This window comes from Rhinolophus hipposideros (assembly GCF_964194185.1).
Source record: "Rhinolophus hipposideros genome assembly, chromosome: 1".
In the NCBI taxonomy this organism is placed as follows: domain Eukaryota; kingdom Metazoa; phylum Chordata; class Mammalia; order Chiroptera; family Rhinolophidae; genus Rhinolophus; species Rhinolophus hipposideros.
Genome location: NC_138047.1, coordinates 72,289,291 through 72,361,379, shown reverse-complemented (window position 1 = coordinate 72,361,379; position 72,089 = coordinate 72,289,291).

Below are 72,089 nucleotides of genomic sequence, written 5' to 3'. Positions count from 1 at the left end.
CTTTCTTTAAATGTGAAGACAAAAAAAATCTGCAGACCAGGAATTAATCAAAAAAAATCTGCAGACCAGGTGAGCTCCTAAGAACGTCACCTGCCAAATTGGTCAAGTTGGCTATCCAAAGGTCAGGGCCCAGAGTCGTGGAATGGGATATCTATGTTGAGGCACTCAAACATTAAATACCTAAATATTCCTGAACTCTCAGCCTGGCAAAATGGCCCACCCCTTCTTAAGAGCTAGTACTTCCCCTAGTTTAAGGAAAATTCAAAAGCTTAGACCTGCAAGACAATATGATACATATATCCTCGATCCCTCTGACTCTCCCCTACCTCCACTTCTGGACACTAAGACAATAATTAGGACTAAGTCCCAAACAACCTGGCTATGGAAGTGGTGAGCCTGCTAATGGAGACAAAGAACTACACTTCCAAGGAGGTATGGAACCCAGACAACATACACCAGTAGGAACTAGGAGATACTTGTGGAATGGGATTCTGAGGGTGATGTATCAATGGAGGATAAGAGCATAAAGTTGGATAAGTTGTCAACATGGGTCCCACAGTCATGGGATATAGGATTTAGCGCCCTAACAAAGATCTCAGCAACACGCATCTGGAATGGCTCTCAGAAGCTGAGAAAAATCAAGGAATAATACAAAGTGAGAAGGACAAACGTGTCATAGCAGACAGAGAAGAAGGGATTTTAAAGGCTCATCCAAGAGGGCATGTTAGGAGGATTATACTATGTGGGGTCTGAAATACCTCCAATGGCTATGTTCCTTGGTAGCACCCAGACTGTTTATTATTTGCCAAAGTAATAAGGAATGTGTTGGTGATAAAGGAATCAACATCACTAAGACGTTCAGTCATGCCTCTTCTCTGTTAAGCCAAGGTAGATGGTAGGATATGCCATTGCAGAACATCACACTCTGACAGCAATGGGGCTGACAGGACCCCCAAGCAGTAGGGGATAGGGTGGGCGGGGTGGGGATGCTTAACCAATAAAATCTAGGTGATACAATCATTGTAATTAGTGGCACAATCATAGTGTGGAGGGGAGGACACAGGGTGGCTTGACACACAGAGAGTTCTGGAGATGTTACTATTAGGCTGGTGCAAAAGTAACTGAGGTTTTTTACAATTATGTTTTAATTTATGAAACGGCAATTACTTTTTCACCAACCTAATAGAACCTGGATCCCTTAGGAGCACGGTAGCTGGTAGCTAATAAGGAAATGGCTCAATCTCCATAACCAAAAGCAATCAAGGATGATGATCAGGAGGTTAGGGCAGTTGTTCCAATAAAACTTCATGAGGCTTTGCCCAGTTTTAAGAACAGGAATCCTTTGTGTGTTCACATACCACACCATCCAGAAGCTTCTAGCCTGAAAACGTAATGGACAAGTTTGTTGAAGGCACAACTAAAGTACCAGCTGATAGAACACCTTGTGAACATGGGGCACAGTCATCCCGGATTCAGGATATACTGTAGGTGCTATGTTTCCAACAAGGAGACTATGTGGATCCAAGAACCAACGTCTGGAGGCAGGAGTGACTCTGCTCTCCGTCATTCCAGTAACTCACTTTGGGACATTAATGCTTCTCATTTGAGCAACTCTGGGCTTTGTTCCTGCTTCTTCCTCTTTCCTGCCACAGCCTGATCCTGAGAGCATTCCCTAATGTACTCTCCATCTGAGTCAGGAGGTCTCCACCTGGGCACATAATAGCAATAGTACCATTGAATTGTAGGTTATGACTTTGCCTGAGGACTTTGGGCTCCGTATGCCAAGAGCCCAGAGGGTGGGAAGAGGAGTCCCTATCCTGGCAAGGGTGACGGACCCTGACAATCAGCCTCATGTTACACAGAGGGACGGGGAGAAAAATGTTTGGCACCTGGCGCTTCACTTTGGAATCTGTTGCTACTTCCTTGTTCAACTTTGACCATAAAACTACAGCCTTCAAAGGACAGTCTCAGATCCCATAAGGGTGAGCATGATGGTCACATCACTCAGAAAGTCACCTAGACCCGCTGAAGTGGTATGGGAGGAAGTCCACGAGTAACAGTTGTGGTCCTGAAACCAGCTATACCAGTGGGGCTGTAGTTCATCTCACTAACCTTGCCCTTTTAAGTTTTCCTATGGAAAATAGGTACAGCAGAGTCCTGGAGGATCTGCTCCAAGAACTGACACAAAGAGCTGGATCTGAGAGGTACAGGAGCGGAGGGGCGTGAATGCTGCCATGTTGCCTTCCAGGACGCAGAGCTGATTGTCCCCAGTGGTCAGGACTCTGGAAATCGGCCTCAGCTGCAGAGATCTGGTTTATCCAAGTTCACACCCCTTCCTGAGGGAAGTCTGCATTAGATTGACAAGTCAGTATTAGACTATAAGGCTCGGTCCCCTTGTTGCAACTCACTTAGGTCAGTTGAGGTCTTTGTGGAGAGCCGTGGAGCCATTTCTCCCTTTGCTCAGCCCTGCTTCTTCCTTTTTCCTGCCAAACCTTTATTCTGACAGCACTCCCTAATGCACTCTCAGTCTCAGAGTCTCCTTCCTGAGGAACCCAACACCTTCAAATTCCCTCTGCCCTTCAACTAATCATCTCCCTCAGGTAAAATCAATTTGTTTTCTGTTTTGAAAAATATGCTGCACTATCTTCCTAATTCAAAACTTTCACTCAGATGTTTGGCTTCAATGCTTTCTTTAGCTTTGGTGCCAATCCAAAATATACCCCACTTACAAAGCAGATTTAAATTCTCAATCCACATTGAGACTGCTTATCTATCTAAAAGACTAGATGCTCCTCATTCCCACTAACACATATAGTTTGTATTTGCATGTAAATGTGTTTTTCTGCTAGTGAAGTATTCTTTAAAATTTGAGATTATGTTTTAAAGTAGTGTATGTGAGTGTGTGTGAATTCTCTATTGAATCCTGTATAAAACTAGGCACATTACAGAAAAACAACAAGCATTTGTAGGTTTGTAGATTTGTAGATTACATAAACGAATGCAATCTATGTGTTTACTTCTCTGCCTCTTCCCCCGTAGATCACTATATTTGAGTTCTATCTTTAGGTATAACCTCCCTCTTCAAACTACCCTCCTCACAACCCCATCTCCAGCATCAGATACTGGATCAACTGTGGCAGAGAAAAAGCTTCAACTGTTGTGGTTTCTCCATAAATTTTGAGATTTAAATACGTGTCTAAATGAATAAATGATTTATCTGATTCAGTCAAGATCCCCCAGATCTAGAATATTCTGATGGAGCCATGATTAATGGATCTTTACATAAATCTCCATACCTACCTGAATCTACCTCATCCCTCTACCAGTGTTCTAATGTCCTCATGTCCTGTCTGTAGTCATCTAGATTAAAGACCCATGTGCTGGTGAGGAGAATGGTAAGGTGGAAGTAGCCGAGTCTCCTTCAGCCTCTGAGTTATAGCATTTCTTATCTTCACACTTCACTGGAGTCTGCTGTTCTCCATACTGTCTATCTGGCAATCAAGGATAATGTCCCTGTTCTAAGCCTCCTCCAGAGCCTAAGGGACCTGGTACTTTGCTAATTCCTGTCAACATTCTTATCCTAGGTCTGAATCCTGCTTGGCTTACCTCTGGGCTCTAGCAGAAGGTCCTACTCTGGATGGACAAATTACCTGACAAGGAACACCACCTTGTCTCATTTCAGAATTTACTATGGAGCCCTCCGTTATTGCTGTGTCCCAGAAGGCAGATGGGAATGCTTATGTAACACTGACTAAGTTCGCGCTCCTTGGGCACAGGGCTTCAGATGCTAACTTGCTCTCTTGTGCTTCTTGGATAAATGCAAGGGGTAGGAGACACTTCTATGACTAACATCACTTCCTCGGTTCCATCTGAATGCCATTAGAAATCAATATCTAATGGGTCTTTTTCTTCCCTTGTATATTACTTTGCTACGGCTGCCATAGAGAAATACCACAGAATGAGTGGCTTAAACAACAGAAATTTATTTTCTCATAGCCCTGGAGGCTAGAAGTCCGAGATAAGGTTTTGGCAGGTTTGCTTTCTTCTGAGGCCTCTCTTTTTGACTTGCAGATGGTTACCTTCTTGCTGGGTGTTCATATGGTGTTTCCTCTGTGCACACATCCTGGAGTCTCTTTTTGTATCCTAATCTCCTCTTCTCATAAGGACACCAGTTAGATTGGTTTAGGGCCCACACTGAGGGGCTCATTTTAACCCAATTATGTCTTTAAATGCCCTGTCTTCAAATCCAGTCACATTTCTGAGGTACTGGGTGTTAGAACTTTAACATATGAATTTTTGGGGGACACACATGTAGAATGCACACTGCTCTGTGTTGCTGAGATCTTAATAGTTCTCACATTCAAGCCATCCATTTATCAACTAATCTCTTTCACAGCAGTTCATCACTATTTAAAAAACAAACTAAATGATTGTCCCAAATATTTTGAGGTCATTGCTGCTATTAATCCACTTTAATTTTTCTAAATAACTTAGATTAATTTTCTGGCCTTCACTCTGATTTGTCAAATAGCAAGTCATTAAGAATTAAAACAAAATAAAACACAACAAAACAAAAACCTCTTGCTCCCCTGAGATCCTAAATGTTTCTGTACATTCCAAGATAAAATATCATATTTTTGTTTAATTTGATAAATATACATTTCAAAGACAGTAATTTCTAACTGTTTAAATTTGTAGCTTTGATCTCTGTTAGCAATTTTCCACTTCAAACTATCTCCACTTATTCTCAATATTCTCTCTAGGAAGTTACACTTTGCAGTGTGAGTGAATAAAAAATTTATTTTTTACATAGTCAAAATATGTGTAAGAGATTTATAACAACATAATGAGAATCTGAAGACCAGGAGATCCTGAAGATTTGGAAATATTGATCTAATATGTCATATATTCATACGTTCCTTCATAAGTTTATTAAAGCCATGGTTGAATTTCATTCCTGTAATACTCTGATACACAGACATAGGTAAGGTTATAAAAATAAAGAGCCATAGTAGTATCTATAAAGATTGTCTCTTTGTTACAATACTAAGGGAAGTCCTAGGATTTGTGCTATTTTATCATTGCTCAGAGGCTGTCTACTCCTGATGGCAAATTTCAGATGATAGATTTGTCAGGAAATTAAAATGCCCAGGAGTGGATATCAAAGGGCTATCTGAAGGATCTCCATTATTGACATCAGAGAAAAGAAAACTTGCAATGATATATAATTTTAATTGGACTCTCTCATGACAGGCTGACCACTTGCCAATATTTATCCTAAGAAAAAGTAACATGAAGGGAAGTAAAATTTACTATATGTCTTTCCAGGCTGCTTAGAGCAGCTGTGACAGTTTTTAATTCACTTTCAATGCCCTTTGTCCTGGGCTTTCATTTTTTAATTTTGTCTGACAAAGAAGTAATGGAGGGAGCCAGTGTGAAATCATCTAATGAGGAACCTGTACATTAGATATTACATAGGCAATGGAAACTGTCCTTAGATTGTGTACCATAAAAGGTGTGTGTTCCCTTATTTCACTTTTTAATGTGTCAAATGGAGGAAATACTTTGAAATCTCTCACAAAAAACGTGTTTAAGGTGTGAACACCAAGGGTGGAATGTAGTTAAATCATATACTTAATTTACTAACCTCAATTTTATTGGGTCCTTGAAAGCTCTTCCCCCTGGTGAATCTAATTATTTGTTTCTCTGACAGTTCCTGGGGAATAGAGGTGGTATACTGTGTTTTCCTGAAAATAAGACCTAACTGGAAAATAAGCCCTAGCATGATTTTTCAGGATGACATCTCCTGAACATAAGCCCTAATGTGTCTTTTGGAGTAAAAATTAATATAAGACCCAATCTTATTTTCGGGGAAACACGGTAGTCTGTCTTTAGGTTTTAGCCTTCAGGTCTATTTGGTTTGGCCCTCAAGATGTTGGCCCTTGCAGCACTTAAAAAAAAAATAAATAAATAAAATTTTAGCCAACTATTTTTAGATAGGGCCCATTTTCTTTGAGAAAGGAAACTGAAAGTTCTGAGAGTACTGCCTCTTAGTTCCTGCATGGTAAGACATCACCTGTAAGTTTATTATTCTTATGAAACAGGAATGAAAATGAGTTTTGCTTTTCTTTTCTAACTATAATCTCCCTTTCTAACTCTAAAAAGAGACTACTGATGATCAAATTTTAAGTTTTAGTTTATTTCATTCTCCTAGATATAATTGTAGGTGAAAGGAAATAGAGAGTTATTACCTTTTGCTTTGAGATTCTCAAAAAGACATTGTATCTGAGATCATGCAGGGGTCCTTTCATGTAAGCTTGAAGTGATTATAATTATGGGTTTGATCATCAAATTTTTTACATTTTTTTTCTTTTCACTTCAACATCGATTACTGAACACCTGTACTGAGGTCAAACTGTACCATGAGCTTTGAGAGATGCAAAAGGGATGTGTGATAGTATTTTCAAAGGAGAATATTAAAAGATTTGGAGAAATAAATACACAAATGGAATAGTACTAAAATAACATGAGACCATGCATATTTAGAAACCAATAGAAATTGTACAGGTAATGTTATAACCTCAGAAAAGAGAGTTATCAATCCAAACCAAAGTGAATGATAAAGACTTGAAGAAAATATGCCTCATAAATTGCATATGTTAGACCCACAGTCTCAGAAAATGGGAAATAATATTCAAACTAGCAGAAACGTAAAACTCCATGGCCGGAATAATCTTGACATATCTGTAAAGAGGCTAGTTTGGTATGAATAGTGGGGTTAATGAGAGAAAAGGATAAATATATAAGGTAACAAAAAGGCATGATCGAATGCCGAAAAAAAATCTTATTTCCACAGTCACTCTTATTTCATTTTTATAGTTCTTTACATATTTAGCATAATTCATTGGTGTTACTAGCCACTGTGTCATGGGAAAATTCATTATAAATTAAAGAAGTCTCTTAACACCGTAAAACCCATCATACTCAACTATGATTTTAGGCAACAGAGTGCAGGCGCATTAACACTCCACTCTGCCTCTTTCATCTAGACCCCAGGAGTAATGAAGGGAAACCCTTTCACAAACCATGTAGGCTAGGTTACAAAAATCAAGGTGGATATATATGTGCCACTAACTTCACATCAGTTCCTTCAAAGGTAAAGAAGATATATCCTTGCCTTCAAGGATTTCACAATTGTGTAGGAGAGACACACATACATACAACCTGTTACCATTATCTGCATGTATAAAGAAAATGAGCTATTTACAGTAATATAACTATATACAAGACGTGATGGTGTGGAGGTACCACTCTTTCTGAAAGAGTTTACAAAATGCTTCAATGCAAAGGTGATTCTTAGTTAGGATTCAAACAGAAGAATAAACTTTGCAAGATACCTTGAGACTAAAAGGGTATTCCAGGCAAGACAAACGAATGGACAAAGACAGGAGCCATGCAACACTTGTAATGCTAAGGAAACCATAGGAATTTTGACATCACTGGAGCCTGAAGAAACCAGGAGGGTAGTACTGAGAAGTAGTCAGGGACCAGTCATTAAGGAAATACACTTTATGCTATAAGTCGCTGAAGTGTTTAAGATTGGAAGAAACGTGATGGTACTTACATATTCAAAAAATCATCTGCCTGCATCAAAGAAAAACAGATTACATATAGTCTAGTCTGGGGGCTGGAGACTCCATTTAGTGGCCTTTACAAGAATCCAAGTACAACATAATGAGGGCTTGAACTAAGGCAGAGCAGTGAGTACAAAGAGGAAAGTATACATGCGAGAGCTATTTAGAAAATATGCCTTACAGGACTTGATTAATTAATAATAATAATAATGATGGTAATGATCATAACAATAGCTGTTGTTTATTGAGGGCTTATTATAGACCAGGCTTTGTAGTGAAATCTTTCATTTTCACATTAAACCTATGAGGTAGGTGCTTTTAATTCCTCTAAAACATGTTCACCCTTAATGTGTTCCAGCTCAGTGAGGCCACCTTTCACCCAATAACGTAGGCCAAATGCTTTTACCTTTGATTAATCTTTTCCATCCATTCTACATTACATCCAATTCATCAGTAAAGCTTACAATCACTCCTCACCACCTCCATGGCAACAGCCCTTGTCCAAACCATGATCATTTCTTTCCAAGATGACTCGCAACTGCTTAATAACTGGCTTCCCAGATCTTGCCTTGTTTCCCTACAGCCTATACTTCCTGCAGTAGCGGGAGTGACAATCCCCATGCCTCAGAGGTGCCTGTTGATTCCCATCACACTTAGACCTAAATCAGAAGTCTTTATGAAAAACATCAAAGCCCTACCCGAGTGACCACTGGCTACCTCTCTGACCTATTGCCTATGAGTTTTTTCCACTGCTCTCAACCTGCTCCAGGCACACCTCTTTGCTCTTCCCTGAAGACCCACAGACATGTTCCTGCTTCAGGGCTTTTGTACTTGTTTTGCCTTCTGCATGGAATCCATCTCACAGGATTCCTTCCCACAAACAAATGTCATCTCCTTCAAGATACCTTCCCTGACCATTCTATGTACCTCTTCTCTGCTCTCCCATCACTCTATTCTCCAACCAACTGTCACTTTCTTCATTACAGGTATTGCTACCCAGTGCACATATTTATTATATTTTTTAACTGACTATCTTACCTGGTAATATAAGTAGGCATTTTATTTGGCTTGTTCCATATTACTATATCCTACGGACTGGGGACAGTGTCCCCCATACAGTAGGTATGTAATACTTCCTGAATGAAAGTATGAATGATTGAATGAATGAATTAATGAATGCTCTTTACACAGACGAAGAAACTGAGGCACAGAAAAATCAGTAAATTTCCCAAGTTCATACAGCTATAGATGTCTGTCATGTCTAACAGCTATAGACGTCTATAGATGTCTATCATAGAGCTGGGTTTAAGCCTGGGTGATATGACTAAGAACATGTATATTTAATCACTATCGTGGCTTTATGTGCCTGGCAACTCATAGTGGAAATTCCAGTTCACAAAAGAAGGTATTAGAGGAAGGGTAATACATTTCGTCTCCTTTCTGTATTTACACATTTTAGTTAAAACTTTAAACCAGATGTGATTTCATAGGAAGAGCATATTCAGTATAGCAAAAATAGAAGAGGGTTGTAGATGGATTTAGTCATTGTGGTGTGTTAGAAAAATGATGACTTGGAGTAAAAAAACATTGCTTTCATATTAATCTGTACCACATCATCATTGTAGGTGGGCTTCCTTCCTCCTATATATAAAATTGCTGAAGATAATTTTTACTTCAAATATTGTGAGGATCAAATGAGATCATATATGTGAAATATTTTGTAAAATATAGCAATGCTGGTTTTCTTTATCATTATAATGAGGTATAATCTTGTCTAAAGTGTATGCAATGATAGTGGGTTAGAGCCTATCATTTCTTCTCTTTCTAATGGGCTACATATTCCATTGTTGCACAGGTGTGTTATGCGGCTAAACACTACTTAGATGCTTTTGGCTCTCACAGACTCAGCTGGTCTCCTGAAGAACCTCGTACATCCTGGGGAAATTTGGCTCAATCTGTGCTAACTAGCTGATGTAATTGACCTTCTGTCTTGCATTGCATAATTGTAGCCCTTGTGTCGGGAACTGCTAACAGTGAGATCTGCAAAAAAGTCCTGAGTCAAACTAACCCTTTGCACTTTTTTCCCCATGAAATCCACTGCAAGTTGTTGTTGCTGAATAATGTAAACAAGCTGAGAAGGAGTCTCTAATGTGTGTAAAAATACATGGATAGCAAAGTGGTGTCCCTAGAATCGTTCACTGTTTATTCAAATCAGAGGTGTTGAAAGGACTTGTTTCAAGAGAAGTAAAGGGAAAAGTTTAAAAGCTTAGTCATGGCAATTAGAGAGAGCATGTTTTCTGTCTCTTCTCGCAGAAACACATGCATCTTATCCTTAATAGCTGCCAGCGTTCTTGTCAGACCAATTACTTTAAAACAATTGTTTCATTTGGAATAGATGCTACAGCCCAAGTGACTGTCCCTTGTCAGTGACAGATTCAATTAAAACAGCTCTGAATAGGAGTTCTGGAGGGCCTACTGTGCCTTGTCCAATCTTATCAGTCAACAAAGAACAACCTTAGAGACTTTGGTGATGACTGGTTCCACTGTCAGGTGGTTTGAACATGTTGCACCTTCCCAGGGTTCCTCAGAGTCTTTCGTCTCTGTGCCTTTTACAGCCAATGACAAGTACCGTCTCAGCAGTGTCTGGCTCCACAATGCCAAGAAAGCTTATGGCAGTAAATAAGATGGCAGCTGTGACAGTCCTGACAGCTGGCTGGAGCTCAGGGTGGCAGGCTGAACCGGACTGTGAGCAGTTGGAGCAGCAGTGAGGTATGACCACCATTACTGGCTGGCAGATGTCAGTTTCCACACTACTAGTTACTACACGATGTGACGGACACACTCGCATCATGATACAGTCAGGCAGAACTTTAAACAAACTCTGGGCACCTAGCACATTCTATGCTTTCCTTTGAGTTTAGGTAAAATTAAACATTCTCATTAAAACATAAATTCCTTGCATTTGCAGTACTTGTACAACTGGAGAAGAATTTTTTGAAGTAGCAATAGCAGAGAATTAGCTCTTCCACATAAGAGCTGGAATAAATGAAAGTAAAATTGATTCCAAAGAAAGGTTCAGTGTGTTGGTTGCTTTTAGAAGGGGTATATGGTGAGTGCACGTGTATCTTAGGATTCTTTTGTGTAGAAATTGTATGGCTTTTGAATATTCTCCCATACTTTCTTTTTTAGGCAACCCCCCATACCTCTGTCTCTTAATTATCTTTCTTATTTTCTGAAGGAGAACTGATGATAAAAATACTTATTAGCAGAGGAGATGGGGGTTATAAAGTATATATTATCAAAATAGGTAAAATGAAAAGAAATCGTTACATGAAATCATGTATACCATTGTGAGCTCATAGACAGGACAACATGGATTTTTGTGGCCACGCCAAGTCTGTGTTGAATACAGACTTGCGACTTTGTCACAGGGTCAAGCCAGGTGGGCTAGCAGGCTCCAGGTTTGGAAATTTGTCACGGATCTAAAGTTGAAAGCTGTCAGATTGGATCTGTCAGCAAATAGCAACAAAGCTGAAACTAGTTACAGAGAGAAGTTCGCAAAATGACATGGGCACAAACCAATGCTGCTGCTCTCACACCTCACCCCTTTAAGTGGTTTGAAGTGAGTTCACCTAAAAGCAAATTCTCAAAAGCAATTTTCAAAGTGTTCAACCCCTCAAAACACCCATTAGTCTAATAATCATATTCCTAATAAAATTCTGTCAGAGATGCAGCATTTCATATATAGTAAGACGCCGCTCCAAGCATTTTTGAAATATTGTGGTTTTTTAAACCTCTTTTATAACACTTTCAACATTTAGTCTTACTTGGGTGAAATGCCTTGAAAACTTTCAAAAGTAGGCAGAATAATCACTATGAAAATTTACAAAAATGCACCTGAGCTAAAACTTTCAGTACAGATGAAGAATTGTGTATTTGATAAATGAGCATTATAGATGAAAGTGTCATTAGGCAAATGATCATTATGCCAATTGATTTTAAGTAAATTAGATTTGGGCAATTTTACATTCTCCCCCTAAATGTGCCATCCCACTCCGAAATTTTAGGATTTCTGATGTGTACAACAAAGCCACTGCCGGAGATGGGGTTTGCTGAAAACAGTGGCTTTTGGTTGGCTCTAACTCCAAATACAATCAAGATTTCTAATATAAAGTGATAATAAAAATAATACAAAAATAAATGAGTATTTGCTATAGGCCAGGTACACATCTATGCATTTTACATTCACTTATTCAGTATACACTTATTGAGCATCTACTATATGTCTGGTGCTATTCTGAACTAACTCATCTTCACACTGACCTTGTGGCTTATTCCCAAATGTTGCTGGAGGTGTGTAAATGGGTATGGAAAATAGCAAAGTTAAGTAATTGCCCTATTAAATAGTAAAGGTGGGTTTTGAACTCAGGCAGCCTGGGTCAGTGCTTTCCTGCCTTAGCAGACAGGTTCTGCTGATAAATCACTATGAAACTCTTGGGGATTTTTCAACCTGGGCAAAACACAGGAGCAGGTTGTAAGGATGTAGATGATATCCCCTGCATGGTTAAACAGAAAATATAAGGACTATGACTTCTCAGTGACAGCACTGCTGGAAGATCAGAAATCACTGCTTAAAAGTGATTCCACTTCTTTGAGTGTATCTCCATGTTCAAAACTGAGATGAAAGAGAGCACCTATCAGAAGGAGCAAGTGATGAGCAAGAAATTCCAGACAAATTCTATTAAAAGAGCTGCAGTATGTCAGGCTGATAATGTTCATATTCCTTCTTTCTGCTGTTTGGTTGTTTCTGGAGACCCAAACTCTGTTTCCTCACTTCCCTTCCTGAAGCATTCTGTAATGGAAGGGAGCTGAATGTTTGGAGGATGTTACTCCAAGGACATCTTTGTTGGTACTGGGAGCAAAGTACTATAAGCAAGAGTTGGTGATAGGAATCATGTGTGTGCCTTTTATGCTGTTGAACAGGTGAGTGACCAGAAAGATCAGAAATCTACTACACAAATGCAGTATCCAGCATTTAGTGCTAAACATCAGGCACCATTCTGGACAACAGAAACTGGTAAGTTCTAATACTACTACTGACAGTACCTTGGGTGTCCTCAGTCAAATAACATTTCCATTATAACATGATTATAATCAATTCTAATACATAGGGCTCATAGAAATTTGTTAGTAAATAAAACAGACACTATATATATTATATATACACATATATTATATATTAAATATTATATTTATATTATATGTATATTATATATTAAATATATATTATATATTAAACATATATAATATATATTAAGTATATAATATATATGTATATATATAATATATATATAAATTAACTAAAACAAGGAATATATATGAAAATTTAGTAAATAACCAAAATAAAAAGAAAAGAAAAAAGAAAGTCTTAGATTGCTATTATTTAAAATTAGTATTGCTTCATTGATCTATGTGTCTGTTTTTATGCCACTTCCATGCTGTTTTGATTACTGTAGCCTTGTAGTGTAATTTGATGCCCGGTATTGTGATACCTCCTGCTTTATTCTTATTTCTCAAGTGAATAGAGAGCCCAGAAATAAATTCATGCCTATATGGTCATTTAATCTACGACAATGGAAGCAAGAATTTACTTTGGGGTAAAGACAGTCTAGTCTATTCAATAAATGGTGCTGGGAAACCTGGACAGACACATGCAAAAAAATGAAGCTGGACCATCTCCTTACACCATATACAAGAATAAATTCAAAATGGGTTAAAGACTTAAATGTAAGATTTGAAACCATAAAAGTCCTAGAAGAAAATGTAGGAAGAAAGTTTACAGACATTACCCGGAGTAAGATTTTTACTGATATATCGCCTCGGGCAAGGGAAGTAAGAGAAAAAATAAACATATGGGATTACGTCAAACTAAAAAGTTTTTTCACAGCAAAGGAAACCATCAATAAAACAAAAAAGGGAGCCTTCTGAATGAGAGAAGATATTTGTCAATGATATATATGATAAGGGGTTAACATTCAAAATTTGTAAAAAAAACTCATTCAACTCAACACCAAAAAAACAAACAATCCAGTTAAAAAATGGGCAGAAGACATGAAAAGACATTTTTCTAAAGAGGACATACAAATGGCAAACAGACATGAAAAAATGCTCGACATCACTAATCATTAGAGAAATGCACATAAAAATCACAATGAAACACCACCTCACTGGTCAGGATGGTTATCACCAATAAATCAACAAACAACAAGTGCTGGTGAGGATGTAGAGAAAAGGGAATGCTAGTGCACTGTTGGTGGGATTGCAGATTGGTGCAGCCACTGGAAAACAGTATAGAGGTATCTCAAAAAGTTGAAAATGGAACTACCTTATGATCCAGCAATTTCACTCTTGGGTATCTATCCAGAGAATTCCAAAATGCTAATTCAAAAAAATCTGTGCACTTCTATATTTATTGCAGTGCTATACACCAAGGCCAGGACATAGAAACAACCAAAATGCCCATTGGTAGATGAGTGGATTAAGAAACTGTGGTACATTTATACAATGGAGTATGACACAGCCATAAAGAAGAATGAAATCTTACCATTTGAAATGATATGGATGGACCCAGAGAACATTATGCTAAGGGAAATAGTCAGACTGAGAAAGGCAAATACCATACGATCGCACTTATACGTGGAATCTAAAGAAAAGAATAAATGAATGAACTAATCAGAAACAGTCTCAGAGACATAGAGGAAAAACTGAGGGTTGTTAGATAGGGGGGGTAAGGGAGCAGGTGAGGGGATTAGAAAGCACAATAGGTAACCACAAGATGGCCATGGAGGAGGGGGGGCACAGATCAGTGGCTCAGTTGGTTAGATCGCGAGCTCTGGGCAACGGGGCTGCTGGTGCAATTCCCACATGGGCCAGTGAGCTGCACCCTCCCCAACTAGAATGAAGTCAATGAGCTGCCACTCAGCTCCGAGGTGACCAGATGGCTCAGTTGGTTGGAGTGGGGGCTCTCACCCACAAAGTTGCCGGTTCGACTCCTGCAAATGATGGTGGGTTGCACCCCCTGCAACTAGCAAAAGCAACTGGACCTGGACCTGGAGCTGCACCCTCCACAACTAAAATGGAAAGGGCAACACATTGACTTGGAAAAGTCCTGGAAATACACACTGTTCCCCAATAAAGTCCTGTTCCCCTTCCCCAATAAAAACTTAAAAAAAAAAAAAAAGAAAGTTTGCCACAGGGATAAGATAGTCAATTTGGGGAATACAATCAATAATGTTGTAAAGATTTTGTAGGATGTCCGATGGACACTTGTCTTATTAGGGAGACCACTTCAGGGACAGTGTAGATGTCTGACCATTGCACTGTACACCTGAAACTGAAGCTGAATAATAATGATTATCAACTATAATTATATATATATATACAATTATACATATAATTATATATATATACAACTATATATAAATTATATATATATAATTTATATTTATATATTACATAATTTATATATATCATACATATATAATATGTATATATATATAGTCACAAGAAGTGGAGTACAACATAAGGAATAGAGACAGTGGAAATGTAACTGCTATATGCAATGTCAGAGGGGTAGTAGCTTGGGCAAGGGGGGGTTATCACTTTGTGAGGGATATAAATGATAAATGTCTAACTATTATAGTGTTTTGTACAAATGAAACTAATAAAAAAATGAAATAAAATAAAATAAAATTAGTATTGCTTGATGATTTGAGCTTTAATTTGTAAGATCAAGAAAACAACAACAGCAACAAAAAGAAGAAAGGCATGCTGTTCTAAAAATATTTGCAAAAGGCAAAATGTACCTGCATTGAAAACTGACCCACTGGGGACAATCTTTCTACAGAAATGAAATGTCTTCCTGAGCTCAGCTGGTGATCTGTTTATGCCCTGAAGCATGATTATAATGTTAACCTTGAAAGGTCCTAATGAAATGAGTTTGGTGGTCTCAGCCTATATATTTTTATATGCACTGGTGCATGCCTTGGAACATATCTTGATGGACTGTCTGCGGAATAGCACAGCATGTATCTGAGATTACAGTGTGACCCATAGTCTTCACACTATAATTCCTATTTTTCCCCATGTGATGCTTCTCTCAAAATTCAGCCCAGAAGGGAGAAATGACTTCTTAATGACAATCTGTACATTATTGATGGAGCAATTGGGTGGTAAAGAGATAACCCTAGGTGTCTTGTTTGCCAGTTGATTAACCAGAGTTGAGTGCATTCCCTAGGCAAAACATGCTTTGCAGAAAACCAGTTAACCATTCAGTCTCTCACTAATGATGATATTGCAAAATTTGAGACCGTCCCCGTTGGTAGAGTATGACTCTTTAAATCAGACTGTAAATTAAGACATAAAATTAAAATTGAGATGCATATAAACCATTTAAGTCAATGGAGTACTATTAGGAGTTTAAGTTGAGATAAATAATTTGAGTTCTGTTATTTGTATTTCATAGTAATGATGACAAGTCTCCTGGATAATCTCTCTAAGTTTAAGGAAAGAAATCTTTACATATCTGGAATGGATATGATATTGCTATGACTATTACATTAGATTAAAATAAAATATTTAGAAATGATAACATTATAGATTAAAGCCTTAGTATTTGAGTGACTGTCTAGTGAAATTCTAATGTGACAGTGCCACTGTTTCATGAAAATGGGAGATCAAGTAATAGCTGTCCCATCTTTTGTATCAACTTTGGAACCAGTTTGGCAATGTCAGCAGTTTATTCTCAGTATCCTGGAGGAAAACAAAACAAAACAAAACATTTAACTTCTCTTGCATCCACTGCTTCGTGACATACACCAGGTCAGGATGCCATTCTGTTATATTCCATGGGACGTGAGTATTGGATACAATTCAGTAGCAAAACTTTTTGCAACTGAAAACTTTGCATGACTCACTCCTTTCAATGTGAATGTCAGGTTGACACTCATAGCTTGAATTCTTTATATTTAACTTCGCTGAATGGAATTCAAGATTTTTTTTCTCTGAGGCCATTAGGAATTTATGAACCATTTTTCTGTTCTCTCGTCTTCAGAGAGGAATCTACTTATACAAAGAAGACTCCAAGGCTTTTGCCATTTTATGGAGTGAACCCATTAGCGGTATTAAACAGGAAACTCAGATTTTAGGAGTTCTGAGGAACTGTAGCACTGGAGCACATGTATTTAAAGAATGTAGACCAAGCACAAACCATTTATTCTTCTTCATTGAGCATCTTTTCTTTTGTGTCTTACAGAAAATCCAAATTACAAAATTATTCAGATGTTGGCCATTTCTTTGAAAAGTTCCATTAGTTATCATGTATTAGTAGTGACATCTCCACATACCGCTGCCATTTTCTCATTACTCTAAATATACTTAAGGAATGTTGGGTTGAAAATCCCCTGAGACTCCTCCTCCTGTCTAATGCAAGAAACTCAAACAAGACTACAGTTAAAAAGGGACATGAATTATTTAGGCAGAAGAGAAGCCTAAGTGGGTTTGTGGATCATGAAGGAAATTTAATAATAGTTAAATTTCACGTACAGAACAGATTTTATACAGAGATTGATGGCTAGCTATTCTCTGTTTTCCGAGATCATAAGAGGAAATAAAATAGCAGAGATTAAGGTAGCAATGAGGAAAGATTTACTAATGTTGAAGTTTGTTGGTTATGAATGTGTTCAGTTTGTCATTCAAGACATATAATATTAAGTTTCTTATATGAGGTCACAGTTGCCCAGGAAAGGAATAGTTTACTTAGGGACCTTTTTAGAATATATTTACATGTTGTCTTACATGATTTAGCTGGTCTTGTTTAGAGATAGAGAAACAGAGCATTCACTTTATGATTTTTGTGATTTTTTTCAAAGATTCATAGCAGTAAAAATGAAATGCTGATGCAGATGCTGATACTAACATAACATAGATTTTCCCAACACCCATCTTCAGAAGCATAGGAAAGAATTAAATATGCGCACCCATCAGTGGAATCCTTGAGGCTCCAACATATTTAAGTCCTTCTTTAAAGCAGGGTCCAAAGATAGCTGACTAATCTTTGTGAGTTCCATTAATGTTCTCCAATTGCAGAGCTGACCATATGAAACTTTACTGCTTTGGTGGTCTTGCTACCATTCTAGTAGCTCCCCTGATGAATGACATGATGATCACTGACTTGGCTCAAGATATTTCTCTCTCTGGTTTGCCACCAATGCCACACTGATCTGCTTGTTATTTAACTCTAATCTCTGCTTGATGGATATCACCCTTCTCTGCATGTAAAGCATTTATTCCTCTGACCCCAAATCTACAGTATCACTAAGGTTAAAGAGGGTCTTTTCCTCATTAGAAAAAATCATAACTTCTTAATCTGCTGACTGATGAAACCTTGCTCTTTCTTACAGGACAGTGTCTACATTTTGCTGAGTTTGAGGAAAGCATGTGAGTTGCAATATTTTATATGGACATAAAATTGAAAATCCGAACTGATTCAGCAGTGTGTAATAATGGACTTCAAACAATTAAGACACTTATTTTGAAAGAGTTCCTGACTCCCAAGACTCTCCTCCCTCTGTGGGCTACCTTTCTGGTTTCCTCCATTGCTGTGACTCTCAAGGCAGGGATCCTGGTGCTGTGAGTTACAAAGCCATCTTACCATTTACAAGAAAGTAGGTCATCTTGTAAATATAGTCCCTGGTCACCAATTTTTCAATCAAGCTTTCCCATAGTCTTATATCTTCTATTTCACGTATGTAGGTAGACGTGCTACATTTTAAAACCATATGTTATACTTACAACATCTTAGCACTCCCAGAATATTTGCTTTTGCACATGACATTTGTAAACAACTTGCATTCAAAGTATAATTAAATAGCATACACCTGGGTCAGGTCAGAGAGAAAAAGGGGTAAAAAAATATCTCTTTAAAGGTAATTCCAATTTATAAATGTGATTCTAATCTTACTGGACAAAAACATACGGGTTTATTTAGTCGGAGCTAAAATTAAACATTTTCAAAATCTGAATAGCTATTGAACAATATTTTCATCTATTGTAGCCTGATAATATATAGGAAACTGACAAACAAGGGGGACACCAGAGGAAGTGCTCTTTCCTCAGAAACCTGAAGTATAAAGGAGGTATGCACTTTGACCAAGACACACCCTGAGTGGCAGAATGTGAAGTAATCACATTACAGATTAAAGCCTTAGGATTTGTAGTTGCATAAGTCTAAATCCAAAGCCCATACGTTTTCCTCTCTATTGAATCAACTTTTACAGAGAATATAAAATGACCTCACTATGTCTTACAACACTTCAATTCAAAATTGTAAATGTGTTGATAGCTTCTGTCGTTTACTCCCTCTTCCCAGAGGCCCTTTGTTTCTTCACTTGGTTTCTAGGACACCACTTCTTGGAGTTTTCCTCTTGCCTCACTAGCATCTCTTTCTGTCTTCCAAACTCTTTGTTTTGGAAGGTCCCTGGCCTTAGTAATTTAACCTATTCGTATTAAACACTTACTCTTTGGGGTCTCATGAAATCTTGTGGCTTTAAATATAGTCTCTGTGCTAATGGCAACAAATTTATATTTACATTTTGGAACTCTAAACTCCAAATTTACATATTTAACTGTTTACTCGATATCTCCCATTGAATGTCTAATAGGCATCTTATATTTAATATGTTCACAATTGAACTACTAACTGCCTCACTCCCCAAACCTGCTCCATTTTAGGCTTTGTCATACTAATGGCAACTCTATGGTACAACTGTTTAGACTCAAATACTTAGAATCCTTTTTTTCTTTTATTTTTCTCTGTATCTAATCATTAGGAAATTGGTTTGGCTCTACCTTCATATATTTCCAGAACTAGAACACATCTCCAGACATACTGCTCCTACAACTAGTTCCACTGCACCACCATCTCATTCCTGGATTACTACTGTAGCCTCCTAACATTCTTCCAGTTTCCACTATTGCTTCCTAAAGCCTATTGCCAGTAGAGCAGCAAGAGTCAGTTCACTTTACCATGAATTATAGAACACTTCTACTCAAACTCTCTTAATTTTCTTCAACATTTCCCAGAGTTAAAATTATAATCCTTACAAAGTCCTTCAAGAATCTACCAGATTTGACACTCTGTTATTTTGTTGAAAATATTGCCTATTACCTTCTTGCTTTCCTATTCTGCTCTAGCTACTTATGCCAGAATTCTTACCTGTTCCTCACATACTCCAGGCAGCTCCTGTCTCAAAACCTTTGCACTGCTTGGTTCTTGCCTCTGCACAAAGTGCTCTTTCACCAGATATCTGCATGGCTCACTCCTTCATTTCCTTCAGCTCTTTCCTTACATGTCAGTTGAGGATGACCTTCCTACTCCTTCCCTCCCAATCTTGCTTACCTGGCACTATTTTATCCCCTTCATGGCATTTATCACTTTCTAGAGTGCTATGTAATTTAATTATTATGCTTATTTTTACATTTTGTCTCTACTTACTAAAATGTAAGCCTCACAAAACAGATTGTGGCTTTCTTGATGGATGAATTCCTGTAGCAGAGACTAATGCCCAATACACAGGTGGCAGTCAACTAATATTTTGAGAAAAAGAAAAAAATGAATGAATGAATGAATGAATGAATGAATGAATGAAAACAAAAAGAAAGAGAAAAGAGAATGAGAGAAAGAAAGAAAGAAAGAAAGAAAAGAAAGAAAGAAAGAAAGAAAGAAAGAAAGAAAGAAAGAAAGAAAGAAAGAAAGAAAGAAAAAGAAAGAGAGATAGGAAGGAAGGATGGAAGGGAGGGAGGGAGGAAGAGAGGGAGGGAGGGAGGGAAGGAGGGAGGGAGGGAAGAAAGAAAGAAAGCAGGAAAGAAAAAGGGTTTTTATTATGGAATCTACAATACATCTCAAGTGATAGCTTATTCTCTTGATAGACTATGGAAATTAAACCCTTTGGAATAATTATTTACAATATTTAGAGTGAGAACCTTTGGGGGGCATTTTTAAAGTAATACAGAGGGAACTGGATGCTAATAAAAACTAAAGATGTTTCATCACAGCCAAGAGGAGCCTGAGGAAACCTGCGATTTAAGTGTAATATATTCTGGATGGGATTCTAGAACTAAAAAAGGATATTAGGTAAAAACTAAGGAAATCCAAAGAATGGACTTTTGTTAATAATAATGTCTCAATATTGGTTCATTAATTGTAATATATCATACTACTGTAAGATATTAATAATAGGGAGACTGAATGTGGGGTATATGAGAAATTTACCTGTGAAACTGGGGACATTTTAAGATTTTTTTTCCTTTTTTTTTTTTTTTTAAGACACTAGAGGGAACATATTGGAATTAGCACCATTTTGATTAGTTGACATGTAAGGTGAAATTAATAAGAAAATATGTTAGTATATTAGAAAAAGTACATTTCATAATCTGAGGAAAACTTTGAAACCAGAATAAAATACAACAATGAAAAAACACAGACATTAGTTTAACAGCAACTGCTAAATATGAGCTATACTGGAAAGTAATCAACTGGATTACTGGAAAGATCTATATATATAAAAGATCTAAAGAAAGATCATGTCCCTATTGAGTTGCTTTCTGAATAAGGCAGGTGATTTACCTTTCACTCTCAGTAATTGCCCTGCTGAGAGTGAAACTTGACCAGATTCTTGACCTAAAGTTTTGTGATTTCTGACTTTGGACTTCACTGTTTGATGCACTGTCACCAATGACCTCCAGATTTTGTCATTCAGATATGATTATTTTTGATTTAGGAAGAACATTTTACCTAACCCTCGTTTCATCTGGGTATATTTCTGTTGTTGTTTTTATAATAGCAGTCTGTTTTCACTGGTACAAATCTTACATTAAGTAATCATTTCCCTTATATTTTCTCTTTCTCTTTCACTTTTCAATAGGTGTGAGGTTGATGCACTCAAAGGGGTTTAGCCAACAGGAAAGAATAACTGCAGCCAGGCAGAATGGGTAATGTTTTTACAAGCCCTAATAGTATTCCAAACAGAAGTCCTGTGCTTTCTGTGATCAATACATCCAACCTCAATCTAATAACATTCCTTAAATGTTACCAATCCAGGGATTTCAGTAGCTCCTCAGGCCCAACATCTCCCAAAGGACTGCTCTCTGATGATTTAAAATACATCACTAGAAGACTTATTAGAACAACGCTATCACAGTACTTTTAGAATTTGTGAGAGAATTTGGGAGCTAAATTAACACATGAGCTATTGCTTGCCATGACTGGAGCTCATAAGATCTACTCGTTAGAATCAGAAAATTCACAGCTTTCTCAGTTTTGGACATGTCTGTGTTCCTGGAGAGCCTTTCCCACTCCCACAGGTCTTTTTCCAATCACACCAAATACTTCCAGAACTATGGGTGGCTCCCCTTAGATGGAAAGGATTCTAGATCTTTTGCAGGCTATTTGTCTTTCTGTGATAGTTGGAGTTTTCTGATGCATATACCTTAGTAAATAAACAAGATTGCTTAGAATGAAAACACTACTTCATTTACCTGTTATTCCAGCTAAAAGCAATAAAATTAGTACTTTCCTTTATTTGCATCATTTTGACTTTCTTTGACACCCCACCACCACTATTGACTTAACTGCCTGTTTTAACTTTTCTATATTCAATAATTTCCCTTTAAAGTAATATTTCTACTATCTAGCTCACTTACTGTCTCTTTTTCATTCTAAGCCACCATTCTGCTTCAGAATTTTATCATTTATTTTTGTCATCTTCTGTTATTCTCCCATTAAATTAGTAGTAGTGCAGACTAATGTACCCCCACTGCCCAGCAAAGTTTCTGGCATATAATATACACTAAACAATTATTTGTTGTGTAAATACATATTAAATATAACAATTATTATCAGATCTAATTTGAGAATCATATACTATACCAATCAAGTTCTTCTAAGATTTGTTTAAAAATTGATAATGCTTTGGCATCAAAGGTATAGAAGCTGATTTATTCTCTTTGATTTTTCTCAGTATAATTTATGACAATGCATATTAGAAAACTAAAATGTATTATGCATGACTGTAACTAGTTTCTTATTCTTGTGTCTATGACTGGTTTCTTAAAATAAGAAAATATTAACAAACTACATGTGTATATACTCTTTCTTTTACTTTCTTTTAAATATGTCTACCTATTTTCCCTTCATTTATTTTTATGGATGTTGTTTGTATGTTTTTATTAACTTTTGTGTTAAAATGAAATCTGAAGCTACCTATGACAGAATTTGAGGGTCTGGCCAATAGTTTAGAATTTAGTAGTCGTGAAAAGCTACAAGATCTGTTAGTGTTCTGGACTCAGGTTTGAGATATCCTACCTGAAATTCTCCCACTGGATTAGGATTTAAAAGCAAACCCTTCAAATCACAACGTCTATGCTCTATTTTGAGACTAACCACACCCATTTTTAGAACATATTCTTAGGTCATATTCAGCTCTCTCTCTTTCTTCCATTCTTCGTTGATAAGTATATATTATTTGTGTACATTTTTACTTTTCTTTAAAGGTAGATTAAATATTTTCCGGCTCAACAACTAGCATAGTGTTTTGTAAGAAAGAGATGCTAAATCAATTTTATTAAATAAATCATGGATAATTTGTGAAATGAATGGAATTCACATTGTACTATTTCTACTAAAATTTATAATGTTTCAGCATGCTGCCAAATGGCCAAGTCTATTCTTCATTGATTTCCTGTCAATCATTAAATACATATGTTATTGTTCCATTTCACTTCATTGTTCAGAAATCCCCATTTCAGCCATAATTTATTACTTCTCCTATGCTACTTAGATCTACTTGCTGGTTCTAAATGACCACAATATCATTTTACAGATAAAATTTACACTACATAGAAAGCTTAATACAGCTTCTCAACATTTGATCGCTTCATAATGTGATGTTTTGGGATTAATGGTATATTGTATCTTATTGCACTAAGTTAAAATGATAGTCAAATAAAATTATAGTGCCTAGAAAGTATAGTTTCAATATTTAAAACAACTAAGAGAATATATTTCTAGAAGTCATATTTTCCCCTTAATTGATCATTGTAAGAACATTCTGATAGAGCTGTTGTGGAATGGAGGTCACTATCAAAGAACATGATTTCTTACCATGTCATATGAGTTATGGGGAGATGTAAGTTGAAATTGGCTTTTCTTGAACCTTCCCATCTTACCTTTCTTCAATTGCAAAGAGATGTATATGTACTTAATTGTTCTTTTCAATTTCATATAAACTTTCTTCATTTCTGATTAGATCATTTGACAGAGACTACTGTCTTGAATCACATTTTTTTTTTCTTTTTCTATCATGGGTTTGTCTAGAGTTTAGCTAAACTAATCCATGGTATTGATAGCTTGGCATCCTTTTTTGTTTGGCCAAGCAGCCTGCAGGGACCTTAAATTCATACTAGTCTCCTCATGCAAATGCATGCCCTCGGTAACAGGCCACAGAGTCACAAGCAAATGTTAAGTGTCCTGCCATGACTTACTTCCCCAACAGCCCTGGTGAGCAACAGTTTCCCTCTTCCAGAGCTCCCCCTTGTGCTTAAATACCAGCTGCATGAAACTTACCCAAACCCTGCTCATTTAGTTGGAATTGACCAATCTGTTCTTAGTCCAGGAACCCCAAGGCACTCCATCCATGGACCCTAATAAAGGCATGTGCCCCAGATCCTATGGCTCTCTCTGTTTGTACTCTGCCTTGACCTTCCCATGTAGCCCTTTGAGAATGTCATGTACTTCCTCAGGGACCTGTGAGTAATAAACTTTTCTATTTCAGATTCTCCTGTGGTCTGTTGTTGAACTGTGACTCACCATCTGGCACCTTGTGCTCTATTTAGCAACTGTTAATTTAAAAAAGCCAGAACATGAGCAAATTCATTTGCTGAAATGCAATATAAATATCAAATTAAGCAAAATTCAGCCAGATCTTTTTCTTCTTATGGACAGATGCTCAGTAGACATTGAGCCTCTAAAAAGGAGAACTATAACTAGTTTGAAAACACACATACACACACACACACACCCATATAGGATTACATGATTATGAAAAACAATATGAGAACACTTAAGGAAGGACAGAATGGTATGAAAAAAAATGAGCGTGGATAGACACAAAGAAAGATGATTGTCGGGCTTAACAAACCAATTAACTTTCATCAGGTAAGGTAGTCAATGAGTTCTTGACAGGGGTAGAGCAATAGACATAATTTGTTCACAGATTACAAAAAGCTTCTTTGACATGCTACCACATCATAGACAAGAACATGAAATTAGCAAGTTATTTATGGAGAAATTACACATTGAATGAAAAAAAAGTGCACAAAGGTGAAGAACATTCACAGGCATTCCAGATTACACAGAAGGAGGAACTGAGTGGAGGAGGGGCCTGCAGCTGTGCCCACATGCCACCTCTGCTCAAAGAGAGCTCTGCTAAAGAGAACAGGATTGACAGTTGGGAGGAAATTAGCATTGTCCTGATTCAATAGTACTGATTCAGACAAATTAGAATTGAATTTGGGGTGTTTCTAGAAATTTATTTTCCTCATTTTCTACGTTGAATTCCTTAGAAAATATGGAAGCGTTTTTCATCAACAATAGCTGTAGTTTTCACACCAAAATAAATTCACACACAAATAGATGATTAAAAGTCTGTCCCAAGGACATACACAATGAAAAGTCCTTTGAAGGTATGGTATGACCCATGGTATGACCTAATGGTATGACCTATGAAGGTCAGATTTTCACTGCATTCCTTACGTCATATATTTAGATCAATTTTCTCCTCTTCTTCACTTCGTGTTTCCCCACACCTATCAGCACAGCAGAGCACAACATGTCTTACACATTCTGTACACTGCACTTAAGTCCCATTTTTCATGTTTTCACATCAGCATTGGATCTCCAATATTTTCACATCTTAACTATGTAAATAATTTTTCAAGGTAAGCTAACTCTTAACTATCTTACTCCAAAATTGACTCTTTTCATATTATTCCAACTAGGATTGATGACCTAATCCTCTAGAAGGTTAATTTTGACAACTTTTTCCTTCTATGCAGGGGCTTCATTAATCTGTCTACACTTCCCTTTTTCTCCATTATCCTCAAACTGATTTTATTCAAGCCTCCATCACTTCTAACCTATATTATTATAATCAGTAATAACAGCTTCCAATTATATTTGTACTTTAAAACTTGCACGGTACTAATAGTTTTAAAAAACGTTTTATAAATTTTATAATGCTACATCAAGGAAAGCATTACTATATCAGTTTTACAAAAGAGGGGAAGGAGATGTAGGCTAACAAAATTACAGTTCACACAATTAGGAAGAGAAGCCACTTCTTTGTGATATTTCTTATTCAATTATGTTTCCTACCTGTTGTCTTTGTTTTACGTAACAGATCCTTTATATTACTACCAATTATTTATTTATTTATTTATTTATTTATTTATTTATTTATTTATTTATTTACTCTTGCTGGGAAGGAGAAGAGTGAAGACAAAGGTAAAATGAGCTCTGGCATTTCTTTTTAATGGGCTAGAGTTCTAGGAAGTAGTCTCTAAATCTAAGCTAAATAAAAGGTGCCCAAAGTATTTTTGATCCCAAGATCCAAGTGATGTTATACTCTTGAGAAAATAGTGAGACAGAGTATAGAATTCAATAAATTTTAATATATATGTAAAAAAAATGTTGGGAAACAGAGGCAGGAAAAAATGCTTATTTATACTAACCTCTATAATAAAGAAAAAAATTACACATATCTCAAAGAAATTGTGAAGGTAGAATCAAAAAATGTTTCTAATGAAAAGGAATATTCTTACTTTTCATAAAATACATATGTTTTAAATAACATTGGAACTAATTTATTTGTTGGCATCCTGTGCTTCTTGTTTTTAGCAAACATAAAGATTGTCGACTGACATTTCATAAATTAAGACTCTGCTCAGCTAATCTTATTTTCCTCAGAAATTTTTCTTCCTTAAGACTTTCAGGCTGAGCTTTATTTATTTATTTTTCTTTTTTTAAAAAAATAATTCAGTCACAGTTGATGTACAATATTATATTAGTTCTAGATGTACAATTTAGTGATTACACATTTATACAACTTACAAAATGATCATCCAATAAGTCTAGTATCCATCTCCTCCTAAGGTTTTTAAGTTGTTTAATATGGGATCTTTAATTTCGCACAGATCTTTCAGGGTCATAACCTGGGAAAGAACACTATATTGGATTCAGAGACAGATGTCTATCTAGCTTGGTCACCTTCTAGTTAGGTGATCTTAGAACAACCTTTCCAAGCCTCTATTCTTTAATCCAAAAGGGAGTAACGACCACCTGTTATGCAAAGGAAAAGATATATTTGAAAGAACTGTGTAAAATGTGAAAGACTGTGTAAATGACGAACAATGTGTGTAAACGTGCCTAGCACACCACATTTCCCATTCCTATGAGTACAAGCAATTATGTTTTTCTCTATTTCTATTTCACTAATTTACCCCATTTTTTAAAAGTTAAAGACCTTGAGCTCTTCAAGGGAGAGACCACAACTTGTTATCAATTTTGTAACTCTAACATCTAGCACAATGATGCACCACTGTAGGTGCCTAATATATGTTCACTTAATGAACACACGTATTATGCTTATACATTTTTTGTCCTTTTACTACTTTTAAAATTTTTATTTTTCAGTTACAGTTGACATACAATATTATATTAGCTTCAGGTGTATAACACAATAATTAGACATTTATAAAATTTACAAAGTGATCACCCTGATAAATCCAGTACTCGTCTGACACCATACATAGTTATTTCAATACTATTGATGATGTTCCCCATGCTACGTATACTCTACAAACCTACGGTTATTTTGTAACTACCCCTTGTACTTCTTAATCCTCTCCCCCTTTCACCTATTCCCCACAACCTTCCCATCAGGCAACCATCAAAATGCTCTCTGTAGCTCTGTTTTGTTTGTTCATTTATTTTGTTCTCTAAATTCCACATATAAGTGAAATCATATAACATTTGTCTTTCTCTATCTGACTGACTCCACTCAGCACAATACCGTCTAGGTCCATCCATGTTGCTACAGATGGCAAGATTTCATTCATTTTTATGGCTGTGTAATATTTCATTGTATATATGTACCACCTCATCTTTATCCATTCATCCACTAATGGATACCCAGGTTGCCTCCTTATCTTGGCTATTGTAAATAATACTACAATGAACATATGGATGTACATGTCCTTTCAAAGTAGTGTTTAGGGTTTCTTTGAATAAATACCCAGAATTGGGATTACTGGGTTCTTGTCTCTTGTCTTTTATTTCAAAGTCTATTTTTTTCTGGTATAAGTATTTTTTGTTTCATTTCCATGAAATATCTTTTTCTATCCCCTTACTTTCAGTCTGTTTCTCTCTTCTAATCTAAAGTGAGTCTCTTTTGTAGGCAGTATATGTAAGGGCTCTGTTTTCTTATCCATTCAGCCAGCCACCCTATGTCTTTTGATTGGAGCATTTAATCCATTTACATTTAAATTAATTATTAACAGATGTGTAATTATTGCCATTTTATTATTGTTTTCTTTTTATCCCTTTTTCTTCTTTTTCTTCAAGAAGTCCCTTTAACATTTCTTGTAATAGTGGTTTGGTGGTGATGAACTCTTTTAGCTTTTTCTTGTCTGGAAAGCTCTTTATTTGTCCTACGATTATAAATGATAGCCTTCCTGGGTAGAGTAATCTTGGTTGTAGGTCCCTGTTTTTCATCACTTGAAATATTTCCTGCCGATTCCTTCTGCCATGAAAAGTTTCCGTTGAGAAATTATCTAACAGTCTTAAGAGAGCTCCCTTATAGGTAACTAACTGCTTTTCTCTTGCTGCTTTTAAGATTCTTTGTTTTTAACCTTTGGCGTTTTAATTATAATGTGTCTAGTGTGGGCCTCTTTGGGTTCATATTGTTTGGGACTCTGCACTTCCTGGGCTTGTATGTCTATTTCTTTTGCCAGGTTAGGGAAGTTTTCTGTCATTATTTCTTCAAATAGGTTTTCAATTCCTTGAGGTCTCTCTTCTCCTTCTGATACCCTTATGATGTGAATGTTGGTACCCTTAATGTTGTCGCTTAAGAGACAGTTCATTAAACATTAGTTCAATGTTTACTAAGGGTATTGCTTTTTTTTTTTTGCATACTTTTTTCTCTCTGTTGTTTTGTGCTTTTTGTTGTTTTACTACTATATCTTCAAATTGCTGTTTTGATCCTCTGCTTCATCTAATATACTGTTGATTCTAATGTATTCCTCATTTTGGTGATTGCATTCTTCATTTATGTCTGGTTCTTTTTTATGTTTTCTATCTCCATTTTCATATTTCTTATCTCTTTGTTGAAGTTCTCCCTGAGATCACTGAGCATTTTTATAATTAGTGTTTCGAACTCTGCAGCTGGTAGATTACTTGTCTCCATTTTGTTTAGTTCTTTCACTGGAGCTTTGTTCTGTTGTTTCATTTGGGACATGTTTCTTTGCCTCCCTATTTTGGCTGCCTCCTTGTGTTTGTTTCTAGGTATTAGGTAGAGGTGCTATGTATCTCAGTCTTAGTAGAGTAGCCTTATGTAGTAGGTGTTCTGTGGGCTCAGTGGCACAATCTCCTTGGTCACCTGAGCTGGGTGTTCCAGGTATGTCCCTTGGGTAGTTGTGTGTGCCCTCTTGTTGTACTTGAGCCTTGGTTGCTGTTCGCATATCAATGGCAGGGACTGACCCTCAGGCTGATTGGTTGTAAGGGCTGGCTCTGAGTACAGTGGAGGAGCTGTTGTGCAGGGGCTGACCCTACAGAGCAGGATTTGCTTTAGCAGGGCTGTGTTGTCTTCTCAGTCTTTGCTTTGGGTGTGCCTTTTGTGGAGGTGGTTGGTTGGTGCTCTTGTATGTTCTGAAGCTGGCCACCAGATGTGTTGGTTCTGGGACCTCTTGTGAGGGGCTCTGTTGCAGGCCAATTTCAGCCGCTGCCATATGCCCTGCCTATGTCCACGTGGTATGAGCTACAAAGTGATCTGTAGATGGTTGTCACTTTTACTGGGCTTATAGGTGCCTGGGAAAGACTAAGGTGTGAACTGAGGTTGGCTATAGCTGGTATTGAGCTTGGGGCTGGTTAACAAGAGGTAAGGGGTGCAATGAGGACAGATGCTTCTTGTTTGAGATTTGTGAACCTTTAAGAGATTTTAGGAAAGTCTGCAGCTTGAGCTAACCAAAACATTTTTTTAAGACATTATTTAATTTTGACTTTAAATCCCTTCAATGAAGCCCACTCCTGTCATCCATATTGCCTCTGCATAAAGTCTAAACTCATCGGCATGTCAAATGAAGCTTTCCTGACCTGGCCTCTTAGACCTTATGTCTCCTCATTTCCCACGTAACAGTTCCAGCTGTATTAAACCTAACCTACTTTATGGCAAGTTCTTCTCCTGACCTTCACGCTGTTATGGTCCTCTTAGAATCTCCTCCCTCATTATTCACTGAGGGATGTGTCATAATTTCATCTTCTGTGTCATATTCCATTGTTTCTCTGTAAGCTTCTTTCAGGGGAAGACTATCATTTATTTCTGTTATCTCAATGCCTATCAGAGTGAATCTTACATAAGAAAAGCTCAGTAAGAGCCTACTGAATTAATGTATGGATATATCCCAGTGATTTTGCTCTTTTATGTATACATTTTGAAAATTTTAACTTTAATTTACACTGACTTTTTAAACTGTCTTGATTATGTATTTATGTTTAATTTATGTCCTTATATGTAAAAATGTTTTTAGCCTGAATTTTCTACTTAATCTCATTAATTCAAAATATAAATAGATATCAGGTAAATAAGATATCATTTACATTTTTCAAATTTATATTTGGGCAGATGCATACTGTTACTTCTGTTTGATATATTTGACTATTTCTTTGTTGTTGAGCATTAAGGCAATTACAGTTTTACCCATTATGGATAAAATCACAATGAACACTAGGATGGAAACACTTCTTTCAAACTTATTCTTGTAAAAAAATCTTCCTTAGAGTACATACCTAGCAATATGGTTAATTGATTCAGACATGAACTTTTACATGACTTTTGAGAAGGGAACAACAAACTATAGCCTGTGGTCCAAGTCTGGCCCACTGCCTGTTTTTGTAAATAAAGATTTATTGTAACCCAGTCACACTCATTCATTTAGGCATTGTCTATGGCTGCTTTCACACTCCAAGGACAGAGTTGAGGAGTTCCATCCATAAAGCTGAAAATATTTACTATCTGGCCCTTTACAGAAAAATTGGCCAATCTCTGCCTAGAAACACGTTACTCATTTTATTTCTGAAAGGCAGTTTCTATTACCAATAAAGTAAGAGCTGACTGATTTTACCATACCTTCATCTATGATGAAAATTATGATTATAGTAAAACACTTATGAAACATTTATTGCCTTTCCTCCATGATAGTATCATACTTTGTACTTGAGAGGTACTTTGAAAGATCTACTTTGTATCAAGGAGTCTGGCAGCTTAGAAAATTGTCCTGAAGCTTGGTTACCCGAGTATATGCTTCCTAAGAAAATCTACTACTTTTGGAGTCACCTTTAGCACATCATTGATTGCCAGGTGCTTCCTTCCTCTAGCTAATGAATTATATGGAGAGCAACCCCTCAGCTAGTTTGCAATGCCAACAAACAAATCCAAGAGGAATATAAGAGCACTAACCTACCAGACTTTGTGGTGTTATCTACTTTAGCATACTGAACTGTTTCGGATATTTTGCATTGCAAGAGCACAATTTAATATACACAAATGTGCCTTAAAGCAAGATTTAGGTTATTGCTTAAAGCTCTGCTGACTTGCTTTAGCATGGCATTATGCTGAGATTGTATGCCAGGTGCAAAGGAACTATCATGTTTTGTCATTTCTGTGTAGCAAAATCAGGTAACATGGGTATATTGTAGGTCAGATTATCTTTTTGTAATACAATGTGACCCAATTTGCCAAATAAAAATGGAATGAAAACAGAAGCTTGTAGCAACACCTAAAATATATTCTGATTCATTATCTCTTTAATGAAAAGCAACACTGGACAATTTCAACCCAAATTGGGGTTTAACATCTCATTAACTGAATAATGGCTTATACACTACATGCATTTCTAAGCACCTAAAATGTTATAAAAATGTTACACCTAAATGAGTCAAGAGTTCATTCTTCTATTCATCCTCAAATGAAATTAGGATCTTTCTGTCCTTCATTATTTCACGATAATAATTTGTTTCTTCTTTTATCTTCATCAGTTACTAGGTAGACAAAAATAAGATTTCTAAGCAGCCTATTTGCTATATTCCCAGGTATTTAAGTAATTTTCCCCTCTGTGGATTATGTGGAAATTTGATTTTGATTTGCCATTTGACTGGCACGTTCTTTTCTTAAGAGACTTAGGTGTCTAAAAATAAAAGAAGAGTTGACTTTGTGTATAAAAGTTCTCCCAGAACATAAATTACGACTGGGCATCTCCTAGTGTCAGTAAAACAAATCTTGCAACTTTTTAATTGAAGCCTACTGAGACCAGTATGTCTTTATTTTTTAGTTCATTTAAGACATACCCCTCCAGAAGTTATATTTTCCTTTCAAAATCAAGTAATTACTGGGCTGATTTCATTTCTTTTGCACAAACTTTGCCTTGTATTTATCAGTTTGGTTCTTTCATCCTGATAAGTCCTGGCTACTGGGGCTTGAATAGCTGTTCCATACCAGGCTTGAATATCTGCAGGCATTTTCCTCCTGTTTCACACTGAGTTAGCAATCGATCCCATCTGTTCTTTATCATTAGGAATTCACAATGTACTCAAAACCATTCTTCAAGTAAGGTCTTAACGTTTCAAGGCAGCTTTATTCATACATATATATGAATTATATATATAATCATATATATATCATATATAATCATATATATGATATATATATCATATATATATATATATATATAGAGAGAGAGAGAGAGAGAAATGTATACACACTTTAAGAAAGGAAAAATATTAAAATTTCACTGATGGTAACCACTTTGAGCACTTTTTGTAATTGCAGAAGTCAAATGTGACTTGTATTCATCTTTTGTTATTGGTATATACTATTAGAATTTTAATGAAGTTTTTTCCTTTCTTAAAATGTGTATACATTGTTTTAGCAACGTGTGTGTGTATATATATGTATATATGCATGTATATGTATATATGCATATATACATACATGCATATATATGTATATATGTGTGTATATGCAGTTTTTTATATATGTATATATATACATATATATCCATATCTATATATATGTGTGTGTGTGTGTATATATATACATATATATATGTGTATATATATGCAGTTTTTATACGCTATGATTCTCACATAGATTTTGGATAATAAGAACATATAAGCATCTGGAAATACTTGTGGACAAACCTTATTTGTATATGCTGACTTTCTCATTCTTCATGAAACAGTATCAATTGAATAATTGTTTGATATGCCATGCTTATACTATTACTAAAAGGCATGTTGTTTTCCAAAACACTCATGGATCTAGGCCAGATAATCAATCAGGTGTTAACTTTGCTTGATTTTTGCTTCAAGCAACTCTTCATTGACTTAGACAGCATTCTTGCATTTGATGTGTTATCAAAGTCAAGAACATCAGTACCAAATTCTTCACAGTCCATTTTGTTAGGATATTAATATTAAAATATAGTAGTATATAAATTAGCTAGTGTACCACATGTGTTTCAAAAAATACAGAAAACCCTATACAAAAAAAAAAACTACAAAATTGTTCATACTATAATATGATTGAAAATAAATGAAGTCCACTTAATATTTACTTTAAAACAGGGACCGAGCTGAGTTGTTATGAATCCTTATGAGCACTGTTCCACTGTGTGTGGTATGAAGGCATTTTAATCTAAACCTTTGCTTCACACAACTAATATCTTATTATTTGACTAGTTCTTATTTAATGTTTTTCATAATGTAGGTATATTTTAGTTTATCTTGAAAGGTACAAAATTAGAGCTGGTTAAGTGATATCAAATAGATCTAAATAAAAAGAGATTTTTATTTCCCAGTTATCCAAATATTAAAGTTTTCTTTTTTTTATTTCTCGTTATAAGACAGGAATAAATAGCTAATCCCTAGGGCCTAGAATAGAGGAAATATGGATGTTTACTTGAATTCATTTGAGTTCAGATTTTTCTAGTTAAATCCTACAAATATTCTTCCTTTGGAATTTTAGGAACGAAACTCAGTTAACAAGATTGAAATATCACCATAGATTATCAGTATTAATTTTCATTAAAAATCAACGTAAGCATTTCAAAATACATTTCTGTTATCGGTTTCACTGTGTTCATCAAAAATATATACCGAAATCTTCACTTCCGGTACTTGTGAATGTGACCTTATTTGGAAATAGGGTCTTTGCAGATGTAGCTGTTAAGATATGATCATATTGGATTAGAGTAGGCCCAAATCCAATGACGAGCGTCTTTATAAGAAGAGGGGAATCTGGACACAGAGTAGACAGAAATACTGGGGAGAACTCCGTGTGACAATGGAGACAGAGATTAGAGTGGAGCATCTAGAAGCTACGGAACGCCAACAATTGCCAGAAATCACTAGAAGCTAGGAGAGAAGTCTGAAAGAATATTTCCCCCAGAGCCCTCCAGAAGGGACCAATCTAGTCAATACCTTGATTTTTTGACTTCTAGCCTCCAGAACTGTGAGAGAATAATTTTTATTATGTTATTTTAAGCCACCCAGTTTGTGGTAGTTTGTTACAGTAGTTATTGGAAATGAGAAAAAAAGAGTTAAGTAGTTTTAAAGTAGAGTTTAAAGTTTAAAGTAGAGTTTAAAGTAGAGTTAACAACTAAGACACCTATCTATCTATGCCATCCATTTATCTTCTATAATCATTAACTAGTCTACTGAAGTCCATCTCTTCATCTGTCCATCCATCCATCCATCCTAATAAAGAGTACAATTGTTCAAGTCAGTCAAAGGCAAGCTGCAAGATTCTCAACTAGGTTTCATTTTTCAAAGCCTCAGTTTTCTCATCTGAAACATGCATAGGTTTTAGTATTAAATAAAATGAAATTTAGAACAGTGCCAGAAACATTAGTAAGGGATTAATAATTATACATACAGACATACATAAACACATAAATATATACACACATGTATCATGTATGGCTTCATAGCAGCAATTTTTAGTTGTCTATCTATGTGTACATCCATATTCCCCTTATTCCTTAGCAATGTAGTCCTATCCAGTTAACTACATATTTTACTATATGTCCATATTTACATATAAATGCATAAGTGGTTTGATCAAGCTGTAGTTTCTAACCGGGAGACCCTATTATTGACCTCAGAGGTTTGATATGAGAAGAATAACCTGTGGAAAGCGGTCTTCTAGAATGACTCTGTCTCAAAAACACTTTCCGTGTTGTATTTCCTTATTCTTCCTATGACACATCTCTGTAGCAAATATAAAGGCTCTACTTGCCCTTGGTGCTAAGGCATGGGCAGAGCTCTCATCCATGGAAGTGTTTATTCTCTGTTCTTTTCATTCACACATTCTTATGTTTAACGACACACTAGGCTCTGTGTTAGGCAACAGCATGACAAGTGTGCGTTGATAAATGTAAATTTCAGCATTTCACCTTTGAACATTGTCAACCACCAGAAGCAACTGAGCAAAAAATTTACCCCTGTGGCTGGATAATAATAAGCTGAGTAAATAAATTTCCCTTAACTATAAAGAGAATGCATTCATTGACAATCAAATGCCTAATCAATAAACTGTGCCCATCAATTATTACCTTCCTGTATATTCTTCAAAGAAAACAGAATCTACAGAACATTTCTTTGAATTGCTTTGATTTTTGAAACACCCACCAAATAATAATGATTACTCTAAACTCTGTTTCTCTGAGATTGTTTTCAATCATAATTTCTACATATTAAAATCAGTCTAAAATGAACAATATTTTCTATTGTGAAGCCTTAAGAATTTTAAATGATTTTATTGAAACATTTAACTAGGTATCATATATGAGATAACCTTAAAACTAGACAGTATTTTACAAATGTATTACTATATTTAATATTTTCATATGTATGTATGTAAGTAATCAGCTACATGGTTAGCTTAATCATTAACAAAAAATTGAAATAAATACTTTCTGATATTAAGAAATGTTAAACATTGCTAATGATGATGAGAAAGTATGTATTTTTAGTGAGAAATTTGGGACAGCTCCTAAGGTCAAATCTTCCATTGGTTCTTAACTTTTCATAATATAAGTCTTTTCAGGAATTTTATTTCGGCAATTATGTTCCCTTTTTCCTATATTATGTTTTCCATTTCTATTGATCATTTTATGTTTGAAAATTTTCCATTAACAACAAACGATAACTTCCTTGATCCTATGTTCCAGCCAAGCTACTTTACATTTCTCTCCCCTCCTTAACAGTAAAACTTCATGAAAGTGACAGTTCCTGAAAAAGACATGTATTACCAATGATACACCACCTTCTGCTCTCTCTTCTACTCACTGGTATTTGGCATTTCTCCCTTTACTTCATAAAAAAGACTCGCTTCTTATGAACACCAGTGATCTTCATTTTGCCAAATCCTATATTCAACACTTTGTTCTCATTTTGTTTGACTTGTCAGAAATATTCAGCAAAGTTGACATTCTGATTTATATACTTTCTTCTCTTGGCTTTCATAACAGTCATGATTTTTCCTGTCTCACTGCTGCCTAGTCTGTCTTCTTAGCTTGTTTCCCTTCTGGTGGATGTCTTTTAAATCTTGGAGGCCCCAGGTTTTTGACCACGGTTTCATATATATATATATATATATGTAATTTAAGAGATAAAATTATTTTAAAATTCAGAACTCTGGAAAAACAAAATGGGTTGTTTTATATACAGAGGACTTAGTTTAGGCCTGTGCTCAATAATTTAGCTGCATGTTATATAAGGCATCCTCTTATACCCAGGAGCTCCCTCCTCTTTAGTTATTGTAACCAGATGTGGCAATGCTACCTTAAAAGATGAAGCAAGTAATTTAATTGAGTAGATTGTATTTTCCTCATCAAGCCAATGAGTTGCTCAGGATACTGGAAACACCACATTTTAGACTTGTCTCAATACTGTACCAAGATTTATATAGATTACAAGAAATCAAATTCCTGGAAATTTTTTTTTTACAATCGACTTCCACTTTTCTGTCCCCTCTCAACTGATCACTATAATCAGTGAATGATTTTCTGAGGAATGTGAAGGAATGTTATTAGGAAAGGCGGGGAAGGTCAGTTTAACTCTGGAACTGGTACCTTTTCCTGGGAAGATCCTTTTCATCTTGTTATGGATGTCTTATCATTTCAGCACATGACCATACACAGCGGGGAACAAAGGATCTAATGGACATTGTGGTTCGTTGGTATTACTCATCATAATCAATGTTATTTGTCCAGTAGTGAAATGGCACACATAGCATAGACTGCATAACATATGCACGGAAGGAAAGGTGAAAGCACTAATGATGAATATGGAGGATGTTCATGGTCTAAAGATAGAAGATAAGGAAGCTCAAACTGGAGTATTCAAATAGTGCTGTATACAGAAGGCAAGGGAAGAGAAATGATGACTAGTCTCTCCATTACACTGAAACCATCTAAACTAGCCAGAGTAGTTCCTTAGAGCTCAGGACCTGAGATCAAGCTGACAAGGTCTGAATCTCTGTTTTACTGTTTAACTTGCTGCAAGACTTTGGGCAAGTTACTTAAATTCTCTCCTGTATTTCACTGTGTAAAACAGGCCTAATGAGGACATGCACATAATATGGTTTAGAGGAGAAATAAACAAGCTAATTCACGTAAAACACTTATCAAGGTACTCAATGCACAATAATTGGCCCATAAATGTTAACACTCTAGTAACTATTCTACACCTTATGTGCTTTACAGAGGATTTCCTAAGCCTAATACTTTTACCCCTTCTTTGAGTGGCTGCTTATTTTTTTGATTAGTTGAGAATAAAGATAAAACTTAATGTCAAAAAATTAGAGGAAAGGAGAAGAAGAAAAAGGAAGAGAGGTTCAGGTCTCAGGAAACATGTCTTGTTTCTATATATCCTGTTTCCCCGAAAAAAAGACCTAGCTGGACAATCAGCTCTAATGCATCTTTTGGAGCAAAAATCAATATAAGACCCGGTATTATGTTATATTATACTATACTATACTATATTATGTTATGTTATGTTATGATATGATATGATATGATATGATATGATATGATATGATATGATATGATATAGACTCGGTCTTATACTATAGCAAAATAAGACCGGGTCTTATATTAATTTTTGCTCCAAAAGATGCATTAGAGCTGATTTTCCAGCTAGGTCTTATTTTTGGGGAAACACGGTGATGAGGTTAACAATTTTCTTCCACAGTAAATTCTGAAGGGAAATTTTTAAAAGACGTTTTATTCCAAAAATGTTCTAGGCTAACACAACAAATTTGAATACATTTTGTCCCCTCAAGGACTCTTTTGAAGTGGCACACTCATTTTGGTTATGCATTCTGTAAAAATTTAAAATAAAAAATAAAAAAAAAGCAACGAAACAAATAACACTTGGCATAATCATGTTAGTAAAGAAGGATTTGAAGTTTCCTTCAGGAAGTGTAATTTGAATAAACAAAACTCTGGTAGTTGGAATAAGTGAAGAACAGGCCTCTGAAGAAGATGATTTAAAATATATGTTTCCACTAAAGCCTTTGTAGCTTGATAATCTTAACTCTTTATCTCTAATGCCTTCAGGTGCTAGTTCTAACTTCCTGTCACCCTATTACAGGAAATACACCCAATAACTGACTCCACCACTCCCATAGTCTTGCTAGTAATTAGTAATTTTTTTCAAATGATTGAACTGACCAATGAACAGGTGGTCAGAAGCCAGTTGGAGACACAGACTCTCAGTTCTGAAGAAACCCTGAACTTGATAGGAACAGAAATATGTTTAAAAGATACTGGCAAGAGCTCCCTGTAATCCTTTGCTTCAGAGCCCGGATGCTGAGTCATCAATGACTCTACATGGAAGCCAAGCAAAGTTACTGCCAAGCAATTCCCTGGTGATCTGCCAGTGCCATCCTAAACTTAGAACCAATTCTGCTCGATACATATGCTATTTCTGTTATGCCATGATTCATTCTAATTAAAAGCAATAAATCTCCTGTTATAAATGGTAGATCATTTTGTTTACTTTGCTTTAGATAAACCATACAGAGAAAACCTCATATGGACTGGGCCATAAACAAGGAGCATGGAGGTGGTCAGACCACTTCTTTCCTTTAGAATGACTAGAAAAGACATAAAAGATCACTTAAAAGGTTTAGTAAGAGGGCACCAATTTATCACTTGGATGAGATAAGTAGTGTAATGGATGATGTGGAAATATTAAGCAATAAAATAGGGAATGATTAAGAAGTGGCAGATTCAGGGGGAAATGGCACAAAAGAGAATCTGACAAACTCTTTTAAGAACATAATCAATTTTTTCTCTCTCTGCCTTAGTTGAACAATTTAAAATAAGGAGTTATTCTATTTTCAAAGAATTCTTTGTGAAGTAAGTTAAATTTGTATATAATTTCAGTAATTAAGATTTGCAAATACATTTAAAGGATTTTTGGACTTTCATTGATCTAAACTTTATGAAAATTGGGCTACATTTATTCAGAGTGCATTAAAAGTAGAAGAAAAGCTGGTAAGTATATTGATAAGCATAAATATTATAAAATTTATTTTACTTATTAAAATAGCAATTTGAAATATATATTTTGCATTGAATATAGTTAGAAAATTTTAGACCATATGCTTTACAGAATTGATATATATTGCCTGACATCTAATTTAGAGCATTTTAAAACCCTCTTTCCTTTCACTTCTTTAAAATAAAAAGTTATATATAATGTTTCTTAGTGAAATGATCATAACAGTAGAGTATCACAGAAAGGATGTTGGCTTTAGGATAGCTGATAATGGATTTAAATTCTAAACACTATTGTCTTCTAACTAGGTAGGCTTAGGGAAGTTTCCTAAGTTTTCTGAGCTTCCTGAGACTCAGTTTCCTTATTAAATTCAAACATGACCTAACGCTCTTTTTCCTTTTTTGTCATAGTTGTTGTGACAAATTAATGAAATATTGTTTGGGATTGAAACAAACAAAAATACAGAACACATTACCTGTCACAGAACACATTACCTGTCACAGAACAAACATCCACAATATTAATTTCCTCCCACCATTCCATTACATAGTCTCAACAAAAAGTTAAAAATCTGAACTCATACAAAATCTAATTAATGAGAGAAGTCAAAGAAATCCATTTCCTATGACTTCAAGGGCAAAGTTAATTGCACACTCCTGAGATTTACATGATGAAGACCAGATTTGGATGAAATTTGCCAAGCACAAATAAGGTAATATCCTTTTCCTTGAGGATGTTAACATTTGGTAAATGTTAACGATAAAGCAAGTGTTACATGCTTAGTCATGTGCTACAAATACCTAATCTGGAGTAATCTTTAAATAGGGAACTGTTTAAATATTCATATTCATATTTTTGGGTTTGTATTTGTAACATATAACGATGATTCATTCACTTCAGTAAAATTTCATGTCTTTTGAAATATCTTTATGGTAGAATATGCTGACTAAAAATGGATCATTTCAGAAAGACATATGTATATGAAGTTTGTTGACTAGAAAAAAAACCTGAAGACTGTCTTAATTTATGTAAATATATGCAATGATAATAGAATATGACTCATTAATTTGTTAAAAATATTTTTATTTTACAAAATACAAACATGTTATATGACTCTAGAGGCAATATGCATATGGCACAATGGGGGAAATATTTTTCTGACTGTGCCTGTGGAACTTCCTCAAACTGTATTTTTTTTTCTCCTATGGGTACTGAATTTAGTAAAACAAAAACAAAAATTATCTTTAACACATAAATAGCCATTTTCAGTTAAGGCCTAAAACTATGAGTAATCCTCAGCATGTTAAAAATAAAGTGGAATGAGTGAGGGATGAGGGTGAGGCTCAGTGACAAGGTGGTAAATTGAAAAGTCTTCCACGATGGAATTGACTGAATGATCTAGGTTTCTGATCCTAATCTAATTATTTTCCATGTATCAAAGTTTATATTTTAGGAAGATAATGTTTGTATGTATGCATATATGTGTGTATGCATTTGAGATCGGAAAATCTTTCTGAACTCTATTATACACACTTTTGGGTAAATTATTATAGGTATTAGTTATTCCTCTGGGTTGTACTACAGTGAGGCATTTGAACTGTGTTGGAACATTTGTTTTAAACATAAATGGTCCCAGACTGTTACTTTGTTCTCAGTGTTTAATCCTGCATCATGATTTCAACTTTTGATCCTGAAGTTTTTGGTTTTCTTTCTGTCAAGCTTTCAGGAGTCATGCTGTGGTCAGCACCCCTGCTATAGTAGTCTTGTCTTCACTCCCAGGGGCAACAGACTGATAAACTTGACAGTGAAAACAGAATGAGTCTCTTGGGCAGACAGATCTGAGCTGTACCTAGATTTCTCACAGTGAGCACAGAAACACTCTCCTGACCTATAAAATGAGGATAATAGGACAAACTTGTTGTTTGAACTAAATGAACAACATCTATACAATATGTAACATGATTCTTGGTATATATAAAGCACTCAATAATAGATCATTTCTCCCTTCCACATTCTCCCATGCTGTAGAAAGTATGCCTTTTGTTGTTGTTTTTGGACAGCACTAATCTAGTTGGATAAAATGTTGCCTAAAATAATGGTAAATTCTCTCTGAATGCCCAAGAGATTCTCCTATGGGTTTACATTTGTCTATTTTGGCTGCCTACTTATAGTTTTTTGGCTATATTCCAAAGAATTTGAGATGTTTTGAATAAGTTAACTGTCACCACAGTCCTGCAAAATCTAACATTCATTATTTTTGATGTTCCTGTATTAAGACAGCCCATTTGCTAAATTGAGACCTGAATTTTCCTACTCACATATGACATAAGGAAACCAATAAAAATGTGAAATATATCAGTTAAGTTATTCATCATGTAGACTATCAAATTCCCGAATGGTTATTGTATTGAATATTTTACTTAAACAAATATTAATTCAGCCAAACTAGTTTCATGTATATTTTACTACATATGCTTCAGGTGGTACCAGTTTAACGTTTCCAATTTATTTTTTATAGATTATGAAAATAAGTTCCAAGTGATATCATTGTTTCTGAGTTCCATGTTTTCAAAAAAATTAAGAAATTCTCAAAAATAGAATTCCCACAGAACTGAATTCTAAATTTGTTTTGCAGAATGAGAGCTAATTTGGGGGGCTTAATTATAATCTGGCAATTTTAATTATAATCTGTCACTTTATAGGTATAATCAAATGCCTGATTATAGGGATATACAAGCAACAATTTATAAAAACTTAAATTCTATCTTTTAAGATATGGATATCTTCCCATACTTCATTTTTGTTTGTTTTAGGGCAATAAACTCAGCATTCTTACAATGAAAAAATTATCTTCTTTTAACATAAATTGCATTTACTGTTAATGTTTTTCCATTATGATTTTGGTCATTCTGTTCAATAATTGAAAAAAAATCTATGCCTAGCTCATCAATATTAAACTCTTTCAAATATTGCAAGAAGAAAGCACACAGAGATCTGTACAGAACTATAAAATATATAAAATAAAAACCAAAATATATCAAAAAAGTAGAAAAATGTTTTACTTGATTTTTTGTATACCTATACTTCATGTTTTCTCATAATTATCTACTCAAGTGAGTGATTCTAAGGAAATTTGATTGACTGATTTTTTTACATATACAGTGCTTATTGAGATTTCATAAAGAAGATTATTTTGAGTAATTTCTCACTACATAGCAAAAAATGACAAGAGAACAAAACTGGAGAAATAAATATTGATGGATGCATTTTCAAAATGAAATTTCTACTGAGTCTTATAGATCTGAGACCAAGGCTTTTAATAAGATTGTTCTACTAACATGGGTGATGGTATTTTCCAACAATAGCCACAACAATACCTGCATTTCCACATTCTCTGCTCACAATATGACTTTAATATTCTTTCTATTAAGAGGTAAGGTCTATGTTTCCTCTCCTTGAATTTGGAAGTGATTGTGTCTATAGCAGAAATGAGACTATATGACTGCAAAGTGAGTCTATGTCATAAACAGTGATACAACTCTTGATTGATTTTCTTGAATACTTGCTCTTAGAACCCAGTCACCATGCTGTGAGGAAGCACAAACAGCTTGGAGAGGTCTATATAGAGAAGAACCAAGGCCTCCTGTAACACAGCCCTGGCAAGCTCTCTGCTCACAATTATCATTAATTTGCCAGCCATGTAGATGGGCCATCTTGAAAATTAATTCTCCAGCTTACAGTTAAGCCATCCCCACTGATGTTGCAGAGAGCAATGATGAACCACTGCTCTGAAAACTGCCACAATTTCAGATTCATGAGCAAATGAAATAATTGCTGTTATCTTAAGTTACTATGCTTTGGGTGGTTTGTTACATAGAAATAGATAACTGATGCACGTAATTTCCTTAAGAAATGATACCTGATTATTGTATTAATGTTACATGAGTGAAGAGTAATCATTGTCCACTTGTCCACTTTTATAGTTGTGAGTCAAATAATTTGACTTTCTTGACCCAGAAATTATTTGACTCACAATTATAAAAGTGGACAACCCACATACACACACACACACACACACACACACACACACACACACACACATATGTATATCTTCTATCATTCAATATGTCAATGTAGAAAGATTAGTTTTCATTCACATAAAAATCTAATAAAGTCCCATTTATGCAATCTTATGCAAAATGTGGGGATTCTCATACAATGCTAACAGGAAGACAATATAGTATATTTCTGATGGACAATGTGGTAGCAAGTATCAAAGCATTCTTTGCTTGACAAATACCATTTCCCTTTTCCTCATGGGCACATAGTAGGATGAGATCTCCTGTTAAATATTAGACCTGCTGTTATAAAACTGGGCCAGTTAAGTGGTTAGAAGTGATATGTGTCATTATAAATCCTAATAAAACACGTAACCCTTTATGTACTCTCTATTTCATGTTGAATTATAATAATCCAGTAAAAAATTTGAAGGCCATAGTGAATGGAGGAATTATGAGTTGAAAGGTATTTAAGTGCATGAATCACTGAAAGGAAGAGAGCCAATCAGGACACTGGCCAATAAAGAATCCATGTGTTACATAAGGAACACATCAATAGTTGGATAAGGAACATCAATACTTGTGTTAATCCATTGAAATTTGGGGATTGTTTGTAATGAACATAGCCTTATATACAAATTGGCATCTTAAAGTATGGTGCTACCAGAGCAAAACCTAATATGTGAGGCATTGGGTTACATGATCAGTTAGCTGGCAGCAAGAAAACTGATATCAGAGGCTGAGGAAATGGCAATTCAGGTTATTCAGTAGTGAAATATTTGGTAAAACTCTTGCCTGTGATAACTTGGAAGGCAGACCACATGCATTACTGATCTTGTAGCTCTAGAGAAAGTGATGGGAAAAAAATCAGTGTTTGTGTGTGTTAGCTATTACTTGATTTCTTTGGTAAGTTATAAGAAAGTGATGAGTTCAAGAAAATCTTGGCTGGTTTGAAACTAGATGTAAAGGGGAATTTTGACAATACAAAAATTTGGAGCAATAAAAGTTTGTAAAATCTTACAGTTTCTAAACCTAAGCCATGAAAGATGAGGTTGGAAAAAATCTTTGAAAGATATTGCAAAACGTCTAAGCTGAAAAGAATGACTCATTTCTGGGGTAAAGATCACATAAAACATACAGACTTCCCATCTATTGTTTAAGTTAGCCAAAGCAATGGCCATTAAGTTGAGAGAGCAGCAGGGTTTGAAGAAGCAATGACAGTCTTGAATTTTTTTGTGTGTGTGCCTAAAAAATAGACTTGGTTGTGGTCAGTGGCACATGGAATTCACTGGAAGCAAAAACAACAGACATGTACTAAATTTATGAGAGACATTTTGCCAAAGGAATCATGAAACTGAACTTAAAAGCCACTGACACTTCAAACAATAAAGTCATCATTCAAGATACTGTGTTTTTCAAGAAGAACAGGCTATGAAGCCAGGGAAGGTCTAAGATGAGTATATTCCTCATCGCTTACCTCAGATCACTTCAGATGTGAATACGGAAGATTTCAACTTCTCATTGGCTAGAACCATTAGACAAGGTTGTTTCATAAGAAGACAAAAATCATAGTCTCATCAAGGAATATCCCATATCCATGTTAAGCAGTCTTTATAAGATGTCCCTAGTGAGATTTCTACATGTCTGCATACAAATGAATGCTATGCACCTCCCACTCTGCCTTTTTCAAGTGGGATTTTATTCTGGTGGTTATTCTGTTTGACTGCGATACTGTATGTTGAGTGTAGGAGGGGCCGACATTATTCCAAGGTCATCAGATCAGAGTAGCTATATCTGGATTTAGTAAAGAGGACTACATTCATATCACACTGGTATCCTGAACCTCATGGTGGATGCAGTGACCAGTTAGGACTTCAGAATATATCTCTTTAGAGATGGTGTTATTAAGACAAAATATAAAACGGATATTTGGGGACCTGATGGATATGCTATGTCAGAGGCTACTATGGGTTCACCAAGAGTTATATTCCTTCCCTCTGAGGTGCACAGTTTGACCACATTTCATATCAGTAAGTCCATATGACTGAGTTATGGCCAGTGGAATGAGGACCAAGTGATGTGTGATACCTCTAGACCTAACTCCTAAGAATCCTCAGGTGATCCTCCATACTTCCTTTGTAGAGAATCCACCAGAGGACCCCAGCTCTCTAGGGGATGCAGTGAAGAGATAGGAAGAGCCTCAGGCTCTCACACCTCACTTGGAGATCTGCTTTACTTGGGAAAAACTGTTGCATGACCAAGAAAAAACTTTTATGGTGTTAAGCCACTGGATATCGGGGTTGATTGTTATACCAGTTAGTACGTTATGACTAAAATACCATCTTAGTCAATAATTCTATTTCATTGACTTTTTTCCCCCAAAGTGGTAGTCAGGAAAGCATTTGTACCTAGATATATACACACAAGATGTTCATTGAAGTTATACTTATAATAATAATACTTAGAAAAGTAACATAATTATATCCATTATAACTCTTCATTATAAATTTGTATTAGTTAAAAAGACATATGTATCAAAATAAATTTAGGTTACATTGTTCATAGAGAAATTTTATAATAAAGATATACTATTTACTTAAAGTTACAATAAATATGTGATAGCTATTTGATACTATATATACTATTAGGTTGGTGCAAAAGTAATTGCGGTTTTTGCAATTATTTTTAACCTATTAAACCACAATTACTTTGGCACCAACCTAATAAATCATTAATAGTGCTTGTCTCTAGGTAACAAATTGTTAATACTATGTGTCTCTAGGTAGTGTCTATAATTGTAGCTGGAGGAAATCAGAGTTGACAGGGACCATGTACAACACAAATGAGATACCAAAATGCTGAGAATGCCCAGTGTTTTTCTTAGAGTATTGTAGACTAAATTAATTAATGGAATTGCACTTCTTAATTAATGAAGTTTGCAGTCATAAAATATTTCTCTCTTTGTTATTACTCTGACATTCACTTGATTTATGTAGTCTTAGACTATTTCAAATCACCTTAGGCTTGGTGTTATCCCCATTAGTTATTCTTTCCTTCTTGTTCCTCCTTCTCTTTCAACTCCCTTTGAAAAAACGAACTGGGCTATAGGAAACCAAAGAATGGAAAGTAACAGAGGTATGCACTGCTTTCCTTCCCCTGGCAATGACAAACTGGTGATCTTTTAAGAATTGTGGCCATGATGATGAACAGAGGTCTAGGGTTTGGAAATCAGTTCCCTGCCCTTCTGTTCTCCAGTCACCTTCCCTAACCTAAGATTTAGGGGTTATAATTTAGCAAGCAATACTTTGACCCTTAGAAGCAGTTCACAGTGACAACATGCTGTATGAATTCTGATGTTCTTTCATTTGAGCTTTGGCCTGATGATGACTTCAGTTTAATTCACTAAGAATGTTAGGTCCATTTGGTTGAACTATGATCAATAAAACAAATGTTTACTGAGTTCTTGTGTTAGGAATACAGCAATGAATATACTATATTTATAAGCTAAGACCATTCTCCTCAAGGACTATAAAACTAATAGAAGTCATAGAGTATATTAATAATTGTGAAGAAAATAAAATCCATAAACACATTATTAATATCAATAAATTATTATGGAGGTCCAGAGAAAGATCATACATATCATTAGGAATTCTGAAATATCTCATTTAGTAGGTGGCATCTGAGGCAACCTATGAGTGATGGGTAGGATTTTTGAGAAGCAGAAATAAAGCAGAAGAAATAGGAGAAAACAAATCTTAGGACTTAGGAACATATGACTGTTTTGTAAAGTTTCTCCAAGGAAAATGAAAGATGAGATTGTTAAAATAGATTGAAAGTAAAATTAATTTATCCTGACTGCCTTGTCAATAAAAATGAAACTTTATTGATCTCTGTTGCAGAAACTGGCTGGCTCTTTACCAAACTTGTTTCCTCTCCCTCCTTTGCATAGAGCTAACATGCATTTACCAGCATCTCTTGAAATTAAGTGTGACCATGTGACTGAATTTTTAAAGTGATATAAGGTGTGCTACCTCCAGAGCTGGCCCATAAAACACTGGATGCAATCTCCATGTTCTTTCCCCGTCAGAATAAATTTTGAAAACTCATATTACCTGATTTTAAGACTTAGAACAAAGCTACAGTAATCAAGGCAATGTTGTTACTGGTTAAAGTACAGAATCATAAATAAATAGAATAGAACAAGTAGTGCAGAAATAGAACCAAACAAATGACTGATTACTGACAAAGGTGCAAAAGTAATTCAGTGGAAAAAAGATATTCTTTTCAACAAATGGTGCTAGAATAACTGGATATTCATATGCAACAAAGGCATCTTAATATATAGCTCAGATCTTTCATAAAAGTTAAGTCAAAATGGATGTCAAGCCTAAATGTAAAACTATAAAATTTCTAGAAGAAATCATAGATGAAAATATTTATCATCTTGGGTTAATCAGAGATCTTATGTAAGACACCAAGAGCATATCACATAACAGAAAAATTGATAAATTAGACTTCATTAAAATTGAGACCTTTAAAATTTGTACTGTAAAAGAACTGTTGAGAGAATGAAGAGGTCAACCACAGAGATGGAGAAAACTTTTGCAAATCATATTTCTGACAAAGGACTTGTATTTAGAATACATAAAGATTTCTAAAAATCAAACAATAAAAGAATAATCCAGGGGGCGCCTTTCTAGTTGCTAGACTGGATGCTGCCTGATTCAGAAGATTTATAAATCATTTAATAAAGCCAATTAGATTATCAAAGTAAAAAAAAAAAAATCTAAAACTTGAGCAAAAAATCTGAATAGACACTTCACCAAGGAAGATATTTAATGACACATAAGCACATGAAAAGATACTCAACACATTTGGTAATTAGGGAAATACAATTTAAAAATACATGAGATAGAGCTATATAATATTAGGAAAGCTAAAAAACAAAACAACAACAACAAAAATACAATACCAAGGGCAATAAAAGGAATAATTATTGATTCATGTCTCAAATACATTTTGCTAAGTGAAAGAAGTTAAACATCCAAAGATTATGTATTTCTATTTATATAACATTCTAGAAAATACAAAACTATAGAGATAAGAAGATATCAGTGTTTTCTAAGGATTTGAGGTTGGTTGGGGAAAGGGTTGAGTACAAATGGGCCATGTAAAAGAACTTTGGGAGTAATGAAACTGATATATATCATGACCGTGGTGGTAGATACCATGACTTTGTTTATTTATTGAAATCTATGGAACATTATACCATAAAAAGTGAATTTTACTATATATAAATTGAAATTTAATAATTTTTAAAGCATTGAAAATATTAGGGCACAAAATCCTACAGCTTCATCTTTATTGGCACTGCAATATCTAATATAGCTTTATAATACCGACTCACAAATACTGCTAATTCATTCCACCCAATAAAATTTCAGCAACAAAATCGACTCTCAGGAATATACACTCCTGTTTCTAAACTAGTTTAAAGATGTTATTAGACAAGAGGATATAGGAAATAAATACATGTAGGCATATCATCTACCAATGGAGAAAATCAAAGACGGAATACTGAAAGAAGCTAGAAGAAAAAATTACATAGAAACAAAGAAAATAATTTCATCTGATTTTTCTTCAGAAACCATGTAAGAAAAAGTGGAATGAAACTGTGAAGGGGCTGAAAGGTAAAAATATATATATCTATCTAGAATTCTGTATTCTGTGAAATTATTCTTCAAAAGTGAAGGAGAAATATTTTCTGAGAAAAACAAAAATCAAAGGACTTTGTTGCCAGGAGACCTGCCTTGCAGGAAATATTAAAGGAAATTCTTTACAGGGAAGGAAAATAATGTGAGTCAGAATTTTAAATCTACATGAAGAAAGAAAGAGCACTGAAGAAGCAACACGTGAATGTAAAATAAAAAATTATATATACCATGTTTCCATGAAAATAAGACCTAACTGGAAAATAAGCCCTAGCATGATTTTTCAGGATGACATTCCCTGAACATAAGCTCTAACGTGTCTTTTGGAGCAAAAATTAATATATGACCCAGTCTTATTTTAATATAAGACCCGGTCTAATATAATACAATATAACATAATACTGGGTCTTATATTAATCTTTGCTCCAATGATGCATTAGAGCTGATGGCCCAGCTAGGTCTTATTTCAAATACATATGTATATAACATATATATGCTTATATATGTGAAATAAATGAAAGCAATTACACAAGTGATGAGAGGAAGAAATTAGGTTTACTTTGTTATTATAAGATACGCTACTCATGAAGTGAAATAGTATTTCAAATATAGTGGTATATTTGGAAGTGGACTTGGATTAGTTGTAAATTATATTGCAAACACTAGGGAAACCAATAAAAAAGTTGAAAAAATAAATAAGTATAACTGATATGTTAAGAAATGAGAGAAAATTGATTTATATAAAATGCTCAATTAAAACTCCCAAAGGCAAAGAAAAAGATGTAAGGCAAAAATAGGAACAAAAAACAAGGGTAACAAATAGAAAACAATAATGAACATGGTATTTAGACCATCGACATTTAAGGTGATTATTAATATATTGATGTAAATATGCCAATTAAAATACAAAGATTACGTGGATCAAAAAATATGACAACTGCATGTAGTCTACAAGAAACACTCTTTATAAAAACACATATAGATTATAAGTAAATGGCTGGAGAAAAATATTCCATGCTAATACTAATCATAAGGAAGCAGAAGAGGCTATATTAATTTCAGACTTCAAAGTAAGGAAAGTTATTAAGGATAAGGAAAGGCATTATATAATGATAAAGGAGTCAATTTTCCAAGAAGAGATAACAATTCATGCAACAGGTGTCAAACTGTGTAAAGCAGACACTGATAGAACTGCAAGGAGGAACAGATGAATCCACTATTATAATTGGAGACTTCAACACCCCTCTCTCAGAAATGGATAGATCTAGAAGGCAGAAAATCAGTACAAACAGAATCGAACTGAACTACACCATCAGTCAACTGGATATAATTAACATCTATAGACTACTTCATTCAACAATAGCAGAATATCAAGTTGACATGGAGCATTCAACAAGATTCCACATTCTGGGACATAAAACACACTTTTACAAATTTAAAAGAATAGAAATCATACTACATCTGTTCTCAGACCACAACGGAATGAAACTGAAAATAAATAACAGAAAGGTAACTGGAAAATCCCAAAATATGTGGAGCTTAAACAACACACTTCTAAATAGCACATGGGTCAAGAAAGAAATCTCAAGAGAAAAAGATAAATATTTTGAACTAAATGAAAATGAAAACAAATGTTATTAAAATTTGTGGAATGCTGTGAAAACAGTGCTTTCAGGAAAATTTACAGCATTAAGTGCATAAATTAAAAAAGAAGGAAGATCTAAAATCAGTAATCTAAATTTGCAGCTTCGAAAACTAGAAAAAGAAAAGCAAATTAAATCCAAGATAGCAGAATAAAAAAAATACAAATTAAAGTTACATAGGTTTCAAGTGTACAAACCATTGTCACCCCAATAAATTTTAATTTAAAAAGTAAACAAACAAACAAAAACAAATTAAAGCAGGGATCAATGAAATTGAAAATAGGAAATAGAGAAAATCAATGGAACCAAAAGCTGGCTCTTCAAAAAAGATCAATAGAATTGATAAGTCTCTAGCCAAGCTAATTAAGAAAAAAATAGAGAAAAGATACAAGTTACTAACATCAGAAATAAAAGAGGGACTATCACTATAGATCTCATAGAAATTAAAAGGATAATATAGGAATATGAACACCTGTATGCCCACAAATCTGAGAACCTAGATAAAATGGACCAATTCCTTGAAAGACACAACCTGCCAAAACACACACAAGAAAATAGATGATCTGAACAGGCTTATATCTATTACAGAAATTGAAGCAATCATTAATAACCTTCCAAAGCAGAAAGCACCAGACCCAGATGGGTTCACTGATGAATTCTGCCAAACTTTTAAGGAATTATACCAATTCACTAACATCTCTTTCAGAGGATAGAAGCATAGAGAATACTTACTAAGTCATTCATTATATGGAGCCAGCATTACGCTAATACTGAAAGCAGACAAAAAAAATTACAAGAGAATGATAGACTAATATCTCTCATAAACATAGACATAATTCTCAATAAAATATTAGCAAATCAAATTCAAAAAAGCATAAAAAGAATTCTACACCATGACCAAATGGGTTTCATCCCCAATATGCAAGGGTGGTTCAACATTCAAAAATTAATTAATGTGTTCTATCACATCAACAGACTGTAAAGAGAAAAACCACATGATCACATCAATAGAGGCAGAAAATTTATTTAACAAAATCTAACATCAATTCATGATAAAAGCTCTTAGTAAACTAAAAATAAAGGGGAACATTCTCAACTTGAAAAAAGACTAATAAATAACCTATAGTGAACATCATTCTTAATGCAGGGAAATTCAAAGCTTTCCAACTAAGATACCGTACATGGCAAGATGTCCACTCTTCTCTCTTTTCCAACATCGTGCTGGAAGTACTTGTTAATTCAATAAGGCAGGAAAAGGAAATAAAAGATATACAGATTGGGAAGGGAGACATAAACCTGACTTTATTCACAGGAAACAGAGTTCTTGACTGGAAGTAGGAAGATGTGTATTCAAAACCTTGTCCTGAAACTTAATCTCTACATGACCTTGAGCTAGAGTCTCAAGCCTGTTTCACCCTCTGTGAAATGGGGTAATACAATCCTTAGAGAGTTTTCTTGAGGAGTAAAATAAGTTAATATACATGCAGGCTTTTAGGAGAATGGAGGCTTATGAAGTTTATCAATCAATGTAAGATGAACCTGAATCTAAGAGTGCTTATGAATGATATAGCTCCATTCAGAGTGAAACTGCCAGTAAGGGACCATTGCTTTTTTTTAATAAAAGAATAAAATGTGTCTGTCCTAATAAAACTTTTTTGCCTTTTCGCCCTATGATTTACTTTGGTATTTGACCTCAAATACCACCAGAAACAAAACAAAACAAAATACAAAAACCAAAACAGGAAATTGATGTGGGGAGCCATGATTTCTTGTTTCTCTGGAAACTTGTGGCCTGGCTTAGTTCACGATTAACTTGTTTCAAGTCCCAAGGCATTGTTTTACCTGTGCCTCCGGGGAACTTGTAAGCTGCTGAAGAATGAAGTGGGAGTGGCCGGTTTCCTGGACACAGATAACTGGTGGCTATCAGGACATTTGGTAGTCTCTTTCATATGATAATTACTTTGGGGAGTTTTGTAGTGATTTTGTAGTTTCTATGTAAAAGTTAAAAATTTACTTTCTGTGAGGTAATGCACACATGTGATTGTTAAACTGCACGTACCCATAGGGTATATATTGGTGAAGATAATTAAACCAGGTGCTTCAGCATCCCTGAAGACCTGCAGCATCATCATTTGTGTGAGTGTCTCTTTTTTCATTCCCACTTCCCCTTTCGGGTAACTGTTCGACTGGTGGCGGCTGGCTCGCCACAAATTTAGTATTAGCCAGGTCTGGATTTTACCTCTATACGAGCAATGGTCAGCTCTGTTACCATTAATTGATTTGCAGTTCTTCATCTGTTAGATGGACATAATATCTACATAAAAAATTTGCTATGAAGATTAAATGAGAAGTGGTGAATAAAACAACATGGTTTAAGTACATTGAACAGTAAGAGTAATTTTATCATAACTTTTTTATTAATACTATTTTAATGATCCTGAGTTTATTTATGTGCCACTATATTGTTTCTACACCATACACAGTAACATTGGGAAATTAAAAAAAAAAGTTTATGTTTTTCCCTTTAACGCTTGCTAAAAGGTGAATTTGCAAGTAGATAATACATTGGACAGTAGAGTAGTTTACACGCATTTGCTGAGTTAATTAACTTTTCACTTGTGAACCAACCATAAAATTGCAAGTTTGGAATATTGTATTCTTGGTAATACTGGCAATACTTTTATTTGCCTTCGTATATTATTGTAGCTGGATATTTATACTAATACATTTGATTAAACATTGTGGCCGATTACATTTTTGGAACACTTTTCTGGTAATGAATCTTACATCAAATTTTAATATTCAAATGATACTCTGGTGACTTTCTAAGTACTAACCTAAACAAAAAGGTAACAAGAGCTAAAAGAATAGCCAAGCTTTGTTAGTAAAAATACTATCTGACGTATATTTGTCTTTTTCTCCCTAAAATGAATATCTATGCATTTTATATCTATTTCCTGGAAAACACTTTTGCATTAATTTCATGCATAATTCAACAAGGTCAATTCTGACATTTAAAAAAATCGTACAGTAGGTGCTGAAATAAATGTTCAGGAAATAACATTACCAGATTTATGAAAAACACAGTCATCATTTACTATTAGAAATTCTGCAGGTTCCACATTTTAACCCAGCAAACGATATATATATATATACACACATATATATACATATATATATATATACTGTGTTTCCCCCAAAATAAGACCTAGCCGGACCATCAGCTCTAAAACGTCTTTTGCAGTATAAATTAATATAAGACCCAGTATCATATTATATTATATATATTATATTATATTATATTAAAGACTGGGTCTCATATTATAGTAAAATAAGACAGAGTCTCATATTAATTATTGCTCCAAAAGACGCATTAGTGCTGATGGTCTGGCTAGGTCTTATTTTCGGGGAAACATGGTGTTTGTGAGTGTACATGATGCATATAATCATGTATTTTGCAATTTCTAGATTTACTATTCTTTTATATAGACCAATATTTATAGATTTTTTTCACTCTCTACAAATGCTGAAATAGAAAGTATGAAAAAATCCTCTTTTTAAACTTATAATCCTGTACTACTCATTTGATTTAATAGAAAGAAAGAAAAGAGAGAAAGAGAGAGAGAGAGAGAGAGAGAGAGAGAGAGAGAGAGAGAGAGAGAGAGAGAGAGAGAAGGAAGAAAGGGTGAGAGGAGTTGGGGAGGGAGGAAGAAAGTAAAACTTTAGCATTCATCTCTAAGTTGAGTTTTGATTTAACCTAGTGATGTCTTGATTGAAACTAAAATGTCCATCACAAATATGAATGTCTTTTGTTCCCAACAATTTACAGCATTTCATGGCCTATTTCATTGGATCATAAATGTCATAATGACCAAATGTTCCATGAAATGTCATAAAATGATATGAATTACAGCTATCTTCTAGATCTATGTCTGGAAAACGGAGTTTTTGGCTCATGCTCAGGTAACATTGTGTTTTTTGTATTTGAAATCTCCGTGTATTGTGACATTGAGTTAATTAATTTTATTTTATTGTCCAAATATACTATGGCTCTCTCTCAAAAAGAAATTCATTAGTCTGGAGAGTACATACATAACTGAGTTAAATAGCCCCCAATTATAATGCGGTTATTTCTTTAAATATCAGCTATTTTAATATTCTTAAAATTTTATCTCCACAAAGCTCTCTGGCATGACAATGCTTTACAACTGTTTCATTTTCAATATCAGGACATGTGTTGTTCTGGGACTTATTACGGTGTAAGAGATTTTATCATACTGTTCAAATTCAGTAATGAATGCCATGTTCTTTGGCCACCCCATTCTCCAGTTATCCCCAGCATGCCAGAGTGCAATTTGATAGTTTACTAAATGTGAGTAAAGAAAAAGGGAAGGGATCATAATGATGCTACTCACACAATTATGCTGCATATATGTGCATTATTAAACCTATTTTCACAAGTTAGTTTTACTACTTAGCTTTAATCCAGCTGGAAATTTAACTTGCTAGCTAAAAAGCAGTTTCTGAAATGTTAATTTTCAATTTATATCAACGGGGGTTTTTAGCATTTTTTTACTTCTTTTTTATTTTTTCTTAATCCAAACCAAAAATAGATAAATGAATAATAATGCAACTCATGGATTGGATTTTAATGTGTATTTAATGTGGATTGGATTTTAACAAGTACTTATAGAGCCCCTTCTGAATCTGGGTACTGTAGCTTGGAGGAAGAAATAAACATAGCAACCGCTGTTTCTGCCCTTATGATACTTACCTAGGAGCTCAGGAAACAAATTCGTAATCATAAGTCCAGTTCTAAGTGTCTGGTTTTGGTAAGCTAGGGCATTTTCTACAGAACATCATTACTCCAGATGCATAGAGGAACCTGACAAATTCAAACACCTGACCTTCATTTTCAAGTTATTCTTATTCCTTTTTACTTCTCAGTGAAATTTCCCTACACTTTATCACTGAAGAAATTACAAGCAAACTAATTCAATCCGTACTTCTCTGTAGCAGTGCATCTTTGTGGACAACCAATATAATTGTACAGTGAACACTTCACTATTTGTGATTTTCCAGTCTCAGTATAGCTTTGCTACGTGGGAGGGGAGAGTAATGAGTAACTTGATATCCTGAGTAGCCATCTAATTCTCTCCCCTACTCCCACCTTCTTCAACAAAACATTTGTTTCTTCTTTCTTTCCACACCCAGTTAATTATTCATCACTTGGTTTATCTCCAATCTCTGGCCTGAGGAGTAATAGTCATTCAATAAATTAGCTAACGGAACCCCCAAAATAAGCTGTAGAGAGTTAAAAAAATATGTACAGAAATGCATTTCACTTCATTTGGCATGATACTCTTGCCTATACGTGTTTTCCTAAAATAATTATTTATTTCTATGTGGAAATAAGCTAACATGATTTTTAAATTTTTTATTTGGGTTAGACATAAGAGCCATAAAATAATGGGGTTTGTCATATTGGAGGTTTATGTGGTTGGACAATGAACTTTAAGATAAATCTAGGTGCTTAGCTAATTATAATGCCCCAAGAGAAAAATCCTAAAGCCCAACTCAGCAACAATAGTCAAGAGTTTATATAAAGCAATTTATATATTCCAAGGGGAGAAATTACTACAATGCTTGGGGCACTTTATAATGTGGAAAAATACACTGAGAAATCCTTGTCAGCCTAATGTTTAAATAGTACTAAGTATATATGTGAATAAGTCTCTTCACTTCAACCTTTATGAAGTGGATCTTAATCACCAAAGAAAAGATTGCAAAAAAAAAAAAAATTAAAATGTCTATTTAAGGGTTTTTCAAAGTTCTGAAACTTCCCAACTGTTTCGATTTGCCTAAAATAATGCCTGTTACATCAATGTATAGTGTTTTTTTTTCTCAAGAATATTTCTTAAAGTTTAGCATATCATGAAAAATTTCTACACTTAGGAAAACTGTGTAAACTTATACCTTCAACTCCATGTGGTTTCTAATTAGTAAATCCAACTGCACAAACTTGATACAAGAAAAAAAAATGTGTAGAAACATTTAAGTGCTTGGAGGAAAGGTGTTGGACAATGACAAATGAGATGACTAAGCCAATGAGGAACTTTTACATTATAGAGCAATATATTACTAAAAGTGTACATAGTATAAATCATGTTTCCTATGTGGTTTGTTAGGTTCTAGTATAACTTTTAAATTTTCCTTTTAATTTGGTCTCTTAATGTCATTGTTTTACATTGTTAGATTTTTGATAATTTTTAAAAAGAAATTTCAAATATATTTATAGAATGTTTTACTTTGTGAATCACAGCATGCTAAGCATATTAAAGGACAGGAAGATGAAGGAGACAGTTTATTCCATCAAAAGCTTAAACAGTATATAAGGAGGAAGATTCCAATACCTTTAATAAAAGAAAAATGCATAGTGGATATGTTAGGGAGATGTTTTGAATATTTGGTACTCTTCTCATGTTTTTATTTTCAAGAGTGTGCTAAAAATTTCAATTGTTAATAATAGAAGGGAAAAAAAACACATTAAGGGTTCAGCTAAACATGAATAACAAATACCGGGAGTGCCAAAAAAACCGTATACACACATGACTGGTATTCATTTTTTGTTATCGGTAGATATTAAAATTTTAATACCATTTTTTACTTTCTTAAAATGTGCATACATTTTTTTTGGCACTCTCTGTATATGTGCATTCATTATAGTTTTCAGTTCCTCTATTTTTGAAAGAGCAGAAAACAGGTAGAGATTTTCAGGCCTTTTGAAAGCATTTTACACCTGTCTTACTTGCTGCAAAATTTGGTTGCCTTTCTTTCTCTAATATTTCCTCTTGAAGTCTATCATTTCTTAAAAGACGAAATTAACATTTTAATGTTTACTGTATAGCTGTACCCTTTGATATTTAAGACTTGTGAAAACTAAATGAAAGTCAGATTGAGGAGATGTTCAGGAAGCTAGAGAATGTGAACTTTGAACAAAAAAACACTGCTGTTTAAATGGCATGTCATGACCTCTTCTTGTAAAATATTTTGCATGAAATACTATTATGTCCTATGCAATCCAAAGCACTTAGTAAATTAATTGCTTGATATTTGGAATGCAATTTCCCATAGAAAACTATGTTTCTAGACTGGCATAGAAAAGTCATTGATACTAGAAAATTAACTCAATGAAAAAACAAAACAAAAAACTAACCTACATTCTATGTAAGTAAAATACAGAATACTGAAATAAAATACCGATGAGGCACAAGTAATAAATATGAAATATATAAGTAAAATACGTAATAGATACATTTTAGTTTCACTTGGCTGTTGTTTTTGAAGGAAGTAAAGTGAAGTTCTAGGCCCTAATTAAAATATTAAAAATCAACAGCAATTGTTTTTATGTTTTATTTTGTTTCACTTGTTTTGTTTATGTACAATTTTACTTCAAAAGTGATTTTTTTAATTATTGGAAATTATTTTAATTATTGTAAAAAAATTACATTTATTAATTGTGATTCCAGTTATTTTTGGGGGGCCAGGCTTATAACTGATTTGTTTTTTAAATAAGCAAATGATTGAATTTATATATAACTGAACCAAAGTTGGAGAACAGTAAACAAAGAGAATATACCTGAATGAGATCATTTTATACAATATCAAAGTGTGGCAGATGTTGATAAGGATTATTTGTACCATCTCTGAGGGAGAGAAAGGAACAATGAGCCAGTTGGTTCTCCTGCCAGCCACTAGGCTGTTTCTGTATAGTGGTCCCCCATTAACTACATGGGATTCATTCCAAGACTCCCAGTGGATCCCTGAAACTTGACAGTATTGAATCCTATATATACTAATTTTTTCCTATATATATGTACCTATGATTAAGTATATAAATTTGACACAGTATTAGAATAACAACAACTAACGATAAAATAGAGCAATATAAAAAAGATTTGAGGTGCAACAACAAAACTAGCTCACATTTTTTTTTCCTTCTTCACAGTTTCATGGATAGAAGATTCTTTGGGGGGGAGGAAGCTAAAGAAATTAATACATTTTCCCCCCACCTTCTCAGTTCTACTAGCTGGGCTAATAAGCAAATTCACAGAGACAGATTAACAGGAGAAAATCAAAATTTTAATACCTGTGCATGGGGAATTCACATAAGCAAGACAATTCCCATGACAATGATGCAACACTGGGTATATAAGACATTTTGGACAAAGGAGCAGGGGGGTGATATTAGATTTCTGAAGTAAGAATGGGCAGTTTACAGGGAGTTGAGGAAGAGTGGAATATACATGGCAGGCAAATTCTTGCTGGGCAACTCAGAAACAGCGGGAAAAGGGAATATCTAGCTAAAAGGCTTGGAGTCTTCCTGACTAATACTAGGGTGAAGATTCTTAAGGTGATTAAGCCAAAGCTTCCTTGCTAAAGCAGGTTTTTCTCTCTGAATCTCTTGGACAGGACGGGGAAGGTGGGAGTCAAAGGTTCTTTCTGAGTCTTGTTTCTTCATAAATAGCTTAAAATCAATGTCCAAAATAGTGGTTCCAGATTGGCAAAATTTTGGTTCCCTTCAACTTTTACCATAGATCTTAGCAACCTCAGCATGGTTTCTTTTCTTTCTAGGTCAAGAACTTTTACCTTTTCACTTGAAGGAAGCACTTACAGCTTCTCTTTGGCATATCCAAATTGCCAGCCTCACTACTCTTGGGCTTCGGGGCCATTATTAAGCAAAATAAGGGTTACATGAACACAAGCACTGTGGTACCTCGAGAGTTGATCTGATAACCTAGATGACGGTGACTAATGGCCAGTGAGCATCTACAGTGTGGACGCGCTGGACAAAGGGATGATCCATGTGCTAGGTGGGATGGAGTGAGATGGTGCAATATTTCATTGTGCTCCTCAGAAGGGAGAAAAATTTAAAACTTTTGAATTATTTATTTCTAGTTATTACCATCTAATATTTTTGGATCTTAGCTGACTGTGGGTGACTAAAACTGCAGAAAGAAAAACCCTGGATGAGGGCCACTACCGCACAAATTATCTTGGTATTATCCAAAGCAAGTGTGAATGGTCTTGAGGTGAACATGGAAATATACACGTGGTCATTTGAAACTACATAAGAGTAACCCTATGGATACTTGTAGCACATAATGGAGAACTGCTTAACCAAATGAACTAACACCATCTCTAACAACTTTGCTAGACTTAAAATGTATGGATCAGCATGCTGCAGCTAAATTTGAGTGGCATATTAACCAGCCTTAGCTAACTTGACAGAAAACAGTACAACTCAATAATAATTTGTTATTTTGGTGTAAATACTAGCTTAAATATAATGTGTTTCATCTTTCCTTTTAATTGAGTTGTGCAGAACTATCCTTATGCATACATAAAAAGTCAAACTTCTACAATTCAGTCCCCATACCATTTCAGAGTACCCATTATTGGAATTCAACAAAAAGCACATATTTTAGCTATTGTGGGATATTAAACAAGCAAAAAAAAGAGACAAATCCATAGTTGAAATCTGTGTAAAATGTAGTAAAGGGAAAGAACAGGATGCAATGATAAAGAATAACAGGAAAAACAACTTTTAGGGGAGGTGTTGTAGAAAGTTTTACTCAAAATGGTATTTAAGCTACAGTCTGAAGGGTGACTAACAATTGTCCATTTGGAGAAAGAGAGTGTGCATTTCAAGGAGAATGAATTGTGCATGAAAATCATCATCATCATCATCGTCGTTGTCATTATCCAATTAGATGAAGAAAAAGCTAACGAAAAAACTTCATGTTGTCTGAAGAGTATTTGAGCAATGGGGGCAGTGATATCTGTTCATGTTGGAGACAAATCATGAAGTGTTTACATTATTCTGAATATAATGAGGAGATTAAGGCTGTGATAACATTATAGCCATAGCAGACATTTTTCTTTTTCTTCTGGAAGATCAGATAACTGGATCATAAATTGGCTATAGGGTTGTCAATTTTATCTCAGGCTGATAAATCTAGGAAATGGGAGAGGAAAAACATAAGAGCTTAAGGGTGTGGTAGCCTGCATGCCAGGAAACTGGACTAAAATATCTATTATAAACAACAGAAATAGAACAAAATGGACTTATAGATACATGTAAGAGAAAAAGGCAGCTGTGGTCCAGCTTCTGACACGGCAGGATCCAGGCGCTCGAACAATGACTACAGAAAGCTATGTCTCATCATCTTTTAGCTCTGTTTTTATGTATGTGATTTTATTTTTCATACAGAGTGACCGAGATGGCTAACAGCATCTCCAAGGCCATATTCTACCAGTTAGGTGACTCCAATGAGATAGTGCTTCTTTCTGAATTATTCCCATAATAAAAGCCTCCTTTAAATCCATGTCACTACCCATCCTGACTGATCACTGGGAAATGGAATGCTCTCCTTGTCCAGCTCTGGCTCACATGGCCAACTCTCATGCAGGTGTCAGGTCAGGCTTTTCTGAATGACATTGGCTTAACATGACTGAGGTTGGAGAAGTTGTTCACTAAGGGAAACTCAAGATGATGTTATGGGAAGAAGAAGAAATGTATGCTACGTGTGAGATAGATAAGGAAATGGGAAATTACAGAGGCATTCAGGGTACTGAGAATCACTGAAGGATTAGAAGAAACTGAGGGATGGGGAGATGGATTCCAGTGGGATTTTTAAAAATAAGCCTGAGGATAAAAGTACATATTCCTGAACTCCACCCAACACCTAACAAATCTGAACCAGAGGCTCTAGGGGTGTGTCCTGTCGATGCTCATTTTAAAATAAGAAGGCCATGATTCTTTGGCACTCAAAAGTTTGAGAATCACTGGATCGAACTTGAAACCATGGGAAGGGCTGAGTCTCTGAAGAATTCAGTGTATATAGTTTCTCTGAGCTTTGAATTTATATTATCTTTTCGTTTCTGTTATGTGGATTAAAAAACAACTTAAGCACAAAATAGACACTTACCACATAATACTGAGTTTTCTTAAAAAAAAAAAAAACACGTTAGTACTTCCATCAATGTATTTGTATGTGAGGAAATACTGACCAAAATCTATTTAAGATCAGTAAGACCTCTTGGTGATTTTGCTTCAACCTACAAACTCTTGGATTTTCTTTCATAATAACTTGCAGCAGATGAACTGAGTTCTCGAAAACAGGTGTAAAAACTTGAAAATGAATGTCTGTAAGTGTTTTTGAACATGAATAAATTGCAGGGTTTTGCTTTGACTCTGAATTTCTTACTCTGCTTAGATTGGAGTTAAGTATTTAGCACTCTCTCATTGTCAAGTGTGTTGCAAATCCTGGATGTTTTATGGCAAAAACAGCTCATCCTTGATTACTGCCAAGTCTGTTGACATTTAGCCACCAGGTGTCAGTAAGTGTTGCAAAACAATAGGGTTTTGCAGAGTCCAGTGATTTTGTTTATTCAGTCTCCAGGAGCAAATTAACAGTTTGGGTTAGATCTTTCTTTTGTTGTTGTTCCAGGTAAGAGATGCAATCCATTGACAGGCCGATTGAGCACAGATAGAATTTAAATCTTTTTTCCCCTCCATAACAAGGCCTTGCTTCTCCCGGTTTTCAGAATATAGGCTGGTTTTTAATTTCCAAGAATTGAGTACTTGAAGATTCATAATGAATGAGGTAGTGTAGCCCACCCATAAGAAAAAAGATACATCGGAAGCTGGTGATAGGAAGGCAGAGTACCCTGCCAATTACCTGTAAACTACCAGAAATGTCAGTTAACAAGGAATAACTAGAAAAGGTGAATGCTCTTAAACTATTTATAATATTGCGAAACAACACTATGCTGGGACAATTGTTAAACTTAAAATGGGGTCTTTTAAAAACTAATCATTCATACTTTTGTATTCGCATTCTCACTTATTATGATTGCTATTATTATTATTGTTGTTGTTGTTGTCTTTATCATTATTTTTTCCTCTGCATTTGTTGCTTACGAGACTTAAACACAAATCCATTTGACCCTGTACCAAGCCACCTGAATACCTTAGTTTATTTTTCTATTTCATATAAACCTTGAATTAAAACTTGAAATTAAAAATTTTACTGCATATCAATGATACCATTATCAAGAATTATTCTATTACTTATTGTTCTATGTAGAAAAGAGATTTGGTGAAATGTGCTAACTCTCATCTTCTTGAGGATTACTCTAATAGTCACTGTGTTCTGGTAAATTGTTTGGTTTAATTCCTATTTCACTCTATGTTTCCTCAGAGGCAAATACTTCAAGCACTTCGTGGTGTAGCCAGCCTATCTAGTTGAAGTCTCAGCAAGGTCACAAAGTCTGTTGACTCATATGGCAATCCCTGTGTAGAACACAAAATTCTACATCATTTTTGAATCAAATCCAATAAAGCAAGATCCCAGCTGTCCTAGTATCTGTTGAAAAAATAAGACTGACCTAGTTTAAATTGGTTCTCAGCATTATTTTGGATAGCATTTAGTTTTTCAAGACTGCAGGAATGATACAAGTTTATATTAGAAAATTTGAAAAATATAAAAAATGCCAAGGTGAAGAAGAGACAGTAGCTATTAATATTTTGACCTACAACTCTCAAGATTTTGTTATATTACTTTGTTTCATTGTTTACAATACTTAGAAAAGAAGCAGCAGTAGGAACTGCTAATACAGAATTTCTTTTCCCTGGATAATAAATCATAAGCTACAATGGCCAGATTGTATTGTTCCTATGCTTCAGCAAGGTGAAGTCCCTGACAGCTATTACCAGGCGTATCACACTAACATACATCTTTTTTCCTCCTTCAAACACAACACATTTCTAGAAAATGAAGTAGGAAATAATTATTGTATAAAGAAAGGTGTGGGGTAGGGAGAAGGGTTAACACAGTTTTGAATGCTCTGTAAACTAGGTCCAATATTGTAAAAAAGGTACGAGTATTTCCCTGTGGCCTCAAAAGAGTCTGGGTTGGGCCGGCCCGGTGGCTCAGGCTCTTAGAGCTCCGTGCTCCTAATTCCGAAGGCTGCCGGTTGGATTCCCATATGGGCCAGTGGGCTCTCAACCACAAGGTTACCAGTTTAATTCCTCAAGTCCTGCAAGGGATGGTGGGCTCCGTCCCCTGCAACTAAAACTGAGCATGGCACCTTGGGCTGACCTGCCACCGAACTCCCGGATGGATCAGTTGGTTGGAGTGCCTCCTCTCAACCACAAGGTTGCCAGTTCAACTCCAGCAAGGGATGGTGGGCTGCGCCCCCTGCAACTAGCAACAGCAACCTGACCTGGAACTGAGCTGCGCCCTCCACAACTAAGACTGAAAGGACAACAACTTGAAGCTGAACGGCACCCTCCACAACTAAGATTGAAAGGACAAAACTTGACTTGGAAAAAAGTCCTGGAAATACACACTGTTCCCCAATAAAGAACTGTTCCCCTTCCCCAATAAAATCTTTGAGAAAAAAAAAAAGAGTCTGGGTCTGCAGGCATGGGTGGGGGTGAGTGATTGTAACACTGGTGAGTGAAGAGAAATGTATCATGGTTTTTCTTGGTGTGCACCTGCTATTTGCCTGAAGGCTTCACCAGAACTTTGGTTCATGGACATTTTATTGATATTTGTCAGATAAAAAAAAAAAATAAATTCAGTGATGTTAAGTCTTCCCATATCATCTTTTATTCTCTGTTATGTTTCAGTGGGAATGTGAGGAGGGGTCAGTCAGGCATACTTAATGTTCTGCCATTTAACTCAGAAGGCCCTCATTACCATTACTATGGATGTCCTCATTCTGAGTCATTAGTGGGCATCTTTCCATTTAGGGCTTTTAAGACAGTCTGGTGTAGTGCTAGCACCTATCACAATGCCTGTGACAAAGTAGACACTGAAAAAATATGAAAAGAGTCAACAGATTAATTTTTAGGCGATAGCAATCTGATGCCAAGTTTTAATGACACAAAACGAATTATATTTTTTTCATTTGTCATGTTTCGTCAATTTAGTCGGGGCATCTGGTAGAAATAATCCCAGGCCGGCATTGTTAATATATATGAGTGGTGGGGATCAAGCACATACCTGAATGAAATACTGGATAGATTATATGGAGACAATATTGAACAGTTAGATTACATTTAGCATAAATACAGTTTTATTTTGGGTAATGAATAATAAAAGAACTAATGGAGTTCAATGTTTGGTATGAGTGGATAAGTGGAACACCATTTAACACACAGCGATATTGTCAAGAAGGAAACCATACTTTGATAGTGCGTAGGAGAGAAATTGGATCACAAATTGAACTTTGGTTATACTCAAACTGTGAAGTTGGAACATGACCTGGGGATATAACTAGATTTATCACTTTTGATGGTTTTCTGATTGCTTAGGCGGCCAGGATGCCCTTTTAAACTCTCCATCTGACTGACTGTCTGTATCCTTTCCTACAGAGCACAGGACTCTGATACAGTCATCCCTGTATTTATCTTGTTCCAATGTGTCTATTTCAATGTGTTTTTCTCAAACTAGAGTGGAAAACCATGTGGAGATTGCAGCTGGTACAGAATGTAGTACCTCACCTCATGGTATAAGACAATCTTCAAGAGAACATTACTCAGTCTCTGACATATACAAAGAAAAAACATCCACGAGGGAAGATTATCTGGCTCACAGCACAAATATCTATTTAAAGATGTTTGCAAAGTGATATGTAACTTCCACAAAGCCCCCAGGTATCCTAAAATTTTACACAGCACACAGATCACTTTCAAGAGAACTTGTAATTTGTCAGGAAATTTTGTTATTAAAAATACTTAGATATGAAATAGTTAAGAAGGGATCAGTTTTTAGTACCACGCTCTAACCAACGGAGCTAACCAGCCACTCAGAAATCAGTTTTTATAGTAACATCTTCCTTGACCATAGGCAAGAGTGCTTTCTAGTCTAATGTGTTTTGGTTCTAATACGCATCTATGACTTTGGTTTCTTAGAATATAATTGTGATGTACTCGTTTTTATTCATTCAGTAAATATTCACTGAGCACTTCCACCTTGAAACAACTCCATTATACTTTATGGGAGATACAAAAATGTTTAACACAAAAAAATAAATAGACTCCCCCAGGGGCTTACAGGCCAGGACAGAAAACAAGAAAATCACACAAATCTTTGTAAGATATAAAGCAATAAATTCCCTGAGAAAGGTGTAAATCAGTCATTTGCAGTTGAGTCAGAAAGGGTGGCGGAACTTTCTAAAGATTTTTTTTTTTTTTTTTTTTTTTGTAAAATCACACATTGAATTCCTTAAAATATAATGAACTTGCAGTCAATTCAAGAATTAATTGAAGTTGAGTACCTGTAAACACAGCAGTCCTGGGTAGTGAGGCATATGCGTTTACATTTAATTGGCAAAAGTTACCTGATTGAAAATCTGTCAAACATGGTGATATTAATGGCTGACTCAATCACCTGAGTGACTAAAGCGGCATTCAATGAAGAGTACTGTTGTTAAAATAACTGGAAAAAGAATCAACTATAAATAAGTCAATTAGTTGGCTAGGAATAGACTCTCAAACATTATGTAACAGGTAGGAATCTCTGTTTCATAAGTTTATTTTCTATAAGTCAATTAAATTTTTGTCAATATGGCAGAAACACAATTTTATGTAAGATATAACCAACCACTCACCTTTATTTAAGATAATGTTAAGTTTTGGGACATCTTTCATAGGACAGGTGTTGGAGGGACTCATTTGATCTCAGTTTCCTCCTTCTGATTGGGTGAGATCCACTGTTTTATCTGGACCCACTTACCAATCCATATACTCTGCCGTGTAGGCATCGCTTACTGCTTTGTTTCTTAATCCTCTATTTTCTGTGCTTCCAAGCCACATTCATAGGCACAAGAATCATGCTGCTATTTCTATGCAAAACTAAGACACAGAAATCTCTGCAAGGCTATCTGAAGGCTTGCCTTTTCTCTTTATTTACATGATGCTGTCTGGGAGTAAAGCTCAGACTCTCTTTGGGAAGAAACCACCCAATTCAGTATTCTGTCCTCATCATGTCCCATCTCTCACTTGCCTTTTTCCCAAGAGAAAACTTTCTATTTGGGAAGGGGTAGGGTTTTCCTCCTTCAATCTACCCCTCTTTAGTATTTATTGTACACACAATATTTCTCCATTTGTTGAGGGAACTAGTCTCCTGGAAGACAAGAGGCAGGACAAGTCTCTTTTCTGCCTTGATCCATATCTCCCATGAAGTACTGAGTAGCAGAAGTCTAGCTGCTTGACATGTGGGTCAAAGCAAAATAAAAGGAGAAATACCCAAGAGAAAAAAATCACAGTGGATAATATTTCAAATATGTTTATTCCTACATTTATGTATATTATGATCAACTCATCATCTTCTGATCAAATAAAAATCAAATATATAATAAAACTATGTAAATGGAATAACATATATCAAAGCATGTATTCATTATTTTGATGTCAAGTCTTGCATGGACATTTAAAAAGGCACAGTTTCTAGTGGCTCAAAATGCAAAGACTAATAAATGTTTTTTCTTATGACCTAGATGGGGAAGACAACACATAAATAAGTGCACAGAAGTATTATATTATAAAAATATAGACAATGTAGACTGTGGATAAAGGTGTAGGAGTGGTCAGCTTTATTTGGGTGGAGAAGGATTAGGCAAGTCCTTATAGAAGTGACAAACCTTGAGTTTAGTGTTGATAGATGGAAAGATGTTCTCTAGCTGGTCGGAGTATCGAAGGTCTTCCAGGAAGAGCAAATGAATAGAAAAGATAAAGAGGCATGGCATAACCAAGTAGGATGCAGACTAGCATAAAGAAGCCTGACATAAAAAGAAAATATAAGCAGTTTAGCAAAGCAATGGCACAGGGTGGGCTATGTTAGAAGAAAAATGGCTGATGATGTAGAATTCTGTGTGTTATCGCAGTGGATTGTGAATGTCATTTTAAAAGGAGGGTGTTAACAAGATTGAACTTGATCTTAGGGGTATGTTGTTTTCAATTGTAGAGCACAGATGTGAGGAGAGCTCAGAGAGAGCAGAGAGATAATTTTGGGGAATATTTCAGAAGTTTAGGCAAGCCACATTTAAAAGCAATACGCATCCAGGGTGTCGCAAGTGACAAGATTTCATTCCTTTTCATAGTTGAATAATATTCTATTGTGTGTGTGTGTGTGTTTGTGTGTGTAATTTTATCCACTCTTTTTATCCATTCATCTGCTGATGAACATTTAGATTGGTTCCATACCTTGGCTATTGTAAGTAATGCTGCAATGCACATGGGAGTACATATATCTTTTTGAGCTAGTATTTTCATTTATTTCAGATAAATACCCAGAAATGGAATTGCTGGAACATATGACAGCTCTATTTTTAATATTTTGAGTAACCTCCATACTTATATTTGAAATCTGAAAACAAAAAAACAAACAAAACCAAGCTCTTATGTAGATACCGAGAACAAATTGGTGGTTGTCAGAGACTGGTAGTGGGGTTGGGCATAAGGGATAGAGGGAGTCAAAAGGCACAAACTTCCAGTTGTAAAATAAGTCCTGGGAAGTTAATATGCAGCATAGTGGCTATAGTTAATAATACTGTATTGCATATCTGAAAGTTGCGAAGAGAACAAATCTTAAAAGTGCCCACTACCAGAAAAACAAGTCTGTAAATATGTATGGTGACAGGTGTTAATCAGACTTCTGGTGATCCTTTCACAATTTATACAAATGTTGAATCATGATGTTGTATACCTGAAACTAACATAATATTGTATGTTAATTATACCTCAATTAAATAAAGCAATCTGCAGCAGTGACGGGGAAGCAGTGGTTTCAGAGTGTTATAAGGAGGTTGAATCAACAAGACTTTGAGTGCGTGTAGTGGATAAATGTGAAGTAAAACCCTATAATCACTCTAGATTTTGGCATGGGTCTCTGGTGAATGGTGATGAATTTAACAAAGATTAAAAAAAATTAAAAAAAAAAAGAAACAAGTCTTTTGGGGTGAAAGTTAATCGAGTGTATAAATGAAGTCTAAATTAATAAGGTAAATTTGACCTTTTAATGTTGAGAATATTGACTTTTTTCATATCTTTATATAAATGAAGGTTTTAAAAGGCTAAGTGTAGCACAGATAATAACAAACTAACCATATATACTTTTCTCAGTGCTCCACTGTGGAAAATTTCAGTATTTTATGTTAAAATTCTAGCTGCTACTTGAAGGTTATGTAGCTAATCAGATCTCAACATCTAGAAGCATTACTCTCCTCTTTACTCATAGCATACTACACTAATGAGTATTTTGTGTCAGTTGGAGGACAAGGTTTCAGATTTAACACACTTTCTCTTCTTTTAAATATGTATTAGCTTTATAAAAGGCTTTATTTCGCTGGGGAATTGGCCTGTGTCATGTTCTGAACTGCTTTCTTCATCTAATTTCCCATTAATATTAAACCAAAGCCAACAACAATAACAACAAAACCTTACAAGAGAAGGCAGTAAACTCTATGGGGGATGCAATTATGTTTATGCATATAATAATAGGTTGCCCTTTATGATAGTTTTAAATTAACAGAATTTTATCTTAACCCACCAACTAAACAGATGGTATTTACCAATGGGAATCTTTTTAGTAAATGGAATAATTTTTTAAATTGTTCATCTGCAAAGTTGACCATCCCATTTATGAAAGATATTCTGACTCTAGACCGGTTAAAGGATGGAGTAGGGGATAGTATCATGTGGAGTTCGTATCAGTTTGCTTTAGCTGTCACTCTAATGTTAGGGCCAATTTTATTTTCAGGTGAAAAAAAAAAAAGTACTGTTTTTTGATCTCTTTCTCTAACCTTACCATTCTCTCCTGTTTTTCCTTTCTTATGCTTGCCACTTTCCAGATATCTCTACCATAAATGAAATAAATCTTGACTCTCAATTATTTTGCTCATTCAATAAGCATTCATTGAGCCAGTAAGTAAAGGTGAGAAAGCAAATTGTTTTATAAACTATAGAGTCTGATACAAGTAACAATTTCATAATTGCCATTGCTACTTGACTACTAGATTGACTTATTTTCCTATGCTGTTTTTTTGTTTGTTTGTGTTGTTGTTTTTCTTGTCTACCTAAGCAGAAAAATGCAATTAGGCCAATAGTAATGTATTTCCACATTATGCAAGTGTGTGTTATTCCCTTACCTATAAAATAGGAAAAAATAATTACCTCTTAGGGTTGTTTTGAAAATTAAATGAGTTCTGATGTTTAAGCAGTTGGACAGTCCACTAAATGTTTGTTACTATATTTTTGTGGACAATATGGCAAGAATAGATGTATTCATCACTCAGCTAGACTTTGGATCATCCACTCAAGGGTATGTCTCAGTTTTCAGAGGGACATGGATATCCAGAATCAGTACTTCAGAGAGAGAAGCAGACTTACAGGTCCATTTTAGGAAGCAGACCTGGGCCCTGGCTTTCCTCATGGGGAACAGGGTATAGAGAGAATTATACTTATCCTGAGAGCTCTTACGCCAAATGAGCATGCAAAGGGGACTGAGTTACACATACTCTATTTCCCTTCTCAGGTTAAAAAAAAAAAAAAAAAATAAGAGTCCTCATACTTTGTCTCCCTGCTGAGAAACAGAAATTCCCACCTTTCTGTGGAACCAAGAGGAACAAGAATCATGTGGCGTCAACCTCCACATCATTACTTACCGTGACCTGTAAGGCGCTGCATAAATCTGGGCCTATCCACTTGCCATCATTACGTCAATATCCCCTTACCTCACTCTCTGGCCTCAGCAGCTGACCTCCTTTCTGTTCCCCAAAGAAGCTTTCTGGACTTACAGACGTTGCCTATGCTCTTTTTCCTGACTGAATACTTTCCCCACATCTCTCCACACTGTCATTATTTCTTCACACTGTCATTATTTCTTCTCAACTTCCACTTTATCTTCTCAGGGAGGACTCTGCAGAGAGAAGTCTAAACCTGCACACAAAGCTATCTAGCATGTAACTCTTTCTTGCCTAATTTCTTTATTTTATTCTCCCCTTATTAGAATGTAAGCTCCACGAGTGCCAAACTCTTTTCTATCTAGTTTTCTAGATAGGCAACACCTACATTGTCTCTGGTAACAAATATTTGTTGAATGAATGAATGAGATTGATGCAAAGATATAATAGCTGAACTCAACATCTTTAGAAAGGAGTAGAAAAAACATTAGAGCCATTTTAAACTGTAAAGATTTTCAAATAAAATGCCCTTAAAAAAAGGGTCACATAAAGACAGCGATTTTTTCCCCTAACAATGATCTAATACTATATCTTATTCTTCATATAGAGGACATTTTAATAAGTGATAAATTAATTAAATTGATAATTTTATTCAGGAGCTTAGAAATGATGATTTATCAACTCATACAACCAGTTCATATATTAACCAGGAGGCAGAATTTAACAATTAGCTATTAATCATGTGCTGATTGGTTTGGAAATAACTAGCTGTTTGATTTAATTGTTTTCTTCTGGAATATCTATTGGAGTACTACACTCTGCCTGCCCAGCACTGGACTGCCAATAAAAATCATGTTTCCAATATCATGGGAACATTCTCCTAATATATCATTAAATACGAAGAATAGTATATAAATTCTATATACTCTGTGAACTCAATATTTTTAGAAATAAAGAGTGTTTAGAAAAATAACCAACTGTTAAAAGTGGTTTATTTTTAGGAGGGTCTTTGGATTGCGGGTGATTTAAATTTTGCTTAATCTGTTTTTATGGTTTTTTTCACAGTCTTCCTACATCAAATATTTTTAATATGGGGATTTCGTAATGTAATTACAAATTTCTCTGGATTGTGGACATCTTAATAGTTGGAAATCAGTGAACAGTTGAGACCAATGTTGATTTAAGTACTAATGTCTTTTTTAAAATGAAAAATGTATATGAATCGGTTGCGTTCATGAAAACTCTAGGTCAGGGATACATGGGCTAACAATGGTTAAACAAAGTTTGGACAATAATCTCAAGAAGTGGGCAATGCCTGTGTAAAAATGCCG